This window comes from Helianthus annuus, chromosome 14 (genome assembly GCF_002127325.2).
Source record: "Helianthus annuus cultivar XRQ/B chromosome 14, HanXRQr2.0-SUNRISE, whole genome shotgun sequence".
Lineage (NCBI taxonomy): Eukaryota > Viridiplantae > Streptophyta > Magnoliopsida > Asterales > Asteraceae > Helianthus > Helianthus annuus.
This window is the reverse complement of record NC_035446.2, coordinates 161,177,549-161,249,637: the sequence shown is the minus strand read 5'-3', so window position 1 is coordinate 161,249,637 and position 72,089 is coordinate 161,177,549. Positions and strand designations below refer to the sequence as shown.

General features: G+C 34.0%; 1 protein-coding gene and 2 long non-coding RNA genes across 4 annotated transcripts; 2 read left to right on the top strand and 1 right to left on the bottom strand.

The window, feature by feature from the left end:
* The first annotated feature begins 33,825 nt into the window (after positions 1-33,825).
* Positions 33,826-36,062, top strand: LOC110906188. Of its 2 annotated transcripts, none has more exons than XR_002573732.2 (7): positions 33,826-33,965; positions 34,104-34,124; positions 34,585-34,666; positions 35,019-35,074; positions 35,368-35,609; positions 35,719-35,778; positions 35,896-36,062. It is a non-coding gene; the product is annotated as an uncharacterized LOC110906188 (long non-coding RNA). The 2 variants fall into 2 exon arrangements; XR_004879758.1 differs by having other exon boundaries at positions 35,310-35,609.
* A 584-nt stretch (positions 36,063-36,646) lies between these two features.
* Positions 36,647-37,418, top strand: LOC118486754. The gene is made up of 4 exons (XR_004879757.1): positions 36,647-36,670; positions 36,801-36,855; positions 36,967-37,053; positions 37,370-37,418. It is a non-coding gene; the product is annotated as an uncharacterized LOC118486754 (long non-coding RNA).
* A 3,270-nt stretch (positions 37,419-40,688) lies between these two features.
* Positions 40,689-41,281, bottom strand: LOC110906186. Its single transcript, XM_035983146.1, has 4 exons — positions 41,220-41,281; positions 41,104-41,157; positions 40,975-41,031; positions 40,689-40,895 (listed from the first exon to the last, which is right to left on the bottom strand). The coding sequence occupies exons 1-4, from the start codon at positions 41,265-41,267 to the stop codon at positions 40,689-40,691; spliced, it is 366 nt and encodes a 121-aa protein (XP_035839039.1). The 5' UTR covers positions 41,268-41,281.
* Positions 41,282-72,089: the final 30,808 nt, after the last annotated feature.

Genomic DNA, 72,089 nt, shown 5'->3' with positions numbered 1-72,089 from the left:
AGTAGTAGGATTAAGAACCAGGGGCGGACCCACCCCCAGCCCAAGGTGGGAGGGCGCACCCCCGGAAAAAAAAAATTAATGTTATTTTCCGTCGAAAATCTCATCCGCACTCCTTGGATTTTTTCGTCCGCACCCTTTCGATTTTTTCGTCTGCACCCCTAGGAATTTTTCGTCCGCACACCTTAGGTAAAAAATGTTATCGATTTATATTTAAATATTTTTTAGTAAACTCTGATTTTTTTAAAAAGCTACCTAAATTATATAAACTTATACTACCCAACTTAAACCAAATACCTAATACCTTAACTCACTATTTCATTAAACATAACTAGCCCACTAATTCTTAGCTCATTAACCAAATCCAACCTAAATTCAAACTATAATAATTAAAATAAGCCCAGTAGTCCCTTAGAATCCCTCCCCCCCCCCCCCTCTCTTGCATTGTTTCCTGCCAGCGATCAGCGAACACAACAGCAGCCACAAAAACACGTCATCAGCAGCCGCGAACCACCGCCATCCGACACCAAACTGCCGTCGTCCGACACAAACCAACCGGAATCCGATAAAGGGTAAGTTTTTATATTTTTTGATGATTTTAATTGATATTATAGGAGAAAAAGGGTAATAAAATTCTTAAATAGGTTTGAAATTTCGTGTGTTTTGACGTTGTTTATGGTTGTTTAGATGATTTTTAGGGTGATTGTTTTGTTTAGATGATTTTTAGGGTGATTACACATGATTTCTAAGGCTTGAATAGTTGAAAATTAAAATTGAAACATTATGTTATGGAGCGATGAACTTATGAATCAATTTGTTTTAGGTGATGTTTTTGATAGATTTCAAAAAAATGAAAACTCGTATGACGACGTTTTAATTATGTTTGTAACAGGGTTTGACGTATTTTTGATGTTCTTTTGTTTTACATGACCCGACCCGATACGAACCGATTTTTTACTTATATACCTTAGGGGTCTAAAATTTTCAAAAAAAATCCGCAACCCAATGGAAAAATTACTGTGTCCGCCACTGTTAATAACTTGAAACTTAAAACCAAATTAAACAAGATAACTAATCCCACGGGATTGTTTACAACTGACAGCGACAAAAGATGATGCGAGATAAGTATAAGCTATTTCTGGACTTGAGATCGGTCCAAGCCCAACCATGATTTTTTTTTTAATCAGACGTATGGGCTGTTTGGTAGCCTCTTAATGACCATTCAGATGCTACCTCTTAATGGTTTAAAACTTCTGAATGAATAAGAGGTAACCTCAAGTCTGAATGATTAAGAGGTAACCTCTGAATGGTAAATCATCACATGTCACATTCTTCTACCTTCTTATTGGTAAAATTTTTAATGGTTCCATTAAAATGTAGCCTCTTAAAGAACATTCAGAGGCTACCAAACAGCCCGTAGTCTCAAGCTGGGTATTAGAAGCCGATGAAAATAAAATGAAACTGGACCTCAAGTCCTGAACTACTAGAAGTTGGGCCCAAACTTATTTTCATAACACTTGGATGAATAATTTTTTTCTTTTTCTCTTTTTGTCTTTTTTGTGTTTTGTGTTTTTTCATAGTAAACTTTAAGGTTTATTATTTTATAATATATTTTTTTGTTTTTTTAATTATTTTTCTATAAAAGTTAAATAAGTTTATTTTTTTGTTAGTTTTATTTTACGTTTTTTCTTTAATTTGATCGCCGTTCGGTTGTTACTTAGCATGGTGTTTGGTTGTCACATTTGGTCACTCAAGTCTTTTTTACCCCCTACTGCCCCTACTGTCTAATACATGTCAGTATAAATTCAACTTCATCTACGTTTTACTTCACGTGAGCCACTCGGTTTTAGAAATTCGTGTTTTTATTTTACATTTTTCCTGGTTTTGGTCGTCGTTCGGCTGCTACTCATCATAGTTTTACACCTCCCTACAATGTTGGTTGTATAGTTTTACGCCCCCTCACAGCAACGCGGGCAGCCAACGACTGGTTTATCCTAATTCCTAATGTTGTTATTTTCATAAAGTTGCTATTTAAAAGGTGACACAGAAAGATTATCTTATCTACCGAAGCATCCAAGTGGTAGTTGTTTATGGTGACAGTGGATGGTGGTTTTAGGGAGCGGTTCATGGTGGTTGTAGGCGATGGTTTACAAAAGTGGTTATATAATTGTTTAGGTATCCTGTGTTTTAACATGCATAGATCACTTTGAAGGTTTTCTAGTTTGCGTGTTTCACGTATCGCTTGAGACTAACCTATCGTTTTCCATCTCTTTTATGTTCAAGTAAGTTACAAGAATGTTGTTAATAGGAATTAGAGTTGAGTTTTGCACATTGACACACAAAGTATGTTAGAACATGAGTAATTAATATGTCTAATTTACCAGAATATATAAATAAAATTAAATAAATTGTTGAAAAAGTAATAACTATTTAAACAATATGAAAAGCAACAAAGAGAATGAGAGCTCACCTTTAATATTGAATTGACATTCATATTGCTTTTGTGTTTTTTTAAAGAGATTTGACACAAAGAGAATTGCTTTTCCACTGATATCACTTGCCTTTTTTCCTCCCCATTTGTCATGTGTTTTTGTTATTATTCAAAAAGGTTTTCTAAATGTAAATTACATATTTGTCTATTATCATCATTCCAAGTAAGACATTAATATCATTTTGAGCTTATGGTGAAACATGAAATTAAAAAAAAAAATAACACATTTAAAATATATTTTATATATATTCCATGGAAAAATACATCATATAAAAAGCTTGGACATGCACTAATCTTTTGGCTGTACATTTTAAATAATAAAACTTAATTATAGGTAAATCACGGAAACGTTCTATGAATTACTGTCAAAAAAATATTTATTATGGGCTAAAAGTTAAATTAGTTTTTAATAAAGAAATAGAAAATGGGAATGCAATGATTATTGGTACCACAAAGTGTGGTCTATTCTCAATTTGTCGGTCTCTTGATGCTATCTTTGTACACATTGTCTCTCAATTTTGAAGCACATGAAATCGATAAACTATTTGCTTTAGTCATCCAAATTTTCCAACACATATTTCTCATTTTTGATTTAAACATACTTGACCATATGCCGATCTTGAATATTGGGCATCATGTTCAAATTAACTATTTTCGTGAATAAATTAATAATCAAGCATGGATTGTTATGTAGGTCCAAATGCATGGTATTTCTTCTTGAGTTTCTATGTGAAATTACATAAATTGGTTTAAATTCGTCTTTAAAAAACAAAGTGGAAGTAGTTATTTGTGTTTCGTTATCCGACTTTCTTTAATAAAGAATAGGCATATATATAAAGTATAAATGTAATATTTGAATAAAGATAGACTAATCCTTTTTAGAGTACCTGTTGATAGTTCAAACTACCTGAGTCTAAAGTCCAAATTTTTAACTACTTGAGTACCTGATTTTTCAATTTGTAACTATCAGAGTCTAAATTCATAACGAAATACGTTAACCAAGTTAGTTTAGCTATTTTGTGAAAAAGAATAAAAAGCTCTTATGCATTGAAATTAATAATTAATGAAATCTAGATATTATCTTTCTCTCACATTCTCTATTTTTCTCCCTTCTCTCTATAATTATTCCACCACCGCCATAACTCACCATAACCACCGTATCACCACCACCACCATTAGTCCACCAAACACCACACCATTGTCATCACCACATCAAATCTCAGATCCCCCGTCACCACAAGCCACCGCCCCTAGCAACATAAACCCCCACCACAAACACCACCCCTGGCCACCAATTTCATAGCCATTACCATCGTACCACGCCACCCCCATAATCATTCTCATTGCCATCCACATCCCAAACCATGTTTCCTCCACTAATTATATATCCATCTCTGCAGCAACCACCATCTCCACATATTCGACCTCACACGATCTTCACCATGACCCCTTCAGCTGTCTGTAACCACCAACAACACACCCCCACCTTTCCCTCTCCGGCCAATAACCAAACCTAGAGAGAAAGGGAACGAATTTGGAAAGGTTTATTATATACAAAGAAAACAAACTAGATCTTGTTGCGTCTTTGGTGAGAGAAAGAAAACGAATCCGTGAAGGTTTTAAATGAGAGAGAAAAAGGAAAAAGATTTGGAGGTGCAACAGGGGTCGTGCAGAGGTGGTGGTGCGGGGGGGGGGGGGGGTGGGAAGGTTTAGATGAGAAAGTAAATAAGAAATCAGATTTGTGATTTATATATAATAATAATATAAAATGGATCCAAATATACCTTGTGCATTGAAGACTTGTATTTTATTTGTAGATACCTAAAATACCCTTATAGTTAACGGACTTAGTGAGTGGAGTTAATAATTTGGACTCAGATTGTTACAAATTAAAAAATCAGATACTCTGATAGTTAAAAAAATTGGGACTCAGATAGTTAAAACCTTTAAAACACATGGACTCAAAATGGAATTTACTCATAAACATAATATGTTGTCGGTTTGACCACTAGCGTTAAAAGGTGAATTCTATACAAGGGTGATTCTATTTACACCCAACTTTTTACTATTTACATCAAATGAACATTAACAAATTCAAATTTGTAATTTTCTTTTATAACCTCTGATATATAATAAATATTTTCAATATTATAAATTAGTAACTTATATGTGTATATTGGGGTTGTATCTAATGCTTGTGGAGTTTTTCAATAATATTTTGAACTTTTTTACTTTTAGTCCTTAAGTATTTAATATATTACTTTTAACCCAAATTATTTGAATTTTTTACTTTTAGCCTAAAACTTTATATCTTTTACAATTTAACCTTACAACTTTTTTACTTAACTTATATGTGCACATAGGAGTTGTACCTAATGCTTGAGGAGTTTTTCAAAAATATTTTGATCTTTTTTACTTTTAGTCCTGAAGTATTTGATATGTTACTTTTAACCTAAACTATTTGAATTTTTACTTTTAACCCAAAACTTTTCATCTTTTACAATTTAACCTTACGACTTTTTTACTTTCAACTTTGGGCCCTATAGTTTTCCTCCTTAGCAAATTTTTCGTTTTATGCTTCATTCTAAATTTTATCAGTTAGCACGGATCAAAGTGCGTGTGTGGTTCAACGTTTCTACGTCGTCTATTTTTTACTGTTTGACAAGTTCGTCATAACATGTGGGTCCAAGATCGACTTAGTTATTATTTATGTTTTACGTTTCGGCCTAATTGCAACGTATTAACACACCGCAAATTGAGTGTTGGTGGTCGCTCGCGATGGTGTGACATTATACTATTTGGCACGGTTTTACGCCCTCGCCGCAACGCGGAGGTGCTTAATACTAGTTTTATTAAAAAAGGAATATAGTTTTGTGATGTACTTAATTTTATCCACGTTTTGATATTAATTTTATAAAATATGGAATATGAAAATTTTTAACGACTTATAAAACGTTATATTTGATATGACTCCGCTTTTATAAAATTTATACCAAAACGTTGATAAAAATAAAAACATCACAAAACCATATTATTTTTTAATAAAACATTATATGTCGGAAGTTTAAAAAAGAAAAACACATATTTGAATTTGTTAATGTCACATCACTTAGTGCAAATGGCAAAAAAAGTTATGTATAAATAGTAGAACCCTTTCTACAAATATGATAATCAGTAGCTAAAATTGTAGTGTCACAATAAAAGAAATCTATACACTTCACCAACTCTAACCCTTATAATTTAAAGGGATTGAATATAAGAAAATGACGATATTAGAGAAAATTTTGATGACATAAAGACTAAATAGGGAGTTCTAACCCATCTTATTCAGTTAGTAGTTTAATTTCTCGTGTGTTATACGGGTGACCTCATAATAAAAAATATTATTTAACACTGTTGACATATTTTTTAATGAAATAAACGTTCAGTTACTAACGTAAATATTAAATTACCTTGAATTGAAAGAAATGACTCCATCTCTGGTATGGTATATGGGTCTACGTAGACATGGGCAATATCCATGTTGATGTGTTTGGTTCAAAGAAGGGATGTCTTAGCCTCGTAAAAGAAGGCAACTGTTGCTGATGTAGTGTGATCGGCAATGGTGGTCGTGACAACTCCACTTGACGAATATAGTTCATAGAAGTAAGGTTTCTTTCTCTAAAGAAACTTGAATCCACTGAACAAATTTTTGTATGTTCTCTAAGAACATAAAAAATACAAATATGTGCATAAGTACATGATCTTTGGAATATCACAAAGAAAGAGGATAAAGTCAGCGTACACTTGTAACACCCTAGTGTTTCGGAAGTCAAAGTCAAAGTCAAGATTGAAGTCAAAGGAAGAAAAGATTGCTAATTGCAATCTGTCTCTCCTTGCTCAATTCCTGTTTTGACTTCTTTGACTTATAGTTAGTCTATTTTATGTGCTACGTTAGTTGTATTATGTGGAGTAATTATTATGAATCGCAGTAATCGATGTATACTTATCGCTATGAATCGCCTTACGACTGTAAACAATGGGAAGTAACAATGCGATAAAGTCAACTAAACGCTAATCGAACTAATCTAATCCACATCGCGCTCGCAACTCGAATTTCGCATTTTGGTGATTGTTATACGTGTGTGTGCCTTATGTGTTACTTGTGCATGTTGATCATTGTTATGTGTGGTAATCAATCGAATCGCAATCGAACTCAATCGCAATCGAATCGCAAACGCAAAACGAATACGAAATAAGGATGATTGTATGTTAATATAGGATGATAATTAGTGGAGAAGAGATAGTGCGAGATATGAGTAGTTGGGATTAAAAGTAATTTGATTAGGAAACTCCATCGCATCGCAACACTCGCGATCGAAATCGAAACAGCAAAACTCGTCACGCCAAGCACTAGAACCAGGTGCCAACCGTCCGGATTGCTATCCGACCGGGCTGCCATCCGTTCGAGGCACCATCCGACCGGGCTGCCACTCGGGCGAGATGCCATCCGACCGGCCAGCCCTTTCCACTTAGGGAATCCTATAAATACCCCATGTCACTTTCATTCTTTCCACTTTTGGAAACTCTCTGACCGGACAGCTCGTGCTCCTCATCTTTCCTCGATTTCTCTCAATTCCGGCTAACCTTACTCTCAAACGCTCCCTTCAATCCATCAACCGCTATGAGTATACTCGATCCCTTTTTGCTTTCGCACTTTTGGGTGTTACATACGTTACTTATACGAAATCACATCGAACACACTACACAATACTTTTAATGCTAACCGTTACTGCATGTTATACGTGACTTAATGAATGCTTGTTTGTTATGTGTACACATGGAATGTTGTCTACCTGCCTTAGCAACGATAGTACTATAGTTTGGACTCAGCACCCGTTCACACGGGGGTTGTTAAGGACAATTACTTGCATGAATTACAATGGTGATCATGTATTGCGAACTGCCTTGGGCAGTCAACCTGCAGTCATTGGTATCGATAGGTTCATGTCGATAACTAACATGCCTCGTTTTACTCAGTGTACGTGCTGGTTATGCGTAAACTATTTCGAACTCTATATGCTAATATCAAACTTGTATGCTCGTCTTTACACTATGTGTATTGACTGTTATTTTAACGTACGTGACAGGTGCTTAAGGTATCTATTTGCTTGGAAATCAAGGCTATGAAAGAGTCTTAGTGACCAACAAATAGTTGTCTGTACTTTTGAAACCTGAGTTGTCGGAACAGAACAATTTGCCTAGATTTTTGTCTATAATAATTATTTTATCTTATATGACATGGTATGGGACGTGTTACTTAAAATATTTGGTAAATGTAATTGTTATGGAAACTTCTGGACAATCTGTTTCGCTCAGTGTCGCGCCCCGATGTTTCCGTCATCGGTTGGGGTGTGACAACACTAAATTAAAAAATAGTCATAAGGGGTTTATATGACCTATCACTATGAATCTCTTGACTTGATCTTATCTCCCGAGGAGTAGTGACGATAGTATAAACCAAGTCTTTGGCGTCTTGATCTTATCTCCACGCTTTGGCAAGAATTTAAAAAACCCAAAGTCCTATACCAAAACCTCTAACCCTCTTTCACGCAACTAACATGTTTGACACCACATAGACATGGAAAACATGAATGTTTCGCGCTAGCGACAACACAAGGTTATTAGTACGTTTTTAAGGATTTAGAAAACTCACTTTCAATATGTTATTCCTTACATAAAGTCATTAGCACACACACACCTCCTTGTTAATCCAATGCTTGTTTTAGTTAACTCCCCATCCACAAGAACCTTAGCCAAGCATGGTTTCAAAGATAGTTTTTAACAAACTTTGAAAGATTATATTAATCATCACGAGATCGATAATTACCTAATGATTGTTCTTTCAAGTCCTAATTATTACAATGATTAGAGAAAGTGGATTGAAGAAGAGTGTGTTGTGGGAGGGAAGGAAAGAATTGACCAAAAGATTAGAGAGGTGAAAGCCTTTATTTATAGTGCTGGTGGCGAGGCATGACCCGTGCCTGGACAAAATTACCGGATCTTGAGTTGGGTGCCAGGCATGAGGCGTGTCCCCGAGACACGACTCGTGGTCAGTTTTGTGGGTCCCGCTACATTTTCTAAAATCTTCCAAGATAAGTTTTGTCGTCTAGTGGTCGAGGCACGGGTCATGTCTCGCTTTCTTCTTGGCTGGCTTTTAAAACGATCCTTCAGAAGATGCTTGTCCAATTTAAGTTAAGGCACATGACGTGCTTGGACTCCATGTCAGCAGAACTTCTGTTTTTCGCCCAGACTTGCTTCGTTTGTTGGGTTTGGGTTTGTTATGTCCTAAAAATAAGAAATAAACTAAATTATGCTTATTTTAAATATATTTCCAAAAAACCAATAAAAAGTGGATTTATTTTTATACGAAAAATGTATATTTGTATAGATATTAGATGATAATGCCAAAAAATTGCTCAATGTCAAGTATGAGAGTTTTATACAAATGCGGATATAAGCATAATTAACTATAACACTGTTCGTTATGTACAACAAAATTTTAATGAAAACCCAACTATATGGTCAATCAAGATAACTCTCTCTAATATGAAAATCAAGAGCAAGAGCTTGAATAATTAAGAAACAAACATCAAGAATGGATCCATCAAACCAAAAGTATCGATTATGAAATATGCAAAAAGTACCGAATTGGTACAAAAATAGCTCAGTATAATACAATACTGGTTCAGTACCGATACCCGAGACCAAATTAGCATCCCTAATATTGCTGACAACATATGTTCACCAATTAAGTTTGCAATTAAAATATATATCACCGATGATCTATAATTTAATATATGTACAATTATCTTTTCTGATACATAAGAACAAACATTATAAATCCACAATGTCACTTTGTTTCATATAAAGTTTATGAAGTATTTGATTCACCTTCATCAATGGATCAAAATATTTTGTTTGATTATTTAACGAGGGAATCTTAACTAAATATTTTTAATTTTGATTCAATTAAAAATTTTTATTACTAAATCTTAATTAAACTAGAATTACTAACACATCAAATCGTTAACCGGATTAACAAATATTCACTTGAAACTGGATTCTTCAAACTCATATGATTGTTAATTGTGAATTACAATTACCTATACATTACCTATACATTAAAAACAAAATCAAATGAACACTAACACTACAAAGGGGATAAGCTAAAAACAAAACCAAATTAACAATAACACTACAAAGGGATAAGCTAATAGTATTGGTATTAGTATCGGTACCAGTACCAAAATTACCAAACCGAGTACATTTTCGGTACCGACTTTTTACATTTTCGGTATCGGTTTTTACCCTTAAATACCGGTACCGTGTCAGTGTCGTACCAGGTATATTCGGTACCGCTACCCACTTTTGGGGGTTTTTGGTACCGAGCTCATTCCTAACATCACCTTCGAGCTCATGCCACGTAGCAACGCAAGTAATTGCACCGTTTAGATTGTTTTTCATACACGTGGTAAGTAAATTATATTTCGTTTGAATGAGGTTTTATATACACAACTTTTTTTTTGTCTTTTTCTGTAATGAATGGATTGTAACATGTAAAATTAACTTGGATATTTAAATTATTGATGAGCAAATGGTATCAAATCCTATAATCAAACCGGTATCGTATCGGTACCAAATTTACTATAGCAAATCATTTTCGATACCAATTTGGTACCCACCTTTTGGCGTTTTCAGAATCGTTACTTTAGGTTCGACACCGGTCTAGCACCATACCTGTATTTACTTATTTTTAACTTCAAATACCATACTGTATAGTACCAAACATTTTCGGTGCCGGTACCTAATTTTGATTATTTTCGGGATCGGTACTTTCAGTGCCATTACCGGTACCGAGCTCATCCATATTTTAAAGTGTTAGTAACGTCATAACTGAACTGAACTGAAAACAACCGAATTTCCAACGTGTAGGACGTGTGGTCCTACTATTATATATCAGATTATTTAAAATCGTTTTTTTTTTTGGACGGAGTAACTATCGTTACTATGTCATTTTTATGAATTTTATCTATGTTTTGATATTCAGTATCCGTTTGTCGTTATGAGCACGCGTTTTGCAGACATTGGATCCCCGCCTCAACGCGGGGTCGAAAAATCAACTAGTTGGTTTTATAAATCCATAGCTTATACTAGTATTTATACTTAGGATTATATATGTGATAAAATTTTAAATTAATGACAATTTTATTATTTTAGATACCTAAGAATCAGAAACTAGCTGAATTAATCGTGAACTGATTCAAAAATATATAAAGATTATATGATGATATAGTTTCATGTTTGGTGCTCATGATTTGGCTTGAGTTTGTGAAGTGTTTTACGTCAAATCATAAGTAGAAGTCTTATTTTGACCAGAATTTTCTTGGATGATTTTGAACACAATCACCGCTTTCATTTTCAAAACTTTGACCACTTTTCATGATGGTTGTAGGGTATTTTTTCCATTATGAAGTCATTAATATTTATGGTTATTCTATTTAATTGTACTTTTATAACATTATTATAATTGTAAAAAACTAAAAGCTGTATTTTAAACTTTACAGGTCTAATTTCTGTCCCTTGAAAAAAAAAAAAAAAAACTAATATCATCATTCATCACTAATTTACCCAAACCTATAGTTTTTTTAGTTACCCATTTAACACTGGTTTAAATTAAGGACTAGCATCTCAATAACGCTCTCTTTGGTGCATTTCAATCACACCTACAATAGATAGCCTTATAAAATTTATTACCAACATAGGAAATAGTATGGAAAATTAGAACACATTTTTTTCTGTTATAGAAATCTAGAATCATAGAAGATTAGATGTTTTAACTTGAAGACTTTATCCAAATGGGCGACCCACACAAACATCATGATTATGATCGAAAGCCGTTGAGAAATTGAAGGCATGATTTAAGCAAACCGACTTTTACTCAAATCTTATTTACACTAGTTTTTTTTTTTTTTTTTTTTCTAAAAGAGTTCAAATTACTATAGTTATTTTTTCTAAAAGAATTCAAACGACTATAACTAAAAGAATTCGAATTAAAATTGCACATAGAACTACTAGGTTAGAACCCCGTGTGTTACACGGGTTGAATAAATGTAATTTTAAAAAACTAAATTAAAATAATTATTCTTTAAAAATCTCGTTTATTACACGGGTTGAACAAATGTAATTTTATATATTAAATAATAAAAAAATTATATCTCTAAGAACCTCATGTATTGTACTGAATAAATGTAATTTTATATACCAAATAATAAAAACCCGTGTATTGTACGGGTTGAATAAATCTAATTATATATACTAAATAATAAAAAAAGTTATATCTTTAAAAACAATGTGTATTACACGGATTAAATAAATGTAATTTTGTAACATTGTATATTACACGGGTTAGATAAATGTAATTTTATAAACTAAATGATAAAAAAAATTATATCTTTATAAACCCTGTGTATTATACGGGTTGAATAAATCTAATTGTATATACTAAATCATCATCATCATCATACTCGGTAAATCCCACAAATAGCAAAGCTAAAGTAGAGTCTGAGGAGAGTAAGATGTAGAGGCTGCTTTCAGTAAGACCCCCAACTCGATAGTAGTTTTGTATCAAGCTTTGGACATAAGGCACATAACACTCAGCAATCGGGACAAAGACCGATTAGTGCATGTTCCCTTTTGTCGTTCTGCCATCAACGCCACCACATGATGATGATGCATGATTAACCGTTTGCCGCTTTTAACGTTATTTTCACAAACTTAGTGAAATAACGTTAAAATTAGTGCAATTTCACTTTTGCCCTCCGAACGTCCACACATATATACATTATTTAAAAGTTAGATTAGATTATATATGAAATTAAGTGTATAACAAAAAGTTTTTATGAATTTCATATAGAATTAATTGGAATCCTTTATTAAAAGTAGGTTAGATTATATATGGGCTTATATATGTGAGTAGTTTGTGATAATGAATGGTTGAATTTTGAGTGTTTTGAAATGCGAATTTGATTGTGATAGATTATATTTTAGTTTTAAAACTTCTAGAATGATTGAATCAAATAAAAGGATTATGATTTCCTAGAAACAAATATGCCTATATCTATGATCTATCATTGTTGTTCCATAACTCTTGATTATCGATCCATGCCGTGAAAGCATTCCTTTCACCAACAAATAGACGTGAACTCTATCGTTGATCTTGTCTTTAACCTTCTTGAACAAACATTGATAACAATGTGAAAAATTGGAATTCTATTTTTTACAAATTTAGTACATATATTCCATTCCGTTAGTATGTGATGTGTGTCGGTGTGTATATATTTTTGATGTATATTTAAGCCATTTTTACACTTTTAATCAAGTTTTAAATTTATAAAACACGATATTCACTAACACTAAACACACATATGGGCAAGTGCACCCATCGTGGACGTAGTATAGTGTTGGTAAGATACCGAGGTCGTCCAAGGACACAAGAGCTTTTAATACCGGTTTATCCTCAACGTCTAATCAAATCAAAAAGGTTAGAAAAATGTTTTAAACTAAGAAAATAAAAACTAACTAAATGCTGAAAATAAAAATAAAATAAAAACAGATAGACAAGATGAATCACTTGGATCCGACACGTGTATTAGTATAACCTTTGATTATTTTCGCACTTTTGCACTTGTTTAAGAGATTATCTTAGTTATTGTAGTAGGCCCCTCTTTTGAAGGCGACGTTACCCTCAACCCAGTAGTTTGAGTCAGCAAGGATACAATCCTAAAGGGTCGGATTATTGAAAGATAATGAATTAAGTTATTAATGCAAATTGTGGTAGGCCCCGCTTTTGGCGGTGACGTTACCCTCGGCTAAGTAGTCTGAGTCAGCAGGGATACAGTCCTAAATAGCCGGGTTATAGTATTAATAGTAGTTAACTTATGAGGGGGTCAAAGAGTTTGGATCCCCGCCATCCAATACCTATGGGCATTGAAGGAGATCCTACTAAATTTGACCCAGGTCCCAAGCAGGACCTCTAAACGCTGAACAAGGGCAAGACCCTTACCAAACTGTTCCCTTAACCCCCGACCAGGTAGCCAACATACCTCCATATAGACCGTGGAGATATGAATGGTGAAAATCTTTTATTTTATATAGACAGTAAAATAATGCCAAGACACCACGGACAAACGATAAGGAAAGATCACCTTCAACATAAGTAACTAGTTATTAAAGTCATTAATACAAAACCAAATAAAAAGTGCAAAAGATTAAAAATAAAAAGTATTATACTAAACACTTGTCTTCACCAAGTGATGTAAGAGACTTAGGCAAACATGGCCTTGATTGTCAAGAACTCTTACGATCAATCTTGGATCCCGAGACGACTCACACACTCTACGATGGACAATGGATGATGGTGGTGGATGATGGTGTTATGGTGGTGGTGGGTGGTGGATGAAGTGTGAGAGAGGTGGTGTGCCAAGGGATGAGAGAGAATGAAGCCAAGCTCCTCTATTTATAGGCTGGACAGAAGGCTGGACACGGCCCCGTGTCCGCTGGACACGGCCCCGTGCCCGTCTGACATTCTCTCACTTCATTAATTGTAATTGCGAATTACAATTAATGCGCCTGCTGTACTTTCACCACGCCCCCGTGCTCGCTGGACACGGCCCCGTGGTGGGCAATGGAAGCTTCTACTGGTTTGTCTTTTCTGCTGCTTCCTGGGCACGCCCCCGTGTTCGCTGGACACGGGGCGTGTTCAGACTCTGTTTCTTCTCCTTTGCCTTGGGAGGTGCCGTTGAGGGTCCGGGCAATCCACTTTTGTTCCTTTTTCTTGTATTTATGGTAGAATTAGTTGTCTTTTTGCTTCTTTTGTGATTTTGAGCTCATTTCATCCTGAAAATACAAAAGGAAGACAAAAACACTCTTTTTCCAACATTAGTACTAAAAAGGGTTAGTTTTATGCCTTAATTGATGTGATTTATATGTTGCATTTTACACACATCAAATACCCCCACACTTGAACTTTTGCTTGTCCTCAAGCAAAACTCTTTAAATGTGGCTTACACTCCCAAATGGAATAGGTAGAAGAGAAGTTTTTTAGCTTGTCCTAGAGTGTCGGGAATCCAAGGTTTTTATAGGTTTTATTTTTATTTATTTACAATCCTATTCGTTATGATTTATTTTGAACTTTTCATAAGATGAATTACTTATTTGGGCATACCATGCCTTATTAAAATTTCATTTATATACAAGTTCACATACCTCACGGGAGATCACTCAACACTCGGCCGAAGGTGTATATTTTAGTGAATCACTCGAGAGCGGCACGGAACTTACGTCTTCCATAGGCTTGCCAAGCAATCAATCCTCCTCCTTTTTAACTTTTTACCTTTGTAAATATCAAGAGGACTTTTTGGGTGAAGGCTTGGGTTTAAAGGTGGGTGGTTGGTTAGTGGTTAGTAAAAAGGGCGAAAATCGTAACAAGTGTCGGTTTTCGTGAAGTACCTTGTTTTTAGTGACTTTTTATTTGAAGTATTTCTCCAAACAAGCTTTTATAGCTTTTGTTTGTTTTTGACTTCATCATCATCATCATTTTTTTTTTTTTTGATCGTCACATAAAAAGGTGAGTTTACGAAAAAGCGAACTTGTTACTAAATAAAAAAAAAATAAAAAGGTTTTTGGTGGGTAAAAAGGGTTTTGGGGTAATGAAATGAAAGGTTTAGGCTCAAAGGGGCTATCTAGGGGGATTTTGGGTAGGTAAAAAAAATGAAAAATAATGGTTTTGAAAGAAAAAATGGTTAGTCCTAATGCCTCCATCATTTACTTACTTGGGTTTAAGTTGGTAAGGACCGGGAATGTATCGTCGTGGCAAGTTCTAGATTTGTAAGGACCGAGCGGCTATTCACACAAGAAACGAAAAATGAGCATTTAATCTAAATATGTGTATTTTTGTGCTCAATAAAGGCTCAAAACTCACTTTTGTGGGAATGGGTTTTTTAATGTGACCAAGCATATATAATCGAATTTTTAACTAGACTTGTTATGTCGTTTCATAATTTTCTTATGTTGGTTCTTTTTTTTATCACGACGCTATCGGTTGTAAACTTGTAAAAATATTACCTTTTTTAGAACTTGTTATTCCCAACTTAAACTAAGACAAGTAAATAAAAAAATGAAAAAGTTTTTGAAAAAAAATTTGGGGTGTTTAGCGGTTCCAATAGAGTTTTGTGTAAGGCTTGTGTTTAGGATTTTGCAAAATTTCAAGGGTTTTAGCATCCCCCCCACACTTAAATTACACATTGTCCTCAATGTGTCCAAAAATAATGTTTTTGGTTGATTAGAATGTATAAAAGTGGGTTAAAAAGCAAAGATTTATGTTACTGGCATCCTGGACACGGCCCCGTGTTGACCGGGCACGGCCCCGTGGTCAAGTGCCAGTAACAAAAATTACAGAATTGAAACAGAAGCCTGGACACGGGGGCGTGTCCGCTGAACACGGCCCGTGTCCAGTTACCTGAACTGGGTGATTTTCTGCAGGGGCTCAGCACGGGGCCGTGTTGGTTGGGTACGGCCCGTGTTGAGCCTTCTGTGATGGAGATTTTTGTCGGGTTGCTCTGTTCTTCGTGCATGGTTCCATTTTTCTCGTTCCCTTTTTCATCCATTACCACCATGAGTGTGTTTTATACTTACGACAACCATCAATCATAAAAACCATCATAGCATTGCAAATCATAGAGAGATTACATAAAGTTAGCTAAAAAAAACTAGGGGATACATAAGGTTATCATAAGGGTTCTACTTATTTAAGAAATTTCGGGAATAGCTTCCCGATGTAGTAACTCTCTCTAGCCGATGGCTCCTCGGTTGTCATTCAAAGCCATTCTTCTATCTCCCCTGGGAGGTAAAAGGTAGCTTCATTCTCCTCGGTGTCTCGAGGAGGAACGCTCACCGGGACTCCTTGCACCACCCTCGGTTGAGGTACTTGGTGCATGGCGTGCCATTCTGCTGGAATGATGACCTCGGGTACTACATTCCACGCCCTTTGGGTTATCACCGGAACCAAAGGCGGGGAAGCGAGAAGGTTTAATCTCTGGTGCAGGAGATTTACTTCTCGTAGGCAGCCCTCCAAACCTACCGTCAGATGATTAATACGATCCACCAAAGCTTCTTCTACTCCTGTCATCTCGTCTATGGCTTCCCTCAAAGCGTAAATGTAGTTTACTAGGGAATCTTCTGCCGTGGACGACCTCCTTCCATTTCGGTTATTTCTCGAAGATGTTCCGCTGTTTCTGCTGGCCATTTTCTGCGAAATAATCCGAAGATAACTAAACTTTTGCAAAACAGTACCTCGAACACGGCCCCGTGCTCAGTGAGCACGGCCCCGTGTTCAGCTATCTGCAAGATTTTTGTCTAACGACTCCAGGTTTTTAAATTATTTTAATACACTTTTATTGTGTTTTAAGCTTAGATAATTTAAAACAAAGTTATAGAACTAACTTTAGACAAGAATCCGTAGCAAAAACTCCTACAAACCTTTCATAGAAGGTTGGAATCATGGGTTTCCAAGCTTCCATGGAGGTAAGGTTTGAAAAATTTTGGAAGAAGGAGAAATGAACAAAAGTGGAAAAGACAAGATGGTCCTTAGGAACCTTCTTTTAGCACTTACCTAGGATGGTATATGTGAAGATCCTAGGAATCTCTGCTTGGTGAAGTGGTAAAAAATGAGCAGGATTCAGGCTGCATTTAAAGAAAACGACAGCACACTGGACACGGCCCCGTGTCCGCTGGACACGGCCCCGTGTGCAGAGAAAATCCTGACACATTTTGTCCGTATTCTGACAGAATCAGCAGAGAATCTTCTGAGTGAACACGGGGGCGTGTTGACCCGGGCACGGCCCCGTGTCGGCAGGCTGTTTTATGGAGTTTTGTTTCTTACTAAGGAGCTAATCTATATCGGGTGGCTCTTGACTTGTTGGAACAACGCCAAAGTGCCTAAGATACCTTAATTGTCCTATACTAAGGCGAGAACGCAAGAGGTTGTCGGTGAGGGTAATTCCTATTTTCATTCTAGGTGGACAAGTCCAACCCTTTCCCGGGCTCTCGTTAAAGAAGGTGTATGCCGAATCGCTCAGGTCTATGTATGCATCGAACGAAGTCGATGGGGAGTCCTTCACGGCACAATCGGCACAGGGACGACTATCGTCCGCGTCTTTTCTAGGTAAGAAGGTATTTTCGGGAGCAACGAGGTTGTCGGAATGCGGTTCCAACATTTCCTCATGGTCATCATCTTGGGATGGATCTAAAAAATCCTTCCTAAGTTCTTTTGACCAATTGAGAAGTAGTTCTTCTAGTTGAAATAACTCGTCAAGGAGCATTTCTCCTAGAATATCTGGCTGGGCGCATTCGAGGGAGAAATAGTGCTTATTTTTAACTTTCGCCCCTCTTAAGGTTACAAGGAATCGGTGGGTCTATATAGTGGGGCCTATAAGTGAGGAAAAAACATTTTAATTCCTCATGTTCGCCTCCACATATTCGACACCACAACCATAAGAGTGCCGAAAGTAAAAAGAATTACTATTACTCATGTTTGTGTCAGAAATTACCAACCGCCGGGATCTAACGGTTCTGTTTTCAGCAACTGAATCTTGGGCACGGGGGCGTGTTGAGTAGACACGGCCCCGTGTTCAGCCTACTGTCTGACTTAAAACAGGATTGCCAGTTCCATGATTGAGCACGGGGCGTGTTCAGCGGGCACGGCCCCGTGTTTGAGCTCTGCAGAAGCTAAAAATCTAAGAAAATCCTAAAAAAATCAAAGAAAAGTAAAATATGATTAGGCCGTTGATTCCTAACTTTCTTTAAAATCCTTGTGTCCCCGGCAGCGGCGCCAAAAAACTTGATGTGTGTCGGTGTGTATATATTTTTGATGTATATTTAAGCCCTTTTTACACTTTTTAAACCAAGTTTTAAAATTTATAAAACACGATATTCACTAACACTAAACACACATATGGGCAAGTGCACCCATCGTGGACGTAGTATAGTGTTGGTAAGATACCGAGGTCGTCCAGGACACAAGAGCTTTTAATACCGGTTTATCCTCAACGTCTAATCAAATCAAAAAAGGTTAGAAAAATGTTTTAAACTAAGAAATAAAAAACTAACTAAATGCTGAAAATAAAAATAAAATAAAAACAGATAGACAAGATGAATCACTTGGATCCGACACGTGTATTAGTATACCTTTGATTATTTTCGCACTTTTGCATTTGTTTAAGAGATTATCTTAGTTATTGTAGTAGGCCCCTCTTTTGAAGGCGACGTTACCCTCAACCCAGTAGTTTGAGTCAGCAAGGATACAATCCTAAAGGGTCAGATTATTGAAAGATAATGAATTAAGTTATTAATGCAAATTGTGGTAGGCCCCGCTTTTGGCGGTGACGTTACCCTCGGCTAAGTAGTCTGAGTCAGCAGGGATACAGTCCTAAATAGCCGGGTTATAGTATTAATAGTAGTTAACTTATGAGGGGGTCAAAGAGTTTGGATCCCCGCCATCCAATACCTATGGGCATTGAAGGAGATCCTACTAAATTGACCCAGGTCCCAAGCAGGACCTCTAAACGCTGAACAAGGGCAAGACCCTTACCAAACCGTTCCCTTAACCCCCCGACCAGGTAGCCAACATACCTCCATATAGAACCGTGGAGATATGAATGGTGAAAATCTTTTATTTTATATAGACAGTAAAATAATGCCCAAGACACACGGACAAACGATAAGGAAAGATCACCTTCAACATAAGTAACTAGTTATTAAAGTCATTAATACAAAACCAAATAAAAAGTGCAAAAGATTAAAAATAAAAAGTATTATACTAAACACTTGTCTTCACCAAGTGATGTAAGAGACTTAGGCAAACATGGCCTTGATTGTCAAGAACTCTTACGATCAATCTTGGATCCCGAGACGACTCACACACTCCTACGATGGACAATGGATGATGGTGGTGGATGATGGTGTTATGGTGGTGGTGGGTGGTGGATGAAGTGTGAGAGAGGTGGTGTGCCAAGGGATGAGAGAGAATGAAGCCAAGCTCCTCTATTTATAGGCCTGGACACGGCCCGTGTCCGCTGGACACGGCCCCGTGCCCGTCTGACATTCTCTCACTTCATTAATTGTAATTGCGAATTACAATTAATGCGCCTGCTGTACTTTCACCACGCCCCCGTGCTCGCTGGACACGGCCCCGTGGTGGGCAATGGAAGCTTCTACTGGTTTGTCTTTTCTGCTGCTTCCTGGGCACGCCCCCGTGTTCGCTGGACACGGGGCGTGTTCAGACTCTGTTTCTTCTCCTTTGCCTTGGGAGGTGCCGTTGAGGGTCCGGGCAATCCACTTTTGTTCCTTTTTCTTGTATTTATGGTAGAATTAGTTGTCTTTTTGCTTCTTTTGTGATTTTGAGCTCATTTCATCCTGAAAATACAAAAGGAAGACAAAAACACTCTTTTTCCAACATTAGTACTAAAAAGGGGTTAAGTTTTATGCCTTAATTGATGTGATTTATATGTTGCATTTTACACACATCAGTATGCTCCAAATAAGAAAGCAACATATAATCGATATTTTTTCATAAAATATAAAATAAGAGATAAGGGTAAACTAAATAAAAAGTGTCAGTTTGGTAAATAATAATATGAAAAGGTAGGAAATTACAAATGTAGACATCTTCAATGAATGACACGTGTTCAAAATCAGGTTTCTTTTATTATATAGTAAGTATAGATAAGAATTCAAACTACTATAACTAAAAGAATTCGAATTAAAATTGCACATAGAACTATCAAAAAGTTTTCAAAATGAAGTTATTTAAATGCATATAACGTCATAACTGTTTTTTTAATGGCTAACAAATCAATCTCGAGCACTCTCGAGGCTTCCACTGGACAACGGAGTACTCCGAGAGTAACGCGAGTGGTCCACCACCAATTCCCGGGGAAAACCCGGTAAACCACCCGCCCGTAGGCACGACAGTAAATTACCAGTAAAACTCGTTTGACTCAAGGATCAAACCCAGGTTTCCCTGAGTCTCCTATCACTGCCCACCAGTGGCCTCATCCTTTTTTACACCAAATGAGAATTGAACTTGAGTCTTCAAGATAAGTGTTTTAAAGTAAATTATCTTAAAATTAAACTCTTTAGAACTATGTTTAGCACATTTGTTATTATAAACTTCTAACCTATTAAAATCAGGTTAGGTAAAAAGAGGTTTTCCATATCTCTTTGATCTTAAAGTTTCGATGAATAAGACTGAATTAGTGGTAAAATAGTAAATACCACGAAAAAAGAAATGGTTTAAATGATATTAAAAAGTAATCACGTTCATGTTAACTTTTCTTGTTTTAAATCTAGCTGCATCAATTTTTTAAGCTCAAGGACCTTTTCATACCATATTTCTTCTTTACAAAACTTATTCCAGAAACTTACGAATTGTATTATGTTTATCTTAGATATAATATTGTTATACAATTTTATAAATGAATATTAATTTTGATGCAATGTGATCATAATGATCAATGCATCTAAACTAATTACACGTGCGTGTAACATGGCAATGATGCGTCTAAATTATCTAGTTCATACAAATGAAGAAACTTGGTTTATTATAATGGTACGTCTAAACCACTACAATAACGTGTCTAAAACTACTTGTAAAATTATCTTTTGCATATTTTCACACCCATTTCTGGTTTAATTTAGTTTTCTGTCAACAAACTAAATCTAATAAATATACATTACAATATGTTATTATTGAACTTGTTAAGCAACATGTAATTATTAAGAACTAAATTTTAGTTTTCAATTCATAGGTTTTATATTAATTACCACATCATCGATCACCAACGTTGTGTCTTCCATCACCTTCACGACTTCACCCCTTCAGTCTCAAACAAATTTGATTTCATTTCAAAGTTAGTTTAACTTCAGAAACTAACACAACAAAAGTAAGGTTGGAATTGTTCAAATTCATAAAAACTTTGGTAGATAATCACGGTAAGTAACTAACAAATATGTTTAGGCAAATATTTAAAATATCATGATATGGAACATGAAATAAGTCTCTAAAGTCAGAACTTGAATTTTACTTTTTTATAACTAAGTTTCTAAACTTATAAAACTTAATAAAAGGGTTTTTATACACGTTTAGAAAACTTAGTAAATAAAATAAAAATAAAAAATAACTATCTGTTTAGTTTTATATAAAAAACAATTTTGCAATAATGCCTCTTTAGCATCGAAACCTTAGAAAAAACAATCACATATTAATAGTAGTTTATGACCTAATGTATGGCCTGGTTGTTTCAACCTTTTTGTAATTTGTACTAAATGATTTCATTTAATGATAGAAGACTAATACATTGAGATAAAACAAGCGGGCAATAATCTGCCTATGCATGACACGTTAAACACGATTAAGTAGCTTCACAATCATTGACGCAAGGAAACCAAAATATCGAATGCAAATGGCGTAAACATGTATTGGTTGCCCAGACACGCTTTCTTGTGTTTGTGTTTGGTCACTTCATTTACAGGTTTAGATTATGAACTAGTTAATATTTAAAAATGTAACACCAAAAGTAATGTTATATAAATGATTAGATGTAAGGAGGGAGGGGGAGCAAAAATCAAGGGTAGATGAAATGAAGACCAGAATACCTCACAAAAACTGACTACCTTGTTTTGTATGGGTTGTCAACCCTAATATATTCTTCCTACTTTTTCTCAGCAAAAGATTCCCATGGTGATTTTGACCCTTCACACAAAATTTTATCATTATTATTATATTGTTTTTTTTCCTAACTATTCTGTCTCTTACCTAGAGATAGATAAGGGATTTAATTAGCTTATTACTACATTTTATATCAAAAGTACACATAAAATACTTATTCTAAAACATAAACTACTTTATGATTTATAAAACTTACACATTTTACTTTTTCCACTTTAAAGTTACACAAACAGTGGTTTTTAAAATTGTAAGAAAATTTTTTATTTAAGATAAAAGATTTTTTAAAACTTATCATCTTCAACACATATGAGTATGATTACCTTGAGTAGTTTAGTAAAAATATTGTGAAGTACTATGTATTTATTACTTGAGTGTTTATAGTACTAAAATTATAAATTGTAACATCCCAAGTTCTACTATATTTAAAAAACCTTTTATAATCATGTAAAATTATAGTTTATGTTCAATTTTTTGAACAACAAAGAATCTCATGTGTAAACTCACCCTCTCGGGGTTATGTTCAAGGTCAATTCCTCGACCAACCGTGAGACCGTACCCCCGTGATGCGTGGGAACCAGATGAAATCCGTAAACTTTCGCCCGCGTCAGGTTCGGACCCGGGATTAAAGCCCCAGTTCGTCCTTCATCCAGATGTCCCTCGAAAATGGCCTAAACAGGAATCAACATGTGTCTCCACTATGGAGGACATACCTTTTGAACACTGAACCAAGATCTCAAGACCTGTGTTTCCACCTGTATTCCCCAATAGTTATTGTTCATTTGACGCTTGGTATTGAGTTGTATTGTTTAAAAAATGGAGCTTGAGCTAAATAAGACTTGCTATATCATGTAATGAGGGTGTATTCAAATATTATAACAATATAGTTTAATTTATTCCACATTTTGTAAGCTAAACACTATGAACAGAATAGTTGAATCACGATAACATTATTGGGCTATAGTATGGTTGCAAAAGTTGTTAGATCGCTTCCTAGTCGAATTCGAGAATACGCGGGAAGTAGTCAGCCTAGGTGTAGAGTACTTGAAAGGTTGGTTGAGAATTATTTTAAAGCCCTACCTAAAACCCAATATTGATGCACAATGAAAAATTATATTTTATGGATCCCCGTATGCTAGTTCTTTTTAAATAAACATTTCAATTCGCTTAAAAAGAATATGAATGAATAAACATAATAATACTAGTAATAAGATAGGGTAAAATGTAATTATAAACATGAATTGTAATAATAATAATAATAATAATAGAGATTATTATGTTGTAGATGCTGTATTAATTCTAACTCCTTGCTGAAAGTTGTTTATATATTCTCCGCCATTATAAGAAATTTATTAATATTGCATAAGAGTTAAGAAAGAAGAAAGTTTTGTAGAAAAACAAAAATACTAGCTAGAATTCCTTTGAAAGTTTAATGTAAAAGAGGAATATGGTAACAAAATATATGAGCGACATACAAAACTACAGAAGTGTTAATAAGCATACAGACAAGATATGGACACATGATGCATATGTACTTTTAGGAGTACAAGATTCAAGGAAACTAGTTTACAGAATGCAACGGGAAGGTTAAAGGTAATACAAATATCCTACACTGTTGTGTAAAACACTACTTTATTTTTTTAACGCATATGAACGGGGTGGAAGTGGCAAGGGGTGTGGCAAGCCCCTTTGTCACATGGGGAACACCGCCTAGAAGTCCACCTGTGGACAATTTAGTCTAAAAACTTACTTTGGACACTATAAATTTATTTGTATTTCGTGGGCACTAATTCACTCACTAGAAGTCCATTGTGAGCAATTTAGTCTAAGATAAGTGTTTTACGTTTTCACACAACTTTCCACCATAAATTTGTTGGTGTCATGACTAGGTTTAATATTTATATATCTTAGTACATAATAATAAATAATGGATTGACAATGATAATTAAATTGCAAGTCTAAATAAGTAAATAATAAACTTAAAAGTGTTAGTACTTTTATATATATTTAGTATGTAATAATAATTAATGAATTGGTAATAATTATGTACTTATAAAACTAGATAAGTAAATCGCAAAAAATTAAAAGAGTTAGTAGTTTTATATATTTTAGTATGTAAATAATTAATGAATTGGTAATAATGATGTAATTCTAAGACTAAATAAGTAAATGACAAAATTAAAGAGTGTTGGGTATGATCAAAGAGTTAGTGTAGTTAGTAGCATGATTAAAAGAGTTAGCATGGGTTAGTAATGTTAGACATGCTAATTAATATGTTAGTTAATAATATTATCTAGGTTAGACATAATAAGAACAGTTTAATACCCGTCCGTTGGACGGCTTACGCTAACAACGTAACAACAAAGATAATGTATATTGAGGGTGTTCGGGAACGCTTCTCCTTTTCTTCTTTCCATATCTTTTTTTGAAAAGGTTGCAACCATCTAACTTTTCCTTTTCTTCTTTTCAAACCACTAAAACACATTCTCAAAACACATTACCAAATACTACAAAAATGACATATTAACTTTTAAGAATCAAAAACTTAAAAGGAGCTCAAAATAAGCAATCCCAAACACCCACATTAAGTGGACACAAGTCTAAAACAACATTATAAACAAAAGCACCATTTTAATTTATAAAAGGAAAACGAACGTGAACAGTGTACAACCACACAACAATATAAAATAAAAGTGATAGAGTGACAAAACATGAAATGGTGTCATTTTAATGCAAAGTAAACGGTAGGTAACATTGTGGGAAAGTGTTGTAACAGTCAAACATGGTTTACTCCCTCAATTTTTTCGGCTTTTGGATCGTCCTCTTTATCCTCAAAGATGGCCTTTTTTCGACTTGTTGACTTGATGCATGGTGCCCATTTTGTCAAAGTTGGTGTATTTTTTGCATCGTCTACTGAGGCAACCTCATGGTTCACATCAACAACCACTTGAAAGTTGTTTATATAAGTGTGAGTGTAAGGAATATAAAGTATATACACAAACCTTGTTTACATGTAAAAACAATTACCGATGACGTAGTTTCTTCTTGCTGATTCGTTGTCTGGTCCGCATCTGACAAGTTTGGTGTATTTTTGGCATCGTTTGTTAGGGGAGACTTAGAAATGTCATAATCAACCTCATGTTCCATATCAACAATCACCTAAAGTTGTTACACGCGCTTTATTTGGTAATTTTGTATCATTTTCATTTAAAAGTTTTTATTGATTTAGTTTTATGTGGGAATGTCACCTCTTGAATTATATTTAAATAAATTTGACCTTTTCTTGTTCACCAATAAAGCATGATTTGAAAGAAATCACATTTTGTTTTAATTCCAACCCTTTATATATATAAATGTATGTATGTAGAGGTGTGTGTGTGGGGAGAGTGGCTCGTCGCCACCGGCTTGTGGAGGACGGAGGAGCCGGAGCAGGGGACGGCGCCGGAGCAGAGGGGTGGGGAAGACGGGGTGGGGAAGACGGGGCGGTGAGCAAGGACGGGCCGGGGGACGAGCCCCATACCCCACGGTCTTAGCCAAACATGCCCTAAGTTCTTGCCTTTCACCATCCACCTCTTTTTTCTTGGGCCCACCCCATTTAATAAACCTAAATATATAAGTCAGTGTTCACAGTTCACTCCTTTATCATTCTAAAAACCCTAAAACATCTACACACCTTCAGCCGACATCCCCTTTCACCCCTCTGCTTTCTCTGTCCGATCATCGTGACCGGTGCCAGTTACCGGCCGGCCACCGGGTCCCGTGCTTGCTGGCATGTCACCCCACACAACCCCAAGCTCCCTCTTCATCTTAACCCGTCGCACACACCGCTACCCTGTCCAAAGAGGGAGAGAGAGATCGGAGAACAGGAGAGGGGCTGATCACCTATTTCACGACAACAGAAGCAGCAAGTGGCGGCAGCAATGGATTCCGACAACTGTTTTTCAGGTAAAACGTACCGGAGGAGTCGGCGACCGACTTACCGGCGGTGATGATGGTGGTGGTCGACAGACGTGGCTACAGCACACGCGGGGGGGACTTTAATTCCTTCCGACAGGTTCACCGGTAAAACCCTCTCCCCGTTTCTGTTATTTTTTTTACGATTGATGTTTGGCTGTTGATGACTGATGACGATGATGGTGGCAGTGAAGACACCCGACGGCGGTGGTGGCCGTCGCCAAAGCTTCGTTCAAGTTCAAATTTGGTTCTAGTGCTTAGATTCAGATTTCAGATTTTATTCGGTACGGCTTCAGGTAACCTAGATTCGGTATAGTTACGATCATCGACTGATTTGTGTTTTGTTTTTCAGATTCTGAACCCTAATTTTGTCACCGCCCGCTTGATTTCAATCTTATTTTACTGATTTTGTTATGTAGATTGCTTCGCAAGGTGTTACGTTTCATGACAAGTGGCCGTATGTTGTTCATATCCTAGGGCACATTTACCTAAATGATTTGTAAGTTCAGTCGATTTTTTATCCTAGGGCACATTTACCTAAATGATTTGTAAGTTCAGCTGATTTTTTATCCTAGGGCACATTTGCTGGTCATGTAACCTTTGCAGCGAAGATGTTGAAAGTTTGAAGAAACTTTATCTACACAATCCCTACATTCTTACTCTACCAGATGTGGGTCATGGAAAGGACGATATCGTCCCTAAAAATGTTCAGCAAATTTGGGTAAGACCATAAAATCTATAGTTTTATCTTTATCTATTTATTTATTTATTTTTGTGCTCATCCCTACTTTTATATCAGATACAATGCAGCGAACGGGATAAGCTTCTCCACATTCTCGCACTTTTGAAGCTCGATATTGTACAAAAGACAATCCAACATGGTTATGATGGGCTCCAATGGTTGTAGCGGTTTTTTTTAAATCAGAGGAAGGATGTATCCAAAGTTTATGTAAGTATTATGTTCTGTATTAGATAAACTTTGAGCTTTTAAGATGTCTATTATAAAGAGTTGTTTTTAAGCACTTGTATATAAACATTAAGATTATATAAACATAAAAAAACCTAAGCAAGAAATAAAACACTTATGTATTTAAAACGCATAATGAATAAAGTAGAGAAGATTTAAATATCTATGTATCTAAAACACATAAATAAACATTAAAAAAGAGAAGCTTTACCTGTGTTTAAAGAGAACGTAGGAAGAATGTAGGAATCTTTATATATGTGTAGTCCTGAATTAAAGTTAGCATTAGAAATATCAATGTATCTAAAACACATAAACAATAAAAATGAGAAGCTTTACTAACCGTGGATTAATGATTTGAGAAGTGCATGAATGTAAAAGTGAAATATGACATAGGAGGTATATTTAAAGTATTCAATCAGAGCAGTTATTTTTACTTACAAGAGCGGTTAACTCTACCCACTATCACCATGTCCTAATTAGTAGTTATATTTGTAGTTATAATCCCACTCGCTCACTTCCTAAAGTTTAGGATTAAATACGTTACAGGTTTTCCTATGGTTACAATTCATTTATTTTAAGGCAACTTATTTGTGTTTTAGGGGCTTACTTTCAAGAATCAACAGATGTAAAATCTTAATGTTTATTTAAAAGTGCTAATATAATAAACATAACCCTTTTTGTGATATTTGTTTAACAATTTTTACACATATAATAGTTTACTTTTTTATACATTGACAAAACATATACATAATTCTGTTTTGCGGTCACCAATTTTTGTGTTCATCCCTACTTTAGTTTTTGAAGGAAAATAAAATGATCCAATTTTGAAACTTACCCTGAAATGATAATTTGGGCAGACCACAGGGACGTAAATGACACTTAACTCATCTTTGTAATAAGTTTTTATTTTTTTTTTTCTGCATTTTTTAATTATTTTAATATATTTTATGTATAAAGAAATATAACTTATTAAATAAAAAGAAATAATATTATTATTTAAATAAATCATAGATTAGATAAATAAATTATTAATAGGTTAAATAAAAGTAAACGTAGGTAATAAGGTGGATAATGAGATGGATCTTTGGAATGATTTATTGTTGGAGAGAAAAGTAGGTTTAAAATTGTTTCCAAAGGGGAAACTTGCTTTTGGGGGGTTTTTAACTATTCATTGTTTTTTTTTTTTTTTTTTTTTTGTTCCCTTCTTGAGTTTTACTTTTTGTTTCAAAGAATCTATTATATATGATGACTGTCGTAAGGGTCAATCAAAAACCTAAATAAGCTACGTAGATAGCGTAAGTAGGGTATCGTATCCACGGGGAATTTGTGGTTAGCGTTAAAGAAAATTAATTAAAACTAAACTATCTAAATTGGGGGTTTGTTTGTCGTTTTAAAAGAAAACACGATTTGTCACGAAAAGTGTTATCAAGATGAGAAGAAGTAACCTCCACCCGGAATCCCGAATACCCGTTTTAATATAAAAATCTGTTTTCTGATTCAAAACACACCACATAGACATGGCCTCGGAATTAATGAATTTGATTAGTTAATAGGGATAGTTTTTAAGATTCACTATGCAACCTAATAACCCGTTTGATTGTATCAATTACCCACCAATTTACCAACCCGCTAACAACGCAAGAAAGTTGCCAATACGCTTAATAAATGACAAGTAATTCAAACACAAGAAACGTTTACCAATAATCCAACACAAGTGGTCAAGATATACCAGTTTACAAGAATCAGAAAAAACGAATAATTAAGTCAAACCGTGTAAACGTTCATCCGGGCGGAAGTCACTGAAAGATTTAGCCGCGCATGCTTTGTCGTTCAACTTCGGTTGTCATCCCTAGTCGTCCCAACATGCCAAAGTAACTTTGAGAGATAATAATAATCATGCACAGTTCGTCTCCTCCGTTATCTGTTGACGGCTGCTTCCCCTCAAAAATTGCCTCCCCTCTTAATTCCCTATTCACCGACATGTTAATGGGCTGCCATGTTGTGCTATGTGTAGAATAAATGTCCAGCCCTTTTAACTTTCATTACCAACTTCTTTTAATTCCACATTCTTTATTTGGCCCACAAATCATCTATAGAGCCCCCTAATAATCCATTACTTGTACTCCATGAACCCAACTTATAATTGGCCATAAGTGATGTTTTGTCCCTTGATGCTCCAATCGTATTTTCCTCTCATATGCAAACCTTCAAACACACAAATTGTATTAATCAATTTCATTAAGTAATTAATTGTTTCAACTTCTCTTATACATTTCTTTCTTCTCTCGTACTCCACAAAACACAAGACTATTTGAACACTAATTGCAATTAATACTTCTAATTCAATCTCATGTTTTTTTTATATTTAATCTATGATAATTTATTTTATCTCAACTCATTTTTTACACAACCGACAAATATAACAACCAATCAAAGTGGTATCTTTTATAACTTTTATAACCATATCGATGCATTTTATTATAATTAACATAAACTAGAGTGAACCTAAAATGCACCGATCAAATCCCCACACTTATCTTTTTTCGTCCCGAAAAAACTTTCTGCAATGGGATCACAATCAGAACATTGACATTCAATATATTCAGTTAATTTATTAAAACAATCTAACCACACGTTAACCAAGATTGTGAATATACGGTCCACTTAAACCCAACCGCCGGTTTCGAAGCCCTTATTTTCGATCTATTAAGTTCAAGTAATTTATAGTTGTTTATGGATCCCACACTCAAAAGACTATGACTCCACCTATTCCCGTTTCAAGCTTATGAGATTAAAAGATCTATAATCTACCGCCTTATATAAAAAACTCTTATATCATTCCGATTAAACTTTATGATGGATGAATGGATGATATTGTGAGCTCACATGCTTTTGTATACGATCAGTTCAGCGGACATACGCCATACGAGTCACCATCCCCATGGTTAATGCCATAAACTTCACGTCTTCTCTTTTTTTTTATATGTAGCTCAGATGGATTGATGGAATGTTTTTTTTTCGGGCGCCACACCGTTTCGGATTTGTTTTCACAAAAAGAAACAGGTGTGCCAGTTTAATCGGAAAAACTTATAAGTTTTTTACTTATGACGTACCTCTTATACTCTCCACAGTTTCAGTTTTACCATAGCTCCTAAGGCGGGAACCCACAAGACTCCTATTTTAAGTTATTTTATATCAAGCCTAAGGAACCTTTCAACCAGCTGGGCCTACCCACATATCCTAAGTTAGACGTGTGACCGACTGTTCCGTTATCTAATATATATAGTAATTAAATGCCAACGAACTGATTATATCTATCATTTTCCATTTTGTGCAAAAACTTTTTTGGGACATTTTCTATTTTTTTCAATTTTTTGGATTTTTCTTTTTTCAATTTTTTTAAAATTTTTTATATTTACGACACGACACGACACTTAGACACAACTAGACAGACGCTAGTCTCCCCTCCCCACACTTAATTCCTTCATTGTCCTCAATGGAGCGAGAAACTATCTACGACACAACTACCAATATAAATAAATATACAAAGATAAATGGAACAGACTCCCCTGATTTGACGCGGTTGAATTCCTATGAGCCTTGTCCCACCACAACCGTATAGCATTTCATTCGCGGCTGCTTCAACATGGGATGCTTGTCTTGAAATTATTCGAATCACTTTCGTCCAAATGGAGATTGAGTATGGACAAAAGTGATCGTCACCTCCTCAGACTTCCCCACACTTGGGTAAACGCATCCGTGAAGATAATTAAAACCTGCAAGAACACACACGCACAACACACACACAACACAAAACAAAACAAAACAAAACAAAAATACAATACTCTACATCCTCGGGCTGCCTCCCGAGAGCGCTAAGTTTTAGATCTTCAGCCAGATCGTACCTGATATGCGCTACGGTGGTTTCAATGCACATTTACCCCTTGTATTTCCAATGAATGCCTGGAATTTTATATGCCATCTCCATAAGCTCGTCAGTATAATTGGCATGTTTAGAAAGCACCTGCGGGTTTGGCTGATCCACTTCACGATATATACACCGATGTCTTGTAGCTTCGCCCTATTCATCTTCTTCCTCGAACCCTCTTCCCCACACTTGTTAATTGGAATGATTGATACAGGAAGAGGTTCGATACACACATTTATCTCATCAGACTGCTGCTCTGCCTCATCATCCTCACACACCATCTGATCCACCAGTGACTCTTCATCAGATAAAGGATTCATTGGTGTGGTATTATCCTCCACAACCTCCTCCTCCATGTGAGAATAATCTCTAATATCATCAGGTAAAGGTGAGAGACGCTCTTCTATTTCTATCTTCATTTTTAACATTTGACACTTGGAACTAGACAGCTGATTCGATATTCATCGGAAAGGTTGGGTGTTGATAAATATTTCTCGAGTTTGGACAATTTCACTTCCAACTTAGCAACCCTTTTCTCCTCCTCGGTCTGATAAGTATAGACACCCTCGGGCTCAGAATATTCCTCGGGATGATATTGTCGGTATCCCTGATACGGTCTTGAGACGTACGCATCCTTCATTTTTTTATTCCAATACTTCGGGTTTTCCAAATATACCGCGCACACATCATCATAATCATGAGTATGATCACGACCGCAACAGAAACATTGTCCATCCGTCCTTGGCTCATAATAAGCATCCTCGTCCCGATCCCATCCGTCAGAGTAATAACCATCCTCCACTGTTGTATCAGAATTGTAGAAATATGGTAGATAGGAAGAATTCTCATAGCAAGGCATCGGTAGTTCTTCTAATTTCGCTTTTTCCCGTCTATATCGGGCCTCGTGGCAACCGATACACGGGTGAAGTGGTTCCCCGCACAACTTGCATGTAGAAGAGCCACAAAATATAGTAAGATCTGTCATCCTGCACAAACACAGCTCAACTACCCACGTAAATCACGAACAAACCAGATAAAACAAAAAAAAAATTGGGTTTTTTTTTTTAGATTTTTTTAGAAAGCAAAAACAACTAACTAACTAACTAACACTAAGCGCACTAATTCCCCGGCAGCGGCGCCATTTTGATGACTGTCGTAAGGGTCAATCAAAAACCTAAATAAGCTACGTAGATAGCGTAAGTAGGGTATCGTATCCACGGGGAATTTGTGGTTAGCGTTAAAGAAAATTAATTAAAACTAAACTATCTAAATTGGGGGTTTGTTTGTCGTTTTAAAAGAAAACACGATTTGTCACGAAAAGTGTTATCAAGATGAGAAGAAGTAACCTCCACCCGGAATCCCGAATACCCGTTTTAATATAAAAATCTGTTTTCTGATTCAAAACACCACATAGACATGGCCTCGGAATTAATGAATTTGATTAGTTAATAGGGATAGTTTTTAAGATTCACTATGCAACCTAATAACCCGTTTGATTGTATCAATTACCCACCAATTTACCAACCCGCTAACAACGCAAGAAAGTTGCCAATACGCTTAATAAATGACAAGTAATTCAAACACAAGAAACGTTTACCAATAATCCAACACAAGTGGTCAAGATATACCAGTTTACAAGAATCAGAAAAAACGAATAATTAAGTCAAACCGTGTAAACGTTCATCCGGGCGGAAGTCACTGAAAGATTTAGCCGCGCATGCTTTGTCGTTCAACTTCGGTTGTCATCCCTAGTCGTCCCAACATGCCAAAGTAACTTTGAGAGATAATAATAATCATGCACAGTTCGTCTCCTCCGTTATCTGTTGACGGCTGCTTCCCCTCAAAAATTGCCTCCCCTCTTAATTCCCTATTCACCGACATGTTAATGGGCTGCCATGTTGTGCTATGTGTAGAATAAATGTCCAGCCCTTTTAACTTTCATTACCAACTTCTTTTAATTCCACATTCTTTATTTGGCCCACAAATCATCTATAGAGCCCCCTAATAATCCATTACTTGTACTCCATGAACCCAACTTATAATTGGCCATAAGTGATGTTTTGTCCCTTGATGCTCCAATCGTATTTTCCTCTCATATGCAAACCTTCAAACACACAAATTGTATTAATCAATTTCATTAAGTAATTAATTGTTTCAACTTCTCTTATACATTTCTTTCTTCTCTCGTACTCCACAAAACACAAGACTATTTGAACACTAATTGCAATTAATACTTCTAATTCAATCTCATGTTTTTTTTTATATTTAATCTATGATAATTTATTTTATCTCAACTCATTTTTTACACAACCGACAAATATAACAACCAATCAAAGTGGTATCTTTTATAACTTTTATAACCATATCGATGCATTTTTATTATAATTAACATAAACTAGAGTGAACCTAAAATGCACCGATCAATATATAATAAACAAGAAGATTTGGGCTGATGTGGCATGTTCTTAGGGCTTCTCAGAATTCATTTTGGCGGGAAAATGATGTGGGTATTAAAATCAACGCGGATCCCCGTTTTAATATGATCCAACCCGTTTTATGACCCGGGTATATAAGTCACCTAAAAACCTAAATTCCTGTTGCTCATTCTTTTCCTTCACTGCGCTGCGAAACCCTAGCCTTCCTCTTCCTTTGCCTTGAAGCTTCTACCATACGCTTTCCTTTCCTGAAACCTGAACTATCATACGCTTCTTCTTCTTCTTCTTCTACCTGCATCTCATTCTCTCTGAATCGCTTGTGCTTGAACGGATTAACAAAGGATTCCAAAATCAAGGTTATTCACTTCCAGGTATGTCGATTCCGTAGTCGATATTGATCAAAATCTAGGTATGTTTAGTGCTGTTCGATACCTTTTTATTCTGCTTTCTCCTTATTTTCGTGTCCATCCTTAATTTTTTTTTTCTTTTTTGTGTTTTGCATGTCATAGATTCATCCAGATAAGACCCAGGTATGTTTTGCTTTTATTGATTTTATATTTAATATTCAATCTTTACTGTAACTTTACTTTGATTTTGTTCTTACAGATGATATCATATATAATAATCCTTTATCGTTTTTTTTGTTTTTCTTATTGTTCCATGTTAACGGGCTACACCCAATTTTTCTTTCGGGATTTTGTCAAAAATAGGTAATAAATTGTGATTTCCGTGAGTTGTTCTTTCCTTCGATTTAGGGTTTTTACAATTTGTGTGTTGTTTTTGGTATTTCTAATGTTTTTATGATATTTTAATAAATAGGTGAAAATTTTTTTATTAATGTTTTATTTTACTATTCACACAGATTGTTTGTTTTTTTTCCAAGGCTTTAAGGGTTTTAGGGTTATATATTTCAGTTCATTTTATTTTTATTTTGGGTTATGTTCTTAATGAATAAGGGTTTTTGTTCTTGTGAATTTTTTGATCTTGTAGTGCCTGTGCGCTTTTCAACCTCAGAACCTGGCAAACATGCAGCCAAGCTAGAGAAAAGAACAATTTAGTTAACCATAGAAAGGTACGATAAAAAGAGTGCACATCCCTTTTTTAAAAGTATTATGAAAAGTGTACTTGATAAATAAGTTTATATGTAAAATAGATGCAATTTCTTGTCGTAATTAAAGGCTTAAAGCTTATCTGGCTGTACATAGAAGTGCATGCCTTGGCTTTTGTGACCAAAACGCCTCGGAGTGCCTTGCGCTTTTTTAAACCAAGCTTGTAGACAAAGATCTATACTGCCAATAAATTGTATTGATGTAAAATTGGGATATTGAAACTGAAAATCTTTACAGTTTTATTTCATATTCAAAGTGTTTTGTCACCCATTTTGCTGAGAAAACTTATTGTTGGAACTGTTTTTTTTATTCCAGTTATGAGAGGGGTGACCCAATTGAATTCGAGCTTGGTACTGGCTAGGTGATAAATGGTATGAAACCAACTACCTTTAGTTTTGCTCTTCGTGTTGTATAATTTATCTTCTAACTTGCACAAAATTTCAGCATTACACAATTCAGTTTTAATTATGTACGGTTTTGGTTCACGGTTTGTTTTTTGCGGATTGACGGTTTAACGGTTCAGGCTATGATTTGGAACTCAGAACTTACTTATTTACGCCGAACCGATTGCTTAACCTCTTTTTATTTTTTTTTTAATTTTCATAGTATGTAGTGATTTTGACTAATCTAACCCTGGTGGATTCAACACTTTGACACCTTTAAGAAGGTCGCCAAGCAACAAAGAAGGGGCAAGAATATGTTAGAGATATGTGGTAACATTGTAAGTTTCTTTCGCATGGGATTATCTGGAATTTATTTTTTTATATTGGTAAAACGAAAATCATCGATGTCATGTGTCTACATTTGCGAGGCGATGGTGGTTAGGGTTCTCGTGGTGATTCCGGTAAGAAGGATCTTCCGGTATGATTTTTGAATGAGCAATTACGAGACGATTCTCCAATATAGGTAAGTTCTAACCATTTTAATTTCGGCTCTTGGTGATATGTTCCTTAATCGGTCTCCCATGTCCAGATCCGACGGTTTCTCACATGTTTACGGTTGTATAGGGCTGCAGAGACCGCTAGCGGCGGAATTTGTGAGCGTTTCGCGTGAAAGCAAGATTTCTTTCATCCAGGTTGTTGTCTGTTCATTCTTTTCCTAGGGTTTCATTGTTTTATTCTTTATGTTTATGTTTTGATTTTGTGCCTATGCCCACTCAATTTATGGTTTTTGTTTTTTTTCTTCCTTACAGATTGAGTTTGGATGAGTTTTATTTGGCTAGCATTTTGTCGAACACCTTCCATAGAATTGGTGGGATTTTATGAGGTTTGAGACACCAAACAACAGACAACACGATTGTATGTTCGTCTACGGCTCTATGGATTATAGCGAGGTTTAAGATCCCTTGATGGTAGTACATATTGGTAATGGTCCATCTTCTGACTAAATGACTAAAGCAGTTTATTCATACAACTAGACAACATAGGGGTGTTTAACTACTTATATGTTAATTGTAAAAAGTGCAAATTCAAATTAAGTTTTGATAATGTTATTTTATTGACTTTTTCATATCTGGCGATTACCATTTATTATTTGGATTTGACTTTTTGTTTTCGATCACATGTCTGTTTTAGGTGGATCCCTGGCCAGATCTGTGGGTATGAAGGGAAGTGGCAGATGTCCACTGACTGTTGGCGGGGGTGGTGGTAGATGGTATAAAAACAAACAACCTGGACAAATGTAGTGAGTGTTCCAACGTATTTTGGTTTCTTGATTATGAATGATTCTGAGTGTTAAAGAAGGTATGATCAAAAATTCATTTACTATTAAAATTAATTTAATTTTTTGTGGAGCTTGGTGCTGCTCATAAAGAAATGTTTTTAACCTCATGGACTACTAATTATAGGATATACTTTTGTTGTCGGCCATTTTGCTGAGAAAACTTGTTGATGGAACTGTTTTTTTTATTCCACTTTATGAGGGGGTGACCAATTGACTCGAGCTTGGTACTGACTAGGTGATAAATGGTATGAAACCAACTACCTTTAGTTTTGCTCTTCGTGTTATATAATTTATCTTTTAACTGGCAACACAAATTTCAGCATTACACAATTCAGTTTTAATTATGTATGCAACTTTATTTTGTCATGGATGCAGAAATCTGTTGGATAGACATATAAATCAGCCAGACCTCGGGGATTGAACGTGTTGGGTGAGTAAATCAACATGTTTTAGTAATCAACGTATGTAATTTTTTTTAATTAAATAATTTATACCTTCATTTTATTTTTCACGTAATCAACGTATGTAATTTTTTTTGCAGCCAACTTAAGAAGCCAACGGAAAAAAGGATGCTGGGACATGATAGAGAATAGAGATCAGGCAAAATTTTACAGACAAGTTTAATATGGTAGGTGGCTTCAAGTATTTGTCATTTTTATCTTGCTTGGAATCATTATGTTAAATAAAATTTAGTTAAGGGTAAATTCTCTTTCAATGATAACATGGTCCAACTCTTTGGACAAAGTGATTCAGGACGTTTTAAACATTTAAAAAGAGAAAAGAACTTTGTACGAATTCATATGGTCTGAGTTATGCACTAAATTTCTTATACGAGTTTCTTATACGCTTTATACGAATTCAATTGGTAAATTCGGTTTTAGATGTTGTTTATTTTTATTTTTATTTTTTTATTTCAGTTCTTAGTTTCTGAACGATAACTTCAGGATTTGCTTATGGAAATTTCATACGCAGAGGTGATAGAACATCCGTGGTTTTTCTTTAATTGATAGGAGCTAGGTGTGAGCATCACCCTTTCAACCCCCTGGTATTAATATTTTTCTGTCGCAAGTGTGTTTTGGAGTTCAATTATTCATTGATTCTTCACATGCTATATGATGTCCTCTTTTTCTAAGCTGTTACTCCTGCAAAAGAAAACATATATCTGCATTATAAAGGTATCCAACACTAATAACTTATTAACTGTAAAGGTGCACATGTGACCCATTGTGAGTAATGAGAATGTAAACATATTTTAAAATTTAATTAAAGGTTAGATTATTTCAAGCTTTGGGATTATTTTTAATATTGATAATGTACATGTTAAACCAATAAGAACACTAGCTTTGCTAATTGATGATGTACATGTTTAACCAATAAGAACACTAGCTATGCTATCATTTGTTCTTGAAAAAAAATCTGTCATTTTTTATTTAATTTGTACTTTTAAGTCGTAACTATGATATATATTGACAATTTGACATGGATGTTGTTCTATGTGAGCCTCTTTATATTCCCGCCCTGTTTCTTTTTTCTTTTTTTTTTGCTTTTATTGTACAACCATGTCGTTATATAGGGTATAAGTAATATTAATGATAATTTGCTCATGTTGGTATCATCCAGATTTTAACGAGAATTCACAAGTTGGGGAGTTGTTCAAAGGCATTTGTCGTCTTTTATACGAGGTTATATTTCTCTCTTCTTTTGGGTTTGAGTATGTTTAATATTCCGATTTATTGTGACTTGGAAAGAAAACAAAACTATACTCAGTAGGATATTCGTTTTATGAATCTACCAAAGTGGTATGTGGTTGATGATGCATACTATAATTCTATATTAAATACCATGAAATGTGTGTTTGGTCTTTAGTTTTATTTGTTCATTATTATCACAAAGTAAAACGAATTATACATATATGATGCCAAACTCTTTTCTTACACGATTTATAAATGCCCAGATTTAGGCACAAAAACCCCAGCTTGTTTTACGAGTATTTTGTAGTAATTTTTATTAATTTTGTTATTTCTTAAGTAACAATCAAGTTCCCTCAAACATTCCAAGTTGGATTCTCAGTTATGGGTTATCAATAATTTTCACATATACATATTATGTGAGGCAGTGAGGCATTATTTTGGTTTTTGAGGACATGGGTTTGATGCTCACATAATAGGGAATCGTACCTATAACATTACTTTTAGAGATCCATTCCCATTCCCTTGCATTTGACCAAAAAAACAAAAACATGGTAATTATGATTTTCATCAAAGGTTGATGCTCGGTAGGTGTCTCTTAGTAATAAATTCTTAATGGTCAGCCAATTCTTACACAAATTATTTAACTGTTAGTTCTTTTGGATTTATATTTTATTTGCAGGTCTGTGCTTCCCAACAACTTCAAGGTGGTGCTTGCTTCGTACATCAAGTCTCTCTCTCTCTCTCTAATTATATGTGTGTTTGGATTTAGGCGTAATGTGACAATCTTGATGAAATTTAGCATTGTAGATGATCGCAATGATGTTTGTATTGTTATTGTGTAATTAGTTCACAAGTCTACACAACTTCACAGCCTGTGATTAAGATTACGATAGTTTATAACTCTTCTTAGTTATAGCAAAGACATTAACATGTCAATCTTTTAATTATGTATTAACATAAATAATAATTAATATAAGTAACTTTCTCGAGCCCGGGAAGCATTCCCGGGTGATAACCTAGTTATATATGTATGTTGTTGATAGTACAAATCTAGTGATCCTATACAGTTATAGGAATCGGCTGATAATTTTGATGGCCATCTAGATCTAAATTGTTGATGAGATAATGGAAAAGATTACTTCTTAGATACAACATATTTGTTTTTTTTAATATAATAGATAGATTCTATGTCAACATGGGATTGATGTCTTCAAGTTAATGTTATTATTGGTTCTTCAAGATTTGACTTGACTAAATATTTCTGCAGGATCGTAGAAAATGATCTTTTCAAAAGGATTGGAGGTCAAGGAAGAAGGTGCAGATATTTGAATATGTCGTCTTAAAGTGGACATTAGTGCTTCTTATAGGATTAGCTACTTGGCCCGCGGGGTTTTTCAATAACATTGCAGTGGAAAACATTAAGACGGGCCCCGGTTGTTCTATAGAGCTGATGAAGTTTGACATGGGTGGTTCAGCAGCGGTGTTAGGCGCTGCAAAAGCCGTTGGTCAAATTAAACCCTCTGGAGTAGAGGTGAGATGATAGTGAATAAATATTAGTGATTTGTTACAGTCTCCAATTATATATTTTTCACTTCAAAATTCCAAAGCCATATAGTTTTCGAAATTAATTAGTAGGCCTGTTAAATACCAACCCAAAGTCCCAAACTTAATTAATAAGTGCAGCCCAAGTGACCCATTTGATTTCATACAAGTGTACGGACTCATATAAAAGTGGCTGCTACTACTAAACTCTTTTAGCATAAAAAGCTCAAAACATAATTCCAATTCTAGTGACAATAATGTGAAGTTTAACTGACATATTTGATTTCATACACAAGCTTTGGTACGGAAGGAGATTCAAGATGAAACAGACAGAATCACGGGGAAGTCTAAACAAATATCTCCAATTCCAATCCATCTCATCATCTATTCCCCAACGGTATGTTTGTAGTGACTGCAATATTTAAAGTAATAGCTGTTTTGTTCTTTATTCTCACACAATGCTGACATCATATCATGATTTTCTTATTCTTCCAGTTGTATCTTTAACTTTAATCGACTTACCAGGATTGACCAAAGTTGCAGTTGGTACTTTTCTCCACCTTTCTCCTTATTGTTTGGATTAATTTTAAGCTTCATCTGAGTATGATACAATGAGGGATTTCTTATGCAGAGGGACAACTGAATCTATAGTTGAAGACATTGAAAAGATGGTTCGAACTTACGTTGAGAAGGTATATTATAATGACCGTTTTGTAAAACACTTAATGACATGTCATTTGTTAAAACACTCAATGACATGTGACCTTAGCATCACCATGTTGTATAAAAGATGCAAACAAAAATCTCAAAACATGTTAAAAGCAAGCAACATGTTAAACAGAACCAATTGAGAATAAAACTGGATATATAAAAATGCAAACAAAAATCTCAAAATATGTTAAAAGAAAGAAACATGTTAGAACAGAAATGAAGTTTAAACACAAATAAATCCAGATGACATGATAAAACATGTTAAAAGTAGATCTAAAAACATGACAGCAAGACACATGTAATGGAACCAAAATTAACTTCAAAATTGTTTCGTGGCTGAAATACGGCGGGTTTTGCTGCATCTTAGGAAGGACTCCACGCCATCATTGTCACCCCAATCAGCATTCATCCATTCATCATTTTCCAGTTCATCTTCTTCTTCATCATTGTCAGAACTGGAGAGGTCGATGACTTCGTCCCATTTCCAGTTCTGCAGCGCTATCGATCTTTTTCTGGATCGGTTTAGCTTACAAAAAAGTAAAACAAAAAAGAAGTCAATAACCCTCGTATTATTGCATAAATGTTTGTATATATATGAATTTAACCTTCACTTGTAGGTTAGGCGTTTCGCCATATTGTGCCTCTTCGACTCCAGCTGGTGCCTACACAAAGAAGAATATGAATTCAGAAAGTATGGTACGTATTAATGCAGATTATAATGGAACAGAAAGAACCTTGTCTGATCTGAACTGGTCGCTTTTGATTATTTCAGCACCATTTCGAAGCTTCTGCGGTTTACTAAAATTTAGTATTTAAAAAAAACAATAGCCAATGGAAAAAATGTGTTAACCTGCTTCATTTGCATGTTACAGTGTCCAGCAGGCTGGTCTTCGTGCATAACTGAGGGCTTTTGTGGTGATCCATGCTGTGATTATTTCAGACAAAAAATGAGTGAACGATGAAGACTGCTTCTCAAGTTCTCATTATATAGAAGAACACAACTGCAGCAGGTACCACCACTACCCATTTTTTTAGGAACTGAGTAGGTAAATCCACCACTACCCATTTTTTTAGGTGCTGAACTGCCAAAAATATGGACAGAAAAACTACTCAGAACGTGGGATGGTGTTGTTCGAGTTCAAGGAACATGGACAGAAAAACATGCTTGCTGCAAGTAACCGCTCAGAACTGCCAAGACAGCGGTTAAAATTAAGAGTTTACACGGCCCAGATTAATCTAAGCATAATCGAATGGATGATATTGATTTCAAAGGTAACTTCCACTTCATGGGTTCCATATATATATAATAAGTTAGATAATATGATAGTAATTAGTGATGGGTTAGTAATGTAATGACCATGTTATATAAGTAGTATAAGTGTCATCCATTGTACCCTTTGTTACACTAAGAATTATAACTTAGATGATGATCTTGGTCGGTCATGTATAAAATATAAATAACATACAATATGAAATGTTGAAAATTATAAAATAAAACCCAAGATTGGTCTTATTTTGGCAATGCACCACCTTTGTTCACCATGGTGAACATTGGGTGACATTCCATGGAGGTTTTTTCCAATGTGGGTGAAGTATGGAAAACAAAAGAAAAACAAGAAAGGGAGAAGAAGGTGAAAAGAGATGAGTCTCACTTTCAAAAGTGAGAATTCTTGAGAAGATATAAACAAAAAGTGGAGAATTGAGTGTGCTATATATAGGTGATGGATTAGGGTTAGAGGTGGTAGAAAAGATAGAAATTTGCAAAAAGTTGGCCCATTAATATATTTTTTTTGGTCCCTGATGTTATGAGATTGTTTGTTCTATTTTCTCTTTTAGTATTTATATAAATTTGAGTTTCTAACACCATATGACGTAAAATTTGGTTGGTTGATTAGGTCTCAGATATCGAATTTACACAACGTAAGTCGGTGTTTGAATGATTTAAACGTGCCTTGGTGATTACATGAGTAATACTAGGGTTGGCAATTTTACACGAATACACGACATGAACCTACAAGAAGTTAACAGGTATCGTGTATGGCCTTAACAGGTATCGTTTACCAAACAGGTAGACACGAGATTACCTGTTAATTTTCGTGTATAGACAGGTTAAATACCTGTTTACCTGTTAATACCCGTTAGTACATGATAAGAAATTAAATTAAATAAAACTCATCAGCCATGTGCATGTGGGTTCCTTAATTCCCTTCTATTTTCATTCCTCATTCAATTTAAAAAAAAAAACCCCTAAACTCCCTCTGTAACTCTCAGATAGCATGTCGTGTTCGTGTTTTTGCTCATATTAACAGGTATTAACAGGTAGTTTTCGTGTATAATAGTCGAACAGTCGTGTTAACAGGTATTAACAGGTAATTTCATGTATATCGTGTCGTGATCGTGTTCGTTCGTGTTGAAAAAAGGACACGATAAGTTATCGTGTCGTGTTCGTGTATGGGATTTCGTGTATCGTGTCTTATCATGTCGTGTCTTATCGTGTACGGGTATACACAATATGCCAGCCCTAAGTAATACAGATGTTTGTTTGAAAAATTATTGAAATAAAATGAATTCTATTATGGTTATAAGTCTCGGATTACAATGACTGGATACGAAATACACAGAAATGATTAATACAAGAAATGCGAAATGTTACATTTTGTGTTCTCACATTGCTAGGGTTTCCCAAATTTTGAATATTATTACTTTTTAAAGTTTTTTTTATGAGATTAAGAGTGGTCAGTCATACAAACTTTATGATATGTTTTGGATACATGAGTGTTTTGTTTCAAGGATACTTTTCTGACATTATAGCTTGGTGTTGTAATTGCGTATTCTTGATTTTCCGTTACTTTTGCTATAGCGTGCTAAAATAATACTTCTACACAATTAACAAACTTATTAACAAATTAATCACTAACAAAATGAAAACTAGGTGTTGTCTAAAGTAAACCGAATAAACACCTTGTTTGACAAGAAAAAATAAGATTAACTTTGGTAAATCTAGCAAGGTGCCAAACAATTAAAATTCATTTAAAAACTATTGGTAACATAGATCATTTTTTGTTGGGTTACGTACAAAACTAATTGACCATAACTAATATAAGCATTGAGAGTTCTCCATGTGATAGGCTATATTGATAAAAAAAATTATATTCAAACCAGAATAGAATACAAGTTGTTTGAACATTTTAAAACATGATTAAATTTAAAACGTTTAGTGACGCTATAAGAATCTGACGCTTGCACACGCCCTATAAACTGACATGAATCGTCTACGTAGAAAGGTTTGTAGCGACAACATGCCATCGCTATAATTGTTCTCATCCTTTTGAGTTAGATTAGCATATAGCGACAACAATAAAATTAAGAAAAATATATTTCACCCCTGCACGCCCGTGCTCACTTGTCCCATGTTGGCCTATAGACAAAGGCCTTATTCCCTCATTTCAAGCATGCCCTTCTTTGCTCTCTTGTTCCTGGTTTTCTACAACTCTAAGGCTGATACACTTGTGCCCTCTTGGCCTTGTTCTCTCGTCCTAGAAGGCTCTAGTTCGTTGAAGAAAGTGTGGATGATCCATGGATCTTAGTTAATCAATAGCCAAGTATGCCATGATAATGATGCTTCCTAAGCACACTTTGCTTGGATGATGAGATGTTGATCCCTAGGAAATGCCTTCATATCGAGCGAGACCTCTCCAGAGTTAGAATTCCAACATTCTATATTTGTTCATCCATGTCAAGAATAAGGCATCATTAGAATTGTTCACTTAATATATGTAATAGAGTGATGAGTGACACTTGTTACATATATACTTGCACTTGAGCTAGAGCTTGAAGGTCATGGAAAAATGGTAATCAACATTGGTAAAAGTGTAAAGATCTTCATATGGTTGTAATCAATACGTCTTCTCATACTCTTGGATTAGTTAATTTTATTAATGTAGTATTTTATTTTATTTATTATGTTTATCTTTTACTAATTCTTTGTTTATTATCTTTTGTGACAAGATTACATGACATTTTTGAAACTAAATTAATTTAACAACTTAATTTAACCAAATTAATCTAACTTAACTGGGTGTGCGTACGACTTCTAGTACCCTTAATCAGATCTGGTGTAAGCTTCTGATATTGAACTAGATCTTACTAGAGTTTTCTTGTATTGAACCAGATTCGAGTGATAAGCTTCTGGTATTGAACCAGATCTTGGGTAATAAAAGGCTTCTGATATTACATCAAGATCTTTAGACAGGCTTCTGGTAATGCACCAGACCCGATTGGGGGTCTGAAAGTTAAGATGGTAAATTAATATGGGAAAAAGGGTAATTCGACAAAGTAGAAGAGACCAATAAAATGAAACCTACTTTGTTTATTCGGTAACTTAATGAATTTAATGACTACATCGCTTTGGTAATTAATAAGATCCCTTACTGTGATTCCACTTGCGAGTTTGACATAAGAAGAAAAACTACTTAAGTTATAAGAAGATAATAAGACCAAGATGGCCTTAAACCAATCTTGTTGTGGCATATTGTTTGCTAGTCGAGAGGCTAGGGATGGTTTATTATGGACATATTTCCAGGCCAATCTATCGATATGTTGTGGGAAGATTGAAGGAATGTCAATAACCTTAATAGAAGCCGCTTCCAATTTTCATAAAAGATTAAATATAATATTTGACCATTCTTCTCATTTTATAAATAAACTATATTAATTAAGAAAAATTTATCCAAGAGTTCACATATAACTAGTTCTTACTAAACTATCTATAAATAAGGAAGATCAAAATAATAATAAACGGTTGAGTAGGGGAGCGTATCTTTGAACGATACTTGGTTCCTTTTCTAAGTTATACTACACGTAATAGTTTATGTGCTCGTTGTGTTTTTTAGTCTAAATATAATCATGTTTCAAAGTTATTAAATTAACGCACTTAAGTGTGCTTAATATTACTAAAACTAATACACCTAATGCACACACTTCAGTACGTTGCAAACCTATGCCCACGAACATATGGCCACAAACCTTATAGTGACGATATGTCGTCACTAAAGCCCTTATAGTTGTCGCCGGGATAGGTTTTAATTCTGTAGTGTGAATATATGTATTCATACCTGTGTATATATATATATAGAGAGAGAAAAGATCATAAAAATAACTTGTAAAAGTTTTTTTTTTTTTTTTTTTTTTCATTCTTTTTATGTTATTGAACTTTATAAAAAAAATTATATGTATATTACGAGATAATGTAAATTCGCGAGCTACATAGCTTTATGGGCTACGCATATTTTATAAAATAATCTTAAGATACTTTATATCTAAAGAAATAAGAAAATAGAAAAATATAATTGGCTACTATGATTTTCTTAATTTTTAAATTTTTAATGATTTTGTCTATATCTAAAAGAAATAGATATTGGCTAGTGTGAATTTGTCTGAGAGACATACTTGATTTGAGTTTAGGCTACTCGGTATGGTGACCGGAGGAACGCCGGCGACGGGATGAGGACGGAGGGGCGGCGTGGGAGGACGGCGTCGCCGAGGGGAGGCCCACATGTTTGGTCCGTCTCAAACGGCTAAACTCGGACGGCGACGACGGGACGGAGGGGGACGGAGGGGGGGCGGCGTGGGAGAACGGTGGTGATGTGGCGGCGCCGGGGGTGGAGACGGAACCATACCGAGGAGCCTTATGCCTATGTTTTATTTTACATTTGTTTATACATGAACAGCTTCATATATTATTTAATTATAAATTAAATATTGCATTTCTCAAAGAAATCATAGTATTTTTATTTTTGTGAAAATGATCACATCAAATCAAAAATGCATCTTTTAGCATCACGATAATAAATTCATCAGATTTACAAAATCCTCCCTCTATCTAAAGATATTAGTATAATTTGGTAAATATCAGAAGATTTGGTAAATATTAGAAGACTTATGTTTTAAATAAAAACTTACTTTCAATTTTGTCCTAAAATAATATATCTACAATTTTATTATAATTATAGTATATAAACTTTAGGTTGAATGAGCCATCTAAATGGTTCCACTTAGGTAACTAAATGTGGCTTTTGTTATTGATGTGACAAACACGTGACGGTTCGATGCTGGTCACCATCATCGTCAAATTCACCTTCGGCTATTATCATCGTCAAAGCATCTTTCATTTCAATTCACCCATCCTTCATTGTCCCACCTCACATTGATCGACGTCATCGCATCACACACAAATGTACCAAATATAATCCACTCATAGTAGACTCTATTGGTAGGGTATAGGAGGGTGTAATGATGACAAGCTTTACCTCTATACCAATTAAAAGAAATATTGTTGCCGCTAAAAGACCCCCCCCCACCCCCCACACACACACACGCAACTTAGAGACATCGTATCACACATCAATGGCCCTTATCTTGAAATTAAACAAATTAAAGGAACACTAGATGATCCTTCCGGTACACAAACAAAAAGGAACTCCACACTTTCTTTTAAATATCCCTATCTGTGTATGGAGGTGAAGAGGGTATGTTAGATTTTGGTTTGGAGGAATCATAAGAAGATGTTAGGCAGTTATGATGGAAAGTGAAGACCAATGGGTGGTTACGCTAGCAGGGCTTGGAAGACCAATGCTAGTGCGACTATGGTGGTTGAACGAAGCAGTGAAGATCGATTTGGGGGATGGGGGGGGGGGGGGTAACTTTCAATGGGTTCCATTTTTTTTCTTTTATGTTTATGTACCATTTAATCAAATTATTTTTTTAAGAAAAACTTGGTCAATCTATTTAAAAAAAAAAACTACTACATATTTTAAGGTTAACCAGTTGAACTGGCAAGCAATAAGCAATAATCCACATGCATAGCATTAGACTAAAATCTCAATCTTTATATACCAATACCGGAATAAAATAGATCTTATAAACTAACTCAAAATAAAATAGACGTTTGATACTATTTTTCAGTAATAACTCATATTAAAACGAACTTTTTAACTTATATAGTAAATTAAGCGTTAAAGTTTTATAAATCCGCGTGAAGATGTATTTTATTTAATGGAGATATGGAGTATCACTTTATGCAAATATATACATATAATATATTGAGGGGAGGGAGGAATCAATATCTTCCAAACACTCCAAGACAAATACGCTTCAGAGGAGAAAAGCAACCTTTCCTTTACAACCCCAGAAAAACAAACAATAGTAGATTTCAAACCAGAACCACCACCACCCACCCACCACCGGTCACCACCACCCACCACCACCCCTTCATATGTGAGAGAGAAAGTGTGTGTGGTTACCCTTTCCCTCTTTATATATTTGTACCTACATATATGTAGCATGCAAACTAAAGGGTGATCTTTATTTAGTGATGAAAACTTCAACCCCACATCCTTCTTTCCTTCCATCTTAAAATAACAAACACTCTTTCTTAAACCTCATTTCGTTGAATATATTTAAAGTTTCAATCTTGATTTAGTTTTCCAAATCTCACTTCATGGATTCATCTTCTTGGATGCTAACATATGCCTTCAACAATATCTTTTGAGGTAAAAAGTACATTAAATACTTATAGATACATACACGATGAGTATATGTGTATGCCTGGCTCCCTGTATGCCATTTTCAGAGCCCACCGGCATATCCGGTGGCCTCCGTGGATGGCGTATGAGGAGCCAAGCATATATCCCATCTTGTACGTTCTACTATTCTATTTTTACATTCTTTATGCTTATCAAGAAGATGATTTTAGTTATTTCACATTAAAGAATCAAAACTTCTACTTGTTTCACTTAATAGAGACGTGTGATTATTTAATGAGCTATATATATAGTTTTATTCTTTTTGTTTTGTGATTTGAGGTTGAAGGGTAGCATTGTAAATTAATTAGTCAAAGATTAAAGCTTTGCTCTCCATGGTAAATGGAACCTTCAGGTAGAATTTCTTCAACTTTCTTGATCATCTTCGTCACCATTTCCATTTTAGGGTTTTTCTTGGTAGAGAAAAGCAAATTATTTAAGTAAATTTTTAGTCATTTTTTTCTTAAATTTGGACATGAGAGAAGACTCCAAGAATGTTGATAGCAACACAACACAAATCCTTGCTTATTCGACATTCTTTTGAAAGACATTTATACCCTTGTGTCCTCTATCCCACAAAAAACACATCATAAATTCTATGAATATTTTGGAGTTTTACGGAACTTCAAAAGGCAAAAACTAGAACTTTTTCAACTGGTTCATGCTTAATTAGGAACATAGTTTAAATGTTTTGAGCTCAAAAGTTCAAATAAGGTAAATATCTAACTTTATACATAAGTTATTTGATTTAGTATTTACCAATCGAGAATGTGTTATGGAATTAGGGTTTATAACATTTTGATCAAATATATATAGAACTGATCAAATCCTAGCTCATTGATTTACAATCCTCTAATGTAATTTACAACTCTATATATATTTTATATTCCACAATATTAAACACAAATGACCACACCCCAATAGTCTCTTGGTGCTCATGTAACAAAATACATGTGTAAACTTACTTTTCTTGATACAGTTGTGTGTAGTCTGAATTAGGGTTTTGATTTAACAATCTTGTTAATCACGTTCACATCCATATATATGTCTTATGTCTCACACCACACACCTTATGTGTATTTTGGTTCCATAATGATCTACCTGTACACTAATGTTCAAGTGTTAAGTTAGATAATAACATATAGGATGTAGCTTTTTTATTGGGAGCAAAGAAGAATGTGAAATATCTAAATAAAATGATCAACTTTGTCTAATCAATGTTTGAGATATGCATAAAAATTCTATTAACATTATTGAAAATAGTACATTCTTTTAACTCAATATTGTCTAATCAATGTTTGAGATATGCATAAAAAATATATTAACATTTTTGAAAATAAGTACATTCTTTTAACTCAATATGTAATTAGACATATAATCATTAATGTTTGACTGGTCTTTAATCCTGAAGCTAGTAGCATGTTGGTCAAGAAAAAACTGTCCCTAATAGCTAGGCATATGCATAGGGTAAACTGAAGCAGATGCATAATAATAGGAACATCTGGCATTGAAAGGGAGAGCTTTGCTTTTGAAGTAGCTAGGGTTTTCGTCCTCCTGCCATGGCTAGCTTGTTTCACGTGCTACATCTCTCTCTCTCTCTCTCTCTCTCTCTCTCTCTCTAGAATACACACAGTGAAAGTGTAGTGTGTGTGTTTCCATTTTGATGTTAAATAATGGGGGGCAGGGGAGTACTCATCATGAGAAATATGGATCCTGGTGAAAGCATGTCTAACAGGGAATGTGTTTGTGCAGAAAGAGAAAAGCAGAAAGAGAATCTCTCTCTCTCTCTCTCTCTCTCTCACACACACACACATATAATCTTGTTTCGTTCATCTCTCTAGTACCCCAAAGGCAGGCTTGAGAGACTCAAAGTTCACGATTAATACTATTGAAAGGTTTACAAACAACTTTTAATGTATTGTATAGGTCAGAAAAATAGTAAAACTGGAAATCCTAGATATGTGAACAACTCTCAAATTTGGTTTTTCATTATTTGTGGAAGCATATATTTATGTGTAATTAATATTAGTGTATATAATTATCGGGTTTGCGATCTTCTAGATGAGAGTTTTACAACTAATCAAAATGTGTTTAAAATGGAGTCCATGTGAATAAGATATCAGTTCTCAAAGTTGTATACTTGAAGTGGAAAATATGACAAAAATGAGTGGGATTGGAAGAATGTAGAATCTTGGAGTAGTATATAAGTGGGAGTCTTCTTAGGATATTTTTCTTTCGCCACACTAATTTTTTTTTTTTTTTAACGGCCAACAAACTCAATCCCGAGCATTCTCGGGGCACCCACTGGACAAAGGAGTACTCCGAGAGTAACCCGAGTCCACCACCAATTCCGGGGAAAACCCAGTAACCCACTCGTCCGTAGGCACGACAGTGAAATTATCGGTAAAACCCGTTTGGCTCAAGGATCCAACCCAGGTTTCCCTGGGTCTCCTATCATTGCCCACCAGTGCCTTTCGCCACACTAAATAAGAATGAACCCAAGATGGTTTTGTTGAGCAAAATGAAACGTTTTGTTGAGCTACTTTGCACTTCACATCACCACAAGTTGCCTTTATTGTTTTAAATTCCGTTTGAAATCAGCGGCAATTTGTTGTTGATGACTTGCGAGCTAAGCATGAAGTTCCTGTTGATCAGTTGATACTTAGGTGGTCAAGTTACCAGTGATGTGAGTTACTACTAAGAGGCATCGTCATTGGTAACTTGTTGCTCATGCAAGTTACTAATGGCGGGTTTATGTTGTGCAATGAGCGTTATCGCGATATTGTTAATGATGAGTTACCACTGATGGCGAGTTACTCTTGAGGAGTTGCTTTTAATGATCGAAGAGTTACTTTTGTTTTGTTACCGCAGATGGCCCGTTACTGCCGATGATGAGTCACCGACGACGAGTCACCTTTGTTGGCCCCAATTGATCTTTGATCTCTAGAACGTGAATCGAATTTGAATATAGCTTGAATCTCTGAATACATGTATGTTTTAAAATTGAAATCTAAAGTTCTATTTATAAGTAACTAAAAGGTGCGATTGTGGAGACGTGTCTTTTTACGAACAGGTGTGTCTCTTAATCTTGTGGATGTGATTGCACTTGAAGAGGTGTGTCCCTTTCTTTTCCTTTGAAGTTGTCGATCAACAGGTGTGTCCAAGGGACACATCGATTCCTTTAGGGAGTTGGTTACCAACTTCTGTTTTGTCACATCTAGTTCCCGTACTTCATAACTACCCTAATACTATCTTTATACTATATACATAAAACCGAAAGGTCTTACACTTTCAACATGTTCATAACTGATTATATAAACAGTTAAACTGTTATTAATAGCATTTAATACAATTTATTTTTTATTTGATGTAGTTAAATGATTAGGAAGTTTTATCTTTTGGTTTTGAGTATAAAACAAAAGGGCTACCTTGTTGAAAGTATACTTAAAATACATCAAAATTCACAACAAAACGTATGCATCGATCTTTAGCAATCAAGGGTTATTTCCTATTCGTTTTAGGTATAATTTCAGACGCTTGAGCCTTCTCTGGCAATACACATTGTTTCGGTTGAATTACTTTTGGATACATACGAGTTCTCTAAGGTGAGACTAATAGTTTGTTTTAAACTATCCGTGTTGAACGCTAATCCTTCGCCACCCTCGCCTTCTTTCTCATTATTTTTATTTTCGCTAATTTCTTGCAATTGTACCTAGTACCGATACTTATGTCCTTTTCTTTCGCATTATAATTTAATTTTAGATTGTTTTATGTTATTTTGTATGCATAGGGATGTTAAATAGAACCATTAGATCTTATATACATAGGGATGTTATTACAAAATCAATTATAGGTAAAGAACCATTAGATCTTATAAATACTCATACAAATTTGATACTTGAGTCGTTTGGTTTATCTTTCCTGTTAGTCGTGGCATAGATCATCTATCATATATTACTTTAACTCTAACTATGTAATTTTTGTGGTTCTCTAAATATAATGATTTTATTTATTATTATTATATATTATAAAGAGAGATGGAGGTTGGGAGGGAGAGGATGGACCACTTGTGATTAGCTAGGGTTTCTTTGTTGTTTCATACTTTCACAGTGAATGACAGTGTGATGGTTTTTAGGCTATTTGCTGTCTTATATCGGTTTGAGTTTCATATATGGGATAATTTAGGTTAATTCCTTTCTTTCGAAACTAATGTTAGTAAAAACCAAAACCAAAACTCAAAACTTATAAAACTTATGTATTCCTTTAAAAGAGTTGTCATTCATACCAAAAGAAGCAAATGTAAGATTTATAAGATCTTTAATTAACAAGAGATCAACAAAGACCCGGCTCTCACCGATTTTCTGCTCGTAGTGTTAATTCACCAAAAATTTCCGAATTTTTTTGTGGTGTAAAATATTGCACAAGTGCATAACCATAACAGTTCCACTAGACGTGCCATGGTAAACTCGAACTCGTGATCAACCTTAAATTAAAAGCATTAATAGTTAATAAACAACCCAATGACTTTGATCATATTTGTGTTTTTCTTAGATCGGTGGGTACGGTGAGGATAGTCTCTTTGGAGACTACCCGTCACGTAGGCGCCACGTAATCACGGGAGGAGGATGCTCCTCTTGGGGACTACCTAAGGGTGTGGGGACTAGCCAAGACTACCCCACCATTAATAATATATTAATATAATATAAAGGATGAGAGAGAAGGCACATGGGGGACCCACCAACTTGCCCCGTCTCCGGCGTTACAATTGTGACGGAAGTGCCGAGGACGGCCCCTAGGGAGCGGTGTGTGACTGACCTAAAGGGGGGGGGGGGGACGGCCCTGTGCCGATCCCCATACCCACCGGTCTTACTGTTGCCGTTTTTCATGAATGTCTGATTGTAAACTTTATTTCTATATCGGATATTTACATATGTTTAAGATCAAATACAAAGGGTCTTAAAAATAAAAAGTCGTACGAAGGGTATCAAACGGACTCTGATTGACCTCATTTAAACGGCATTGGAACCGTATCATCAAACTCTATGATGTGAGATTTTAGGTTTTCACTTTGGGATTTATAGGTTGTAGATTTTAAAAGTTTTGTTTATTATCATTGTGTCTTTAATTTATCATTGTGTGTCTCCTATATTTGCGTATTGTGTTTTTTTTTTACGACTCGTTGTGCCTTTGTTTCCTCAACATCTTGTGCGATCTATTCTATTTTTATACACTTCTTATTTTTATAAGACTTTGTAGAAAAACTTATCACTGTTTACATATATGAGAATTAAAACATACATATAACATGCATGTCGTTGTCAAATGTCTGAGAATTAAAAGTTAAAAACTACAACTAATATTGCATGTTCGTACGTCTTTAGCATAAAAAAAGTTGTAATAAACGACAAATTTAACTTAGTTTGGTACCTTGGTGTGTGGCTTTCCAATCCATGCGTGGCTTGTAACACTGTTGAATTGCTTTATGCTCCTGGCTTCTCAGTTCTCCCTAGGCCTGTTTACTTATTAGGATTTAGGAAAGTAATCAAAATAGACAATGATTATTTTCATTTCACTAAACTTTCGTTTTATTCCATGTGATTTGGTCGTTTTAATAATTTTGTACCAATCATTTAAAAATAATCATTTTACTCCTTGATGTTTCTATTGATTCTCTATACTCCCCGGCCTTAACTCTGTTCATTTTTGTTGTTAAAAAGTAAGGGTACTTTTGTCTATTCAGTTCAAAATAAGGGTAATTCAGTAATTTTACATATTAGTATCTATTATTTATTTAATATATTACCTACAAAAATCCAATACATTCCTTATTTATTTATTTATTTATTAAATCACTCTTTCTAATCCTAGCTTCCACGATCAGCCCCACCATTTCCATCCTAGCCAACCACCACCACAACATCCCAACTGGCCACCACCTGGAATCGGAGTCGGCAGATGCATCGTCTGACAGCTCACCCCTTTTCTTTGTCGTTTCGCTCCCCCAAACACATCCCGATGGAATTACCTTAATTTATTATTAATCTCCTGATTCAATCTCCAAGTTTTGCGGTTTTCAAACCCGCACATAACCTGTTCGACAAATCATTTCATAAATTATTTTCATTTTGTGGGTTTTTTGAACCTGCACAGAAGGTGTTCGACGAATTATTTCATAAGTTTTTTTTCATTTAGGGGGTTTGATGAATTGTGTGAAAGGTTTTTCATTTTGGGGGTTTTTAAAAGTTGCATGGAAGCTGTTCAACGAATTGTTTCATGAGTTTCTTTTCATTTTGGGTTTTTTTAAACTTGCATTATGAAAGGGTTTTCAGATTATAAGAAAACCAGATCACAACAAGTCATTAAGAAATCACAACTACAACAGCCTCTTACTACAGCCTCCAACACGAATTCGAGAAACCCTTTTGCTCAGAATCGAGCAAAAAAGTCACTTATCGGAGATTTATCTTGTTCTGTCACTGCTACACAAGTTCATCCACAAGGGTTGTATAAATCGTCCTTCATCGGGTTCTCGTGATCTATTCGGCTGGGATGTTGATGGTGGTGGCTGGGATGGAGATGGTGGTGGTGGGTAGGGTTAGAAAGAGTGATTTAATAAATAAATAAATAAATAAATAATTAGGGAATGGATTGGATTTTTGTAGGTAATATAATAAATAAATAAATAAATAATAGATACTAATATGTAAAATTACTGAATTACCCTTACTTTGAATTGAAAAGACAAAAGTGCCCTTACTTTTAACATCAAAAATGAAAAGAGTTAAGGCCGGGGAGTATATTAGAGAATCAATAGAAACATCAGGAAGTAAAATGACTATTTTTGAATGATTAGAGCAAAACCGTTAAAACGACCAAACGAAGTCTACTCTTTTCATTTTTTTCAAGTTAGTCGTAGCCAACATCTAAAAGCTGAGCTGATCCTAACTCTCAGCAAAGAGTGTAGGTTAAATCGTAACTCTCTCAGCCAGCGGAGTTGACTTCTCGGCTTTAAATTCAAAGAAATAAGACTAATTACATTGGTGAAAACTAAATTTCAAAGTCTATGAAAACTTTTTGCCAACTTTGATTATTTTGCAAAATTTTCATGATTGGTCTTTTAACAAAAAAAAGTCTAAAAATTAGATATATGAATTGGTCAGATAAAATATATTAAGTGAAAGGCTCCGACAAAAAATGGAGCCCAAAAGTATTACAACTCAAGAAGCCTATGATAGAATACAATTTGCAACCAAAAGAGTTGCAACCCAAAATCAGTCAATAAAAAAAAAGAAAAATGTGTTCATTATTCTTGATATTCCCTGTTTACTATATTTTTCGTATGCAATTCTTGATTTCACTACCTTCAATTAGCCCAAAAGCTAGGAAACTAAACCTTAATCTCCTTGAAAGATCTTTTGACTCCCACTTTGTGTAGATTGATGTTATGGGCTTGATGTTATTCCCTGGTTGAGTAGCTTTGAAAACGCTTAAAGCAGGTTTAATGAATCCCCCCAAGAACACATATTACCCTTCTTGGGAAGGGCAACTCAACACATGACGTGATCCACAACAACTTCAGTACCTCGCGTTGAAATCTATGTGAACAAGGACGGAAACAACCAAGTGATGTTACATATCCATGAAATTCATGTTTTTTTGCACTTTCCGACGGAAGAAACAACCAAATTATGACAAGTGTTCACAAAAAAAAAATCATGCTTGTTTAGAACTCCTTGAGAAAAACTACATGGCAAGGATGGATCCTTGTGGTCTTTCCCAATCGAGTTATATATAAAAAGGCAACTTAATGGCCATATACAGTGCCTCTCCAGACAATTAATTATCTAACATAACTAGGTTAGAAACCCGTACGTGTATTACACGGGGTTGTACATTAAAAACACTATAATTAAAATTTTTTTAACAAACATCTCATCACCGAAATTACATATTGTTACATGTAATAATGGTAAAATAAAAGGTATACTAATATATCATAAAATTTAAATGTCTGTTTATATAAAATGCAATATATAGCTGGCTAAACTCATCAAGAAGCAATCTTTTATAACCTCCATGTAAAAAAAAATCTATTTTACTTATAAAGTATGTTTCTAAAAGTATATATTTGAAAAACAATTAAATAAAATTTAAAAAAAAAGTATAAAAGTATACCTCCACGTATTTTTCAAGCACCTCATTTGTATTTTTTTTAATTATTTTATTAGTCTCAAGTATATCTGTAATATTACCGAGTTAAACTATACAACTTTTGGTGTACATTTGACGAGGTTTTGTTTTTATAAAAAGGATGTAGTTGACAAAATTATTTATCAAAATGACTTGTTTCAACAGTATTTATCAAAATGGGTTCTTTTATAAAAAAAAAAAAATAAAGAAATACTAAAAAATCCCCTAACCATCCTATCTTCTTACTTGTTAAATACGGGGACTCCATGGTTATCGCCACCAAATCACTACACGCTTTTGAAAAAAAAACTCTACGTATGTTGTTTTTTAACAATGAATATTTTGTTTTTTCGTAAGACTTGAACCCAAGAGCTCACACTTAAGTGATCAAGATTGTAATGAACTAATGATTTTTCAACTAAGAGTGTTACTACAATACTTGCATGCATCATAATACCTTGAGATACACATTTAAAGATATACATAATTGAATTTAGGTAATTAACTGATTTATCATTTACTTGCAGTAAATGCATTAATTAAATCTAAATGTTGACCAGTTTACAAAATACCTAAATTTTTTGAAGAAAAAACATTTCTTACTAAAAAATTAAAATCAATTAAATCAATCAATCAACAATCAATTGTTAATTATTATTATTATTATTATTATTATTATTATTATAATTATTATTATTATTAATCAAGAATAAATAAAAGGGTTAATAAAATGTAGGAATACTCACAACATGACACATGGCAAAAATAGTCCTAAAAATGACAAGTGGCAAAAATTAAAGAAAGAAGCCTAAGAATCATCCATGTGTACTTTATTTTTATTTATTAGTATAGAGATATATATATTATATACTAGGTTAGAAACTCGTGTATTACACGGGGTTGTACATTAAAAACACTATAATTAATTTTTTTTTAACAAACATCTCATCACCGAAATTACATATTGTTACATGTAATAATGGTAAAATAAAAGGTATACTAATATATCATAAAATTTAAATGTCTGTTTATATAAAATGCAATATATAGCTGCCTAAACTCATCAAGAAGCAATCTTTTATAACCTCCATGTAAAAAAAAATATCTTTTTTACTTATAAATTATGTTTCTAAAAGTATATATTTGAAAAACAATTAAATAAAATTTAAAAAAAAAAGTATAAAAGTATACCTCCACGTATTTTTCAAGCACCTCATTTGTATTTTTTTTTTAATTATTTTATTAGTCTCAAGTATATCTGTAATATTACCGAGTTAAACTATACAACTTTTGGTGTACATTTGACGAGGTTTTGTTTTTATAAAAAGGATGTAGTTGACAAAATTATTTATCAAAATGACTTGTTTCAAAAGTATTTATCAAAATGGGTTCTTTTATAAAAAAAATAAAGAAATACTAAAAAATCCCCTAACCATCCTATCTTCTTACTTGTTAAATACGGGGACTCCATGGTTATCGCCACCAAATCACTACACGCTTTTGAAAAAAAAAACTCTACGTATCTTGTTTTTTAACAATGAATATTTTGTTTTTTCGTAAGACTTGAACCTAAGATCTCATACTTAAGTGATCAAGATTGTAATGAACTAATGATTTTTCAACTAAGAGTGTTACTACAATACTTGCATGCATCATAATACCTTGAGATACACATTTAAAGATATACATAATTGAATTTAGGTAATTAACTGATTTATCATTTACTTGCAGTAAATGCATTAATTAAATCTAAATGTTGACCAGTTTACAAAATACCTAAATTTTTTGAAGAAAAAAAGATTTCTTACTAAAAATTTAAAATCAATTAAATCAATCAATCAACAATCAATTATTAATTATTATTATTATTATTATTAATCAAGAATAAATAAAAGGGTTAATAAAATATAGGAATACTCTCACAACATGACACATGGCAAAAATAGTCCTAATAAATGACAAGTGGCAAAAATTAAAGAAAGAAGCCTAAGAATCATCCATGTGTACTTTATTTTTATTTATTAGTATAGAGAAACTAGGTTAGAAACCCGTACGTGTATTACACGGGGTTGTACATTAAAAACACTATAATTAAAATTTTTTTAACAAACATCTCATCACCGAAATTACATATTGTTACATGTAATAATGGTAAAATAAAAGGTATAATAATATATCATAAAATTTAAATGTCTGTTTATATAAAATGCAATATATAGCTGGCTAAACTCATCAAGAAGCAATCTTTTATAACCTCCATGTATAAAAAAAAATCTTTTTTACTTATAAAGTATGTTTCTAAAAGTATATATTTGAAAAACAATTAAATAAAATTTAAAAAAAAAGTATAAAAGTATACCTTCACGTATTTTTCAAGCACCTCATTTGTATTTTTTTTAATTATTTTATTAGTCTCAAGTATATCTGTAATATTACCGAGTTAAACTATACAACTTTTGGTGTACATTTGACGAGGTTTTGTTTATATAAAAAGGATGTAGTTGACAAAATTATTTATCAAAATGACTTGTTTCAACAGTATTTATCAAAATGGGTTCTTTTATAAAAAAAAAATAAAGAAATACTAAAAAATCCCCTAACCATCCTATCTTCTTACTTGTTAAATACGGGGACTCCATGGTTATCGCCACCAAATCACTACACGCTTTTGAAAAAAAAACTCTACGTATGTTGTTTTTTAACAATGAATATTTTGTTTTTTCGTAAGACTTGAACCCAAGAGCTCACACTTAAGTGATCAAGATTGTAATGAACTAATGATTTTTCAACTAAGAGTGTTACTACAATACTTGCATGCATCATAATACCTTGAGATACACATTTAAAGATATACATAATTGAATTTAGGTAATTAACTGATTTATCATTTACTTGCAGTAAATGCATTAATTAAATCTAAATGTTGACCAGTTTACAAAATACCTAAATTTTTTGAAGAAAAAATTTCTTACTAAAAATTTAAAATCAATTAAATCAATCAATCAATCAATTATTAATTTTATTATTATTATAATTATTATTATTATTAATCAAGAATAAATAAAAGGGTTAATAAAATGTAGGAATACTCACAACATGACACATGGCAAAAATAGTCCTAAAAATGACAAGTGGCAAAAATTAAAGAAAGAAGCCTAAGAATCATCCATGTGTACTTTATTTTTATTTATTAGTATAGAGATATATATATTATATACTAGGTTAGAAACTCGTGTATTACACGGGGTTGTACATTAAAAACTATAATTAATTTTTTTTTAACAAACATCTCATCACCGAAATTACATATTGTTACATGTAATAATGGTAAAATAAAAGGTATACTAATATATCATAAAATTTAAATGTCTGTTTATATAAAATGCAATATATAGCTGCCTAAACTCATCAAGAAGCAATCTTTTATAACCTCCATGTAAAAAAAATATCTTTTTTACTTATAAATTATGTTTCTAAAAGTATATATTCGAAAAACAATTAAATAAAATTTAAAAAAAAAGTATAAAAGTATACCTCCACGTATTTTTCAAGCACCTCATTTGTATTTTTTTTAATTATTTTATTAGTCTCAAGTATATCTGTAATATTACCGAGTTAAACTATACAACTTTTGGTGTACATTTGACGAGGTTTTGTTTTTATAAAAAGGATGTAGTTGACAAAATTATTTATCAAAATGACTTGTTTCAAAAGTATTTATCAAAATGGGTTCTTTTATAAAAAAATAAAGAAATACTAAAAAATCCCCTAACCATCCTATCTTCTTACTTGTTAAATACGGGGACTCCATGGTTATCGCCACCAAATCACTACACGCTTTTGAAAAAAAAACTCTACGTATCTTGTTTTTTAACAATGAATATTTTGTTTTTTCGTAAGACTTGAACCTAAGATCTCATACTTAAGTGATCAAGATTGTAATGAACTAATGATTTTTCAACTAAGAGTGTTACTACAATACTTGCATGCATCATAATACCTTGAGATACACATTTAAAGATATACATAATTGAATTTAGGTAATTAACTGATTTATCATTTACTTGCAGTAAATGCATTAATTAAATCTAAATGTTGACCAGTTTACAAAATACCTAAATTTTTTGAAGAAAAAAACATTTCTTACTAAAAATTTAAAATCAATTAAATCAATTAATCAACAATCAATTATTAATTATTATTATTATTATTATTATTAATCAAGAATAAATAAAAGGGTTAATAAAATATAGGAATACTCACAACATGACACATGACAAAAATAGTCCTAATAAATGACAAGTGGCAAAAATTAAAGAAAAAAGCCTAAGAATCATCCATGTGTACTTTATTTTTATTTATTAGTATTGAGATTAAGTTACATCAAAGCCACCATGATCACCATACTATTCTTTTTCACTTTTCTCCATCAAACATCTTTTTTAATTAGATATCCCCATCTCCACTTGTCTAATATATTTTTTTACTTCTAATGCAGTCCACCCTTATCTCGACCCAACATTCCGCATAACCTAAAAGTACCTGCCTACCTACCACTTGTATAGTCCAACAATTTTACAATTTCTTAAGGAGCTCTGATTAAGTAACTAATGCAGCAAAGTTTTTTTTTTAATAAATAATTGAGTAAATTACAAGTTTTGTCTTTTATGTATGTCTCAAATTGCAGGCGCTGTCCTTTGTCTTTAAAATTGATGAGTTTTGTCCTTAATGTTTGCAAATCTTACACGTTATGTCCTTTAGGCCAAACCCAATTAATTTTTTTTGTTAAATCTGGTCACCCAGGGGTATTTTAGTCTTTTTACCATGTTTACTTATGTTTATTAAAAAATAAAACAAAATAATTTTAGTCTTATTATTATTATTATCATTATTATAATTATTATTATTATAAGTGTGTATATATACCATATATATAACCATTACCACAACCCTTCACCGCCATCTCCACCTCCCACCACCGTCACTGTCAACCACCCTCCATTGCCACCGTCACTACGGCCACCATCACCACCACCGTCACCTGCCACCACCTCCCACCACAACCACCATCCCGCATAACCCACCTCCACCGCTTCAATAGTGCAACCCAAACCAGCACCCTCCGCCGTCACCACCACCCTCCACCTCCACCTCCATTGATTTCACTTTTGCAATGTAGCAGACAAGTTCCAGACAACAATATAAATACAACTGCAATGGATTATTATTCTTCAGGCACAATCTAAACAAGATCATCAAGAATAAAATAGATAAATTAAATACGATCTTAACCTTCATTCAAAAGCTAAAACGAAGCAACAAAACTATATCGAAAGACCACCACCCTCCATTGCCACCGTCACGACCACCTCCCACCACCGTCACCACCATCCTCCATTGCCACCGTCACTACGGCCACCAACACCACCACCGTCACCTGCCTAAATTCCAAATCAAAAACCCCCAATCAAAAACCTAAATTCCAAATCAAAAACCCCCAACCAAAAACCTAAATTCCAAATAAAAAACCCCAAAAAATCCCCACAATGTCAAAACAGACCTACAATCACCCACAAACCTGCAACAAATCCTCTGTTTCCGGCGAAGGTTCCGGCTAGCCGCCACCGATTCTCCGCAACCCAGTACCGCATCCACCATCACAAACCCACCACCACATCCATCTTCATCATCCACAAACCCACCACCACAAAAATCCAGATCTGCGAAAACACCGATTCTCCGCAACCCACTACCGCATCCACCATGAACACCTCCATCATCGCCATCGTTCTCAGACACCTCCATCATCCCCGTCGTTCTCAAACACCTCCACCGTCGCCGTCGTTCTCAAACACCTCCATCGTCGCCGTCGTTCTCAAACACCTCCACCATTGTCGTCGTTCTCAAATATACAGAGAGAAGAGAGAATATACAGAGAGAAGAGAGAGAACATGAGAGAGAGAGAAATGGCAGATTTTTGTATTTATAATTTCTTTTTATTTTTTTTACAAATTAACCCCTAAACATAAACTGTTTTACACAATAGCCCCTGAAGACATGAAATGACAAGAATTCCCTCATGTGCCTTGCACATGATCAGTTTTAACCAAAAAAATCTAACTGGGTTTGGCCTAAAGGACATAACGTGCAAGATTTGCAAACATTAAGGACAAAACTCATCAATTTTAAAGACAAAGGACAGCGCCTGCAATTTGGGACATACATAAAGGACAAAACTTGTAATTTACTCTAAATAATTTTTATCTTGAGAGAAATACATTTTGTAAAACTGTTATCTAAATAGATAACGATATATGTACAACAAACTAAAATGATAGTGTTGGATAAGGATTCATGCTCAACACTAGTCCGTTTAAAACTTGTTTCGCCCACTCACGAACAAGAGAGTTCAATATCTTGAAATAGAACAAGAGAATTCTCCTCTCTTACTCGACTTTGGTGTCTAATACTTAGAGTGGTTTTCATAAAAATTAAACTTGTTTTATTGTTGTAACCAACCAAAATTGCTTGATTGCAACTAAATACATTTAACTTTTGCCCACTTGTTCCTTAATGCTAAGAAAGTAATATACAAAGAAGGCTCTCACTTATATACATTTGTGAAGTTCCATCAGGTTTTAATCCATTTGTTCAAATTCTATATCAACTCGTTGCTCTGAGTATTAAGAGCATTCTCATCCAAACCACCAAAATCTGTGTGGGGGGGTTTTTAAAATATAAGAAGTATAAAAAGTGGTTGTGAGTGGAGGAGAGAGAAAATGTTTACTGTTCATCTGTATATTTGGGGGGACACTGTTCACCCCCTATAGTTTTTAATATATAGAAAGTGGTTGTGAGTGGGAGAAAGAAATTGTAATATATATTGAAAAGGAAAGAGAAAAAGTATTTGTTTTTAGTGGAAATATATTGATATAGGAGTTGTTTTTAGTGGAATGTATGTATATTTTTGGTGGATTGGATGTGAATGCTCTAATATCATATTTATCTTATCTTTATTTGTAGACACTCTACATGTTGCGAAGCCCTGAAACCCAATAAACTAGTAGGTGGGTGGTATGGTCTCTTGCCCCTCCCAATCAGTCTTCATAGCGCCCCTCTCCTCATTTCCTAGGTGCCAAAGAGGGGGAGGGGTGTACAGAGGGGGCTCCATCTCTTTAACGAGCGTCAAAGGGTTATACATGTGGGGCCCATTCATTCCCAAAATCAAATTTTTCTCTTTTTGATTTCCTTTTTCTTATTTTTATATTGTTTATAAGGGGCTTTAAAGAGGCATTATCCCATACCGTGCAAGTTAACGATAAGCCACTCGCTTATGTGGCACATACGTGGCGTTAACGTGGCATTATAGAGTCCTTAGGGGTTTATACACACCACCCAGCCTTATCCTTATGATGATCTATTTTGGAAGATAAAGGTTGAAAAAGAAAATATAAAGATTAGTGAAAGAAAAGGATAAAAAGTAGAGGCTTGATTTAAATTGTTGGTTTAATTGTTAAAGATACGGTGTTAAAGTTTATTTGTTTATTTTATTTGAGTTGATTTGGTTTAGGATTAGTACAGGTTTAATATGAATAGAGGTTATATATATTCAGTTTTAGATGTTGAGTTCATTAACAAAGAAAAGAGTCAAGATACGTTACTTTAAATGTGTGCGTGTTTACATATATTTTCGGTTTAATACAATTGGTTATTCCAACAATAATTATATAACAAATATTTGTTATCTTGTATCCAAAATTAAAATCATATTTTCATGAATTTTGCAAAAAGTAATACAAAGGTAGAGTGACAAGTACTAATTCAATCAATGTAAGACATCCTAGCTCGACCATTTGATAGGTTCAATCTTTGCTTGAGATTTATTAGAAGACTATGTGACGCTTCTTCCGCTCGTAGTCATTATTCGGTCAGTATTAATTTCTTCCCACGCCGAGAACACACAGCTTGTTTAAGCCCACGTTCCAACAATCTATTAACACGAACCACATACAGTTTTAGGGTGGAGGGTATCATTCAATCACTTTAGGGTGTTTGAGTTACCGTCTAGCCAATAATCTCATGCCATGTCAAGTCCCCATTCCACTCCCCATTTTGCACTCAATCACTGGCAGTGGTTCAAACACCTGGAGAGTGGTAAAAAATTAAAACAAAAATATTATGATTGGTTGAAAGGGGTTGGGATCCACCATTCACCCTCTCTCTCCCACCTCTCCTCTTCTTCACCGAATCGGTGAATACTCACCGAAAAAGGCAATCACCGAACCGCTTAGGGGGCGGCAACGATTCACCGAGCGGTGAAAACAACTCCTCGATGGAGTCCCCGCTATCATACCGTTCCCCTTACAGATTGGTCTTGATTTGCAATAACAAAATCCATTGGGGAGTTCTTTAATGATTCAAGACCAATTGTCCATAAAAATTCCTAGTTTGTTGTCAATATTGTTTCCCTTTTGCTTATCCAGACAGGTTAACGAATGTCATGACTGCAAAAACATCCTATTGATTCTTTTAGATTCAAACAAATACTTATAAAGAATGGTATGTCCGTATGTAGCATGTGGGGAAGCAAATATGTGGTAATTTGGGTGCGCAATAATAGATTCTAAGCCCAAATGGTAGCAAAACTTTTGTTTTAATTTTCTAGGCAAAAGATCAAATACAAATAATCTTAACATACTAAACATACAAATTGAAGGAAAACTCAAAAGACAAAGTGACATTTTTGTAATTACCACAAACTATCAAAGTTACTATACAAATGTGAACTCAACCAAAAATACCTAAAAAGCACAATTTTTTTAAACATTTTTTATTAAAAATTCGCTACATTTTGTTAGCAAAAAAAAAAAAAAAAATTTTTTTGCTGCTACTAAAAGTAGCAATTTTTTAGTAAAAAATGTTAAAAAAAAAAATAATTTGTGTGTTTTTTATTTATTTTTTATTTTTTTTAGATTTTTTTAGGTTTTTGGGGTTTAGTTTTTAGCATTTTAGCTTGGGTGGGGGGAGGGTGTTAGGTTTTTGGGGTGGGGGTTTAGGTTTTTGGGTGGGGTGTGGGGGGGTTAGGTTTTTTTAGATTTTTAGGTATATTTGTAGAGTAACTTTGATAGTTATTGATAATTACAAAAATGTCACCTTATCTTTTGAGTTTTCCTTCAATTTGTATGTTTAGTATGTTAAGATTATTTGTACAAGAACTTTACCCTAATTTTCTATTGCACTTTTAATTTTCAGTTAGTATGTTTTTTTTTCTTTTGAACGGTAAAAAATGAACTTTAGACGTTTCCATTAACTTTAGAAGTTGTTCAACTTTTTACATTAGACATTGGCGTTAACTTTAGACACGATAAGTCTTCTTTAAACTTTACTATCGATACATGCATACTTTGGATACTTTTACTTTAGCTTTCTGAAAACTTTATACACACCCGGTTTGCATTTTAGAGATATGTTAGCTTTAGACATACCTCATGAAATAATTATCGCCATCTTGGAGGCTAGAAGCCAAAACTATATATTTCTTTGTAACTATACCTTTCTTAAGTTACTTTGACAAACTATGTCTTTATTTATAATCGGTCTATATTTATTTATTAAAACACTTTATCGGGTATACCCACCGCCAAAAAAAAAAATCTATAAAGAGATGTGTACAAATTCACCTAATAGAGCGAACTATGCATATTATGACAGTGGCGGATGCAGGATTTTATTCTAATGGATTCCTTTTGGTAAATTCTCTTTAATTCTCACTAATTTTTTTTTTCTAAATTCTACAAAGTTCTCACTAATTTTTTCCGTTTTTTTTTTCCAAACGCACTGAGTTTATGGGAACCCACAAATATTGGTTGGATCCGCCATGTACTTATGACCTTGCTATCTTGACCTTTAACGGACACTTGATCACCCTAGTTAATTGTTCAAGGTTTACATGTTAAATGGGCCGACTTTCATTCAAAACTATGCATGCGAAATGTTTCGTGCGGACAGAGTTTTTGCATGGGGAAGAAACATACATGACCAACCCATATCGACAAAAATCAAATTCTCACCGCTAGTTGTCTATGGTTTTATTTGGAAAAACGTATTTTCTTTCAAATTTTTGTGGAAATGATTCATTTAACTTATACATGGCCCACCTACAAAGGTATTTCTTGGTATTTGAATACCATGTATCTTATTCTTTTGTTTGTTTTGGCTTTAACAGATAACCATTGTCGTTTTTCTATATTCCCTCTTATCAACATTACAAATTTTAACTTATATTTAATAGTCAAACATCATTCTTACCTGCAAGGTGACCCTAGCATATGTAGGTTATTTTACTATGTCAGTTTGTACCAATATTTACCAACAACGCATGAGTTTTTATATCTTTTTTTAACTGATCAACGTGATAGTGTGAAACTTTTAGTGCCATAAGTTTTTGTACTAACCTACTATTATAGTATTTTTTTTTATGATGATAACTAACGATATGAAGAAAAAAGTTGGGAGTGATGGAAAGTTAGAAACACATGCTATTAACCTTTTATTAGATTGATAATTATATGTTGGTGAACGCTTGGTGTCAACATCTTGGAGATCTTCTTTAGATATGATTTATCAGTATTGGTCTTGTTTAGGTCATTTTAGTTAAGTTATATGTATATTATGTGTTTGGGTACAGGGTACTGGTTTAGAGCACCTAGTAAAGCAACTAGTCCTTGCTCTACTAGACAATTTAAAGCAACTAGTCTACTAGGCATGTAGCACGCCTACAATTGTTAGTTGTTTGGTTATGATTGTTGAATCTATTCACGTTTCATTCACTTTGTAATAAAATATACTGTAAGAATTAATTACATCATGTTAATTCGGATAATCGATTAGAGATTTCCCATCTAATCAAATTCGTATTAGGGTTGAATACTCTATCCTTCAAGATTGTTGGAGAACAATATCGAATGTGAGAATTACATTATCCATACTAAATAAAAGGATATGACGCCTACAATTGTTAGTTGTTTGGTTATGATTGTTGAATCTATTCACGTTTCATTCACTTTGTAATAAATATATTGTTAGAATTAATTACATCATGTTAATTTGGATAATCGATTAGAGATTTCCCATCTAATCAATTCGTATTAGGGTTGAATACTCTATCCTTCAAGATTGTTGGAGAACCATAACGAATGTGAGAATTACATTATACATACTAAATAAAAGGATATGACATATTAGATTGACAAATATTTTGATCATATAACTTACACGCGTCTAAATATCATGTGGTTCATTGATTTCATACAAATTGTAATTAAACCATGTTTTGTCAAATATGTATTATCAATAAATTGAAACAAGTTTTACATTATTTGTTATGTTATGTGTGTTTCTCTCTTATAGACAATAACTTCTATCCTTTATGAACAAACTATATATTTGAGTTATTCTTCTTGCTCATGTAAAACGATAACCATTCAAAAGTTGAATGTTTCAAGTGTTTTGTCATTGGATTTTACAAATTTTTTTGTTAGACATTTTTAACACCAAGTTCTAAAATCTTTGTATTTAGATATTCTACAATTCTGAGTAGAAAATATTTGCCAAAAGAGGGGGTTTGTTGACAATGTCAAACTCCATATTTAGGTCAGTCTCTTTTGATCCCTGGTGAAGAACTGAAGTTAATTTGATAAATAAAAGATTAATCGGCATTCTTGATGTGTAATATGTTTTTCGCTGCGTCTTACTAGTGCTTTTTTAAAGTTTTGTTGTTACAAAAAAAATTGAATCAACTACCAAGGGGCTTGTGATCGGGAGTTGGCACCGATTGGAAAGAGTGATCAACAACCATCTGAGAGACAAAAAAAATGTTGTTGGTGAAGTTGGAAAAAACAATTTATTTTTCTAAATACGTCTTATCGTTAATAAAATTATAATATTTCATTGAATATGTCATATATATGTATAAAGTAAATAGTTTTCTCTTAATCAAAGGGTAGCATATGTGAATTATGTTTGTTATCTAAATTTGAGTGATAAGGCTATAAACAATTTTCTTGTCATATTTTATGTTGTGCCTAAAGCTAGGTTAAGTTTTATAGTTACTTTGTGTCTTAGGATTTTGATTCCACCTTTTTTAAATCTAATCACTAGTTATGTAAGAGAAGGTTATCTAAGGTGATGTCTGATATTCATATTTGAGTTAAAACTGATACAAATTAAAAGAAAACAATGGAGCAACAATATATATGTATTTAAAGAAATAGTCATGTTATTTAAGATTTTTTTATTATTATTCTGACAAATAAATTATTACTCATTTTAAGAATATATCACTATCATTGTCAATTTGTCATTCCTCTATTTCAAAATATATAAATAGGCTACCAATATAAATAGGTTGTAATGTTGTATAGTATGTTTTGACCATGTAGACTTAACGGCCCAAATCAGTATATTGTAATTCCAAAACGCTAGATGAGGGGTGTTAAAAACTGGATATCCGAAAATTCGGATCCGAAATTTTCGGATACTAGATTTCACTATCTGAATCCGTATCCAAAATTTCAGATTTCGGATATACGAAATTTCGGATACGGATTCGGATAGTGAATCGGATATCCGAAAATCCAACTTTTTATTTAATTTTTATTATTTTTTTCATAATTTTAGATAGTTTCGGATATCTGAATATAAGTTTTCGGATATTTTTCGGATATTTTCCAGATATTTCGGAGATTTTCGGATACTTCGGATATTTTCGGATATCCGAAAGAAATGAAATTTAAATTTTCGATATTTCGGATATCCGAAATATCCGAAAATTTTGAAAATCACTATTCAAATCTGAATCCGAAAAATTATGATATCCGAATTTCGGATATCCGAAATTTCGGATATCCAATTTTTTGGATATTTCGGATTCGGATATCGGATATTTCGGATCGGATTTTCGAATACAGATAGTTTTGAACACCCTTAGATGTGGCTGTAAATAGTTCTCAAGAGGAACACATATATGCGGTATAACGCAATAATATAAATGTTATTTCCAGCTTACTCCAAAGGGCCAGCATATGCTGTTTAAACCCTTCACCCCAAATTCGAATCCCTCCCAGAGGTGTCTCCCATATTTACATAATTTGCACTTAGTAGGAATCGAACCTGAGACCTTCACAGAAGAAAAACCAGTTAGTGGAAAACCCCCTGACCAACTGGGCTATACCATATTGGCAGTACCACTTGTATTACATATAATACAATTTACTAACGTTTATTATTTATTATAGTATAAGAGATTATTTTAAATGGGTTAAAAGCTTAGATGTATTAAATAAAAAGTCTAACGGGTTAAAAACGTTTATTATTTTTAGTATAAAGGGTGAAATTGAAACTTAAAAATAACTCAAATATATAACACGTTATTAATCTATTATATCTTTAGTAATTTAGTTTTTGTGACAACTTACGTTCGTTAGCATTTTTTTAAATTGAATGTGTGTTTGTGATTTTCTGACAACTTGGTTTTTCATAGGTTAATTTTTTTCTTTCTTGACATTCTATTAAACCAACTTTGAAATTGAAGATGTATTCAAATTAAAGTTTTTAATCTGAGTGTCGATATCGAGATGAGCTTAAGTGGTTTCTACCGAACAATATTGGTACTGTATCGGTATTATTGGAAACGATACAAGGATTATTGGAAATTAATGACGATATTCCTTTTTATTGTTCTTTGATTGATGTAAAACATGTGTTGAATATACTTTTAGGGGGATGGCACCAGCGTGATGGGCCCATCACGTGTGAGACACCATCGCAACCAACCATCACGGTGCGTGGTGGAATTTTTGGTGGTGGCCATCACGTTTGTGGTGAGTTTGATGGTGTAAGGAGGAATAAGGTGGTATGTTGTGATTGATTAAGAATGAGGTGGTATAATGCTTGTGGACAGTGTGATGAGTGATGCAAGTGATTTAGTGATGGTGTGATAAAATTCGGTGGAATGTGGTGGTAGTTTGTGATTGGTTGGTTGTAAGTGATGGTCGTGATGGGTGTCCCTTCCTTGACTTTTTTTTAATTAGCTTTCGGTTGCCTTCGCAAGTGTCTATACCGTAACGAAACCAAATCGATACAAAATTCAATTGGCGACTATAATTAACTTTTTCTTGACATTCCATTTTTCCTTTTTATTAAACAAAGGTGTATTCCCTTAAACTCTACAAGTGTCGATACCGTACCTATATGATTTCAAGCAAACAAAATCGTTTACCGGTATTGGTATTTGTTATATGGTTTTTGATGGTGGTTAGAAAATGTGCATAATATCCTTTGGGTATATAATAATTTTTTAGTTTTTTTAGGTTTTCTTTTTCGTTTATTATAGCAAGTGCCGACTCCGTAATGAACCAAATATGCAACTGAATTTCTGCCATGTAGAGCCGAATGATCCCACTAATTTATGAATTGTTAGTAATCATTTATATGAATTCGTTAGATAATACACTATAATAATTTGATAATCTACAAATAATGTATTCATAACTGAATACATGAATAGGTTTAGGTTCATGTATAAAGGATCAAAATCCTAATGCTACAAATAAAACATCATTGGATAAATAGAAGAAAGAACACCATGGGACAAAAAAAAAAAACACTTAGTTAGAAAACGTATTTTTTTATATAACAATAAAGTACTCGTATTAAAAATAAAAAATATGTGTATTTTAAAAAGAAAAAAAAAACAATGACGTATAAAAAGGTTATTGATGTTTAATAAAGATAGGTGGAAGTTGCATGTGGGTTTCTGAGTTTAAAACACACCGAAATTACATATATACTCTATGTCATTAAATCAATCATTAAACGTAAAATACAATTTACAAAAATTCCGCTAATGATTCTCTACATTCAAATTACAATCTAATGTCCATAAGACTTCTTAGGAAAAACACCACTTATAGACTAACTCTATTTTTTTTTTTTTTTTGAAAAAAGAACTTCATTAAAATGCCAAACCAACCTCAATCGAGGCAGCCACAACCAATACTATCATCTACCCAAGAGATGGATTTGTTTTTAGATCTACTCTCACCCTATATGAATATATGTATTCACTTACCCAATAACAAACACTATATTTTTTTCATCGGTAAATAATAAAAATTTTCAACACATAGTGGTTCTCATTTGAAATCACCCAATATATATCATACATGCCATGCAGACATGTATGATTGCATGCATGTATGATTCAAGAAAATGATGATCAAGATAAGCATAAAATATCTCAAATATATAATACGTTATTAATCTACTTAGTGGTGTATTGGTATAATGCATCTCCTTTATCCAAAAGATGAAGAGTTTAAATCTTAAAGGGTGCATGTATATGTGGTTAATAAGAATATTTAAGATTCTGCTAATTTGCCGCTAGAAAGACTCGCATAAAGTGATGAGTCAATTAATAATAAAGTGATAGAAAATACTACTGAAAACATATAGAAATTGATGTTGAAATGATAATAAAATGACATGAAACTAGAAAATTTAATGGTTCCGTATGTATGATGGTGGTTGCTCATCGGCTTGACAAGATTCATTAATTATGCATGGACGGTAAATTCGGAACATGTACTTTTTTATTCCTTTTGAAAATCCGAACAACGTACGTATGTCGGTAGTGAACATAACATCATGATGTGTTTTATAAAAATAAACATTCGGACGGATCGATCATGACAATAACAAATCGTTCTGGTGGGATACAATGAACCAGTTAATTGTTGGTGATCCAAAACATAAACCATTGGGCCATTAGATTAACAAGGAGTAAACCTTTTCCCCTCACTTCATCACTATTCCTTGTTTCCTCAAGTCTAAGACATGCAACATAAGACTAGTAGTGGGTCGGGTATGACTAATCTCATACCCATATTCAG

Coding starts and splice junctions, on each gene's coding strand:
- LOC110906186 (XM_035983146.1), bottom strand. CDS start 41,267: ATGCACGAAGACCAGCCTGCTGGACACTGTAACATGCAAATGAAGCAG. Junction 41,158..41,219: donor GTAACATGCAAATGAAGCAG/GTTAACACATTT, acceptor AGTAAACCGCAG/AAGCTTCGAAATGGTGCTGA. Junction 41,032..41,103: donor ACCAGTTCAGATCAGACAAG/GTTCTTTCTGTT, acceptor TTCTTTGTGTAG/GCACCAGCTGGAGTCGAAGA.